Source organism: Hypanus sabinus, chromosome 7, assembly GCF_030144855.1.
Source record: "Hypanus sabinus isolate sHypSab1 chromosome 7, sHypSab1.hap1, whole genome shotgun sequence".
NCBI classification, from domain to species: Eukaryota; Metazoa; Chordata; class Chondrichthyes; order Myliobatiformes; family Dasyatidae; genus Hypanus; species Hypanus sabinus.
The window spans coordinates 166446833-166518921 of NC_082712.1; the positions used below are offsets into that span (position 1 = coordinate 166446833).

The 72089-nt window shown below is 42.4% G+C and overlaps 1 protein-coding gene across 2 annotated transcripts; it reads left to right on the forward strand.

Moving 5' to 3' along the window:
• The first annotated feature begins 14253 nt into the window (after positions 1–14253).
• On the forward strand, positions 14254–41696 carry ccnd1 (cyclin D1). 2 transcript variants are annotated; one of them, XM_059976062.1, is made up of 5 exons: positions 14254–15064; positions 16434–16649; positions 18551–18710; positions 25909–26057; positions 38086–41696. In XM_059976062.1, the coding sequence occupies exons 1-5, from the start codon at positions 14867–14869 to the stop codon at positions 38239–38241; spliced, it is 879 nt and encodes a 292-aa protein (XP_059832045.1). In that variant the 5' UTR covers positions 14254–14866; the 3' UTR covers positions 38242–41696. The 2 variants fall into 2 exon arrangements, with proteins under 2 accessions (XP_059832045.1, XP_059832046.1); XM_059976063.1 differs by lacking the exon at positions 14254–15064 and adding an exon at positions 15408–15824.
• Positions 41697–72089: the final 30393 nt, after the last annotated feature.

Below are 72089 nucleotides of genomic sequence, written 5' to 3' on the forward strand. Positions count from 1 at the left end.
CAAATCATATTCTGAGTACTATTTATTTACAGTATTTGCACGATTTGTCTTTTTTTACACATTAGTTGTTTGTCAATCTTTGTTACATATAAGTTTGTTTTCTTAAATTCTATGATATTTCTTTATTTTCCTGTAAATGCCTATAAGAAAATGCATGTCAAGGTAGTATATGATAACATATACACGTTTCAATAACAAAATTGCTTTGAACCTTGAAGACACAGATTTATTTTAATGGACAAGATTGCTTTCAGGTGCGTTGATCATATGAAGGGGAATTTATGTATCTGTAGCTAACTAATGTTATTATTTTTTAAAATCTAATGTACTGAGAAGCTTTATTGCATTTCTTTTCAATGTACTTTATAACATATCTGCCCAGAGTCCAAGGCTCTGTGTATCATTTCAGTTTATCAAATCATTTGGAATGCTTTCAAAATTAGATTGCCTTCATAAAATGCATACACTCTGGTTGCTTAATGACACTAAGAATGACAAAGTGATCTTAAGGAGCCATTTAGTCATCAACATTGGATCCACGCACAGGAGTTCCCAGTGAGAGTTCCTTCACCACAGCACAACGTTCAAGCAGATGCCTCAACGCCACAACCATATCAGGGCAAGTAGCAGCAGCCCATGAATGTGAAGCTTGCCAGCTGCGTCCATAACTTGCAAATAAATAGAACAAGTCTACTTGGTCCAGCCTGTGCAATTATGAAATTTATCCGGATTGTTCTTCGAACTTCATTGTCAACAAAATTTTATTTTGAGAAATGGTTAAGAGAGCCTTCACTTTCCTTTCTGTCAGAAACAAATCAGATCAAAAATACAGTGACACTCCATTCATCTTTTTATTTTATTTTTCCTTTCTCTCCGAGAGAAAGCAAACCATCAAAGAGGACAACACAGGAACAGGCCCTTTGTTCCAGAATGTTATGTCAAACTACATAGGTTAGTTTCACCTAAATAAGTTCATCCCTCCTGCCTCCACATGGTCCATAACCCTCCCTTGCAATATTCATGTGCCAATCGAAGAGTCTCTTAAACAACTCTGTCATGTCTTCGCCCACCACCACCCATGGCAACTCTTTCCTTGCATCCAATATTCAACTTGTAAAGAACATGCCTCTCTTTTGAAATCTTCCCTTTTCACCCTATATACATGCCCTCCGGTATTAAACATTTTAACCCTGACAGAAAGATACTGGCTGTCTACCTTATAAACTCCTATCAGGAGAATATGTGGGGATGTGATGGCTTATGACAATAAATGTGGTCATTTTTGTACACCCCGTAACATAGGTTTCCAGGTCCATTTGGAAGTTCTCCTGGTGTCAGGGCCAAGAAAGCTGTCCCATGACACTGCCCTTCATTATTTAACACCATCCCAAGCCAAAAGGATGTTCTGAATGGATTCTTCATTTCAGTCAATCCCTAGGAATTGTAATGACTTTTTCCACTCCAGCTATGAGCTTTCTGGGCTGGGTGCTGAAGCCAAAGGATGGACTCCACCACAGGAGGGAAGGAGTTACATGGGCAGATCATATGGGAGGTGGGTTTCTGCACACTCCTGACAAAGAGACTCAAGGTTCCAAGTATCATCCTGGAAGCTCTTTTGTCTGTTTTAGGTAGCTGGTAGACAGCGATCTCCACAAGTCAGTGGGAACATTATGTCGAAGTTGTATAAGACATCAGTGAGGCCTAATTTGGAGTATTGTGTGAAGTTTTTGTCACCTACCTACAGGAAAGATGAAAATAACATTGAAAAACGTGTTATTAGTATTGAACAGATTAGGAATTTATTCCTTAGAATGTAGAAGATTGAGAGGAGATTTGGTAAAGGTATACAAAATTATGAGGGGTATAAGTAGGGAAAATGCAAGCGGACTTTTCCCACTGAGGTTGGGTGGAACTATTACCAGATGTCATGGGTTAAGAGAGAAAAGTGAAAAATTTAAGGTGAACATGAGGGAAAATTTCTTCACTCAGAAGTTTGTGAGAGTGTGAAATGAGTTGCCAGCACAAGTGATGCATGTGAGCTCAATTTCAATGTTAAAGAGAAGTTTGGATAGGCACATGGATAGTGGGGGTATGGAGGGCTGAGGTCCAGCTGCAGGCTGATGGGAATATAGATTCAATATAAACTCAATAGGCCAAAGGTCCGCAGTGTTCTTTGACTCCATGTTTTGAGTACTCTCTTCACGTGATGCAGCTCGGAGCAGAGTGCCTGATTCGTAATTCTTGGTGCACAAATGGGAGTTCATGGAATGTAACCAGGGCCTTATTTCTGGGGATTCTGGCCCGAAGAGGGAACTGATGATGCTTTGCTTACCTCTGACATTGTCTATGTCTCCCAGCTTCAGAGACCCGCATTCAATCCTGACCTCCAGACTTATCTGTGGAGTTTGAATGTTCTCCCTGTGACCCCATGAACTTCCTCCCTGGATGTTCTGCTTCCGTCCAACACCACCCAGATTTGCAGGTGGGGAGATTAATTGGCAGCAGTAAACTGCTACTCGTGCATAGCAATGAGGAAAGGGAAAATCTGCGAGAGGTTGATGAGAATTGGGTGGGGGGGGGAGGAGTAAAAATTGGGAGTGATGCAACATTAGTGGAAATGGGTGGTAGATGGTTGGTGCTAACTCAATGGGCAGAATGGCCTCTTTCCACATTGCAGCTCTCTGTGATTAATGAATTTGGAGAGACTTTGATGGTACCTCCCCAGTGCTTTGAGGTGTCTACTCTAGGTAATCTATGCCTCAGAAACACTGAGGAGATCAAGGATCACTGCTGTCCTGTAGATGACTTTGTTGAGTCTTGATCTTCAGATTTCGAAGTTCAAAGTAAATTTATTATCAAACTAAGTATATATAACCAGCCACTACCTTGAAATTTATTTTCTTGCAGGCAATTAGAGAAGAAAAAAGTACAATAAAATTTATGAAATAAAAAACTATACATAAACAAAGACTAAAAATATTCAAAAAGATGATAAGTTGTGCAAATAAAAATTAATACTAAGATCATGAATTTTAAAGAGTCTGTAAGAGTGAGTCATGGAATAGTTCAGAGTAGAGGTAATTGAAGTTATCCACATTGGTTCAGGAGCCTGCTGGATGCAGGGTAATACTTGTTCTTTAACCTATGGTGTAAGGCCTAAGGTTCCTGTTCCTCCTGCCTGATGATAGTCGTGAGAAGAGGGTTTAGCCTAGATGGTAGATAGGGATTCCCAACCTTTTTTATGTCATAAATCCTTACCATTAACCGAGTGGTCTGTGAGCCCCTGATGGAGGGTCTCTTTGATGATTGATGCTTCTTTCTTTTTTTTTCATGGATGCTATACTCCATGTAAATGTATTCAACTGTGAGGAGAACTTTCCCTGTGATGGACTGGGCTGTGTCTACCACAGTCTGTAGCCTGGTTATTGGTGTCTCTATATCAGGCCAGAATGCAAAGATAGTCTTCATTGTACCTATATAGAAGTTTGTCAGTGATTTTGGTAACTTGCTGAATCTGTGCAGACTTCTAACAAAAGTAGAGGTGCTGTTACGGTGACAATTATGTACCAGTCTGTGGTGAGCTACATATACCTGTTTGGACACGACCCCCCCCCCCCCACCGCTGACTGCTCCTGTGGCTCCTCCCACAGACCGTGGCTCCTTCCACAGACCCTATTATAAAGGCGATTGGAGGCACAGCCCCGGCCTCAGTCTCCAGGATGTTGTGTGGTGGTCACTTGCTGCTTGTTCTTTCTTCCAGCCAATAAAAGCCTATATCTCGCCTATATCTCGCCTCACGTCTCCAAGAGTTATTGATGGTGCATCACAGTCCCAGGACAGATCCCCTGATGTGACAATGCCAAGGAATTCAAAGCCACTGATTTTCATCTCTGATCCCCTAATGAGGACTGGCTCATGGACCTCTAGCTCCTTCCTGCTGTGGTCAATAATCGGCTCTTTCGTTTCCCTCCTCTATCTTCAAACAGGCTTTTCCTCAGGTGTCCAAGGCTGTGTTGCCACACCTAAATTTCATCCCATATGAAGGATCATCCACTCTGAATGATGATCCTGGAATAACAGTGAAGCAGAGACACAAGTGATTCTGCAGGTGTTAGAAATCCTGATCCACACACACACCCCAGAGGATCTCAGCAAGTCAGGCAGCATCTATGGAAGGAAATGAACAGCTGATGTTTCTGGCAATGACCCTTATTCAGGACTGGAAGAGAAGGGGGCAGTAGTCAGAATAAAAACAGTAGGGGAGGAGGAGGAGCACAAGCTGACAGATGATAAGTGAGTATAGATTATCTATTTCCTTCCAACTTGTACTCCTACCCCTCTGCCTACCTTTTTCTGCATTTCTGCAATTCGTATTTTCTTTAAACTTTGAAATGATGCCGATATATTCCAGTCTGGATCTATGCCAAATATCAAGAATTGCAGCGGCTTCAATATTGACCCCTAGGGGACACCACTGAACATTTCCCTCTTGCATGAAAACTCTCCACTGTATTCTCTTTTATGTTCACACAGACCTTGTCCCTTAGCCAATTATGTTCACACAAACCCAGCCCCTTCACCCACAGGCTACAATTTTGCTAATTCCTAGTTTGTAATTCTTTATGAAATGCCTATTGAAAATCTTTATAAATAATCGATAAAGGTCTTCAAAGAAAAGAAAAATAAATCACACTTTACAAACTAGTGCCATAATTTTCCTCTTGGGTTGTTTGCAGGAATGTTGTCGAGATTAATCTTTAATTTTTGGAAGCTCATAAGCTTGGCAAACAAATATTACCCGTAGTATTCGAGTTAAGTCATCTCAACATTTTCTTTAGAGTCTGATAGCCATGGAGGGGAAAGGCGGAGATGGTGGGAGACAGTACCTAGGTGATGGAGTTCTGAACAGACTGCAAAATGTGAAGTTTGATAGACTGAGTGCTTGAGTTCTCCAATAACAAAACTATGGTTTTACAACTTCAGTATTGGAGGGTGCAAGGTGAAGGAAGGAAGATAATGGTAAGATAAGGAAGATAGGAAATATAAAGTATGAGTCTGTGCTACCGCCCCCCCCCCCAACCCCGCCGCACTGGTTCAACATAATACCAAAGTCACTATCAAGTTAAATCTGAATGAGCAGCAGGAGGAATGAATGAAATAAAGTACAAGGTAAGAATTACTTAAGGTCACATGAGATAAGCTTGGCTTTGGAGACACTTATGAAGAAAGAGATATTGATTTGTGCTCCCCTCCACTGAGCCACAATAAAGCAGCATCCATCATCAAGGACCCCCACCATCCAGGCCATGTTCTCTTCTTAGTGCTACCATCGGGTCCCACTCCACTGTATTCAGGAAAGGGTAAATCCCCCTCAATCATCATGCCCTTAAACAAGCATTCACCTCAGCTCTGGCTCCACAACCTATGGATTCATTTTCAAGGACTTTGCTAATGTTCTCAGGATTATTTATTTACTTATGTATTTTCTATTTGCACAGTTTGTCTTCTTTTGCATATTGTTTGCTTGTCAGGCTTTGTAGTTCTTTTATTGATTATACTGTAATTCTTTGTTTTACTGTGAATACCTGCAAGAAAATGAGTTTTAAGGTAACATATACTTACAGTACTTTCAACTTAAATGTACTTAGAATTTTGAACTAGTATATCAAGATCCGCAGTTTTTTCAACTTTGGTATCCGTCATATGGGTAGATGCATTTGACATTTTGCTGAGTCTTTGTTAAGTGATCCAAACCTTGTCTCTTCATGTTCTGACCTGTGCCAAGTTCCATATACCTACCACACCTGTTTGTACAAATGAACACTATCTAGAATCCGATGCAATGATCCTTGTCAAGGTTTGGCCTGAACACAAAATTCTGTGCTCGACTGGCTGTTCCCAGGCACACATAGAGCCAGGGACATTTCTGGGAAAGCATCAACTCAGTGAAAGACAAAACCTGTTGGTCTTCCAATGCAAGATGTCCATGAACGAATGCCACTGGCTGACACTAGTAGAAGCGCTTCCTGCGGGGCAAGCTGAAGTTCGTTGCAACCACTGAAGTGGCTTAGTGGGGAAGGACCACAGCCTTGGGTTCTGCCACCCATGGACACCAAGAGACTGAGCCCTGTGCAAGAGCATCTCAACAATTCATTGCTCAGGAGTAAACACATTTTTGCTGATGCACTGCAAGCAAATATGTTGAATTTTTGGTACAGCAACTAGAGATAAAGATATCTGGGGCATTTGTAGTTTCTGTATGAATTAAGAAAAAAGTAAAATTTTGGGAAATAAAAGAATTACACTATTTAAAAGTTTCCAATGCTGTTAGCTAACATAGCATTTTATAATCAGCTCCACCTCAATAATCTCACCTGAACCAAAAATGCTCAAAGCAACCCATACACAAAATGATGGAGGAATTCAGCAGGTCAGGCAGCATCCATGGAAGAGAATATACTGTCAACTTCTTGGGACAGATTTTTTCTGGTTTCCTCCACTGAACGCCTCGGAGTACTCAGACTGGTGATGCCTCCAACTAACAAGACCCTCAATGCTAGAAACCCTTCCACAAATATAACGTGTACTGTACTCTGCAATACCTAATTTATGCTCTTTACTTCGTTTATCTATGTGTAACTCACTTGAAGATTTAATTCTTACTTTCCTAAGTTATATGTGTGTTATGTGTACCACTGTGCTGTACCCCCCCGGTTCGAAGAAATGTTGTCTCATTTGGCAGTATACATGTATGTAGTTAACTGACTATAAACTTGACTTGACTCATTTCTTGTGCTCTCCTCTTCAGTGAGCGGAGAGAAGAATGCTTTTCAGAAAGCGGACAACAGCTTGCATTTTCTTAAATAGTCCATGTGGTCTACAAATTTCATTTCATTCACTGGATTGCCTGGGTCTCAGCTGCAAGAGTGAAGCTTACCAGTATAACAGTAAGCTGGTGGGTATTTCTGGGTAAATTATTTAGAGCTCATAGTTCATATGGAGTAAAGAGAGCTACCAGCTGAACCAAGCTCTACATTATTCCATTCGGAAGCTGCTGAATCACAGCGAGTTCTTCGCCCATTGACAACCAGACCCTGATAGAAGAACATAAGGTATGGATGCAGGAGGCTGCATTCCCATGTACTTGCTCTCCCATTTAATAAGATCACAAATAATCCAACCTTTCAGCTCAACACATTTTTGCCTGATCCAGAAATGCATCTACTACAGCCTCAGTAGTTAGCTCAGCATTGTAGATCTCAGGGGTGGGAAACCACAAAGATTCATAGCTCCCCACCACTGCAGGCAATCTCTTATTCTGAGATTTTGATCTCTGGCTTACACTGTACCACCAAGGGATAACAAATCTTTTATGGTCCCCTTGGGGTGGTATACCACTAATCAATTGAGCTTTCTTACCCAGCCCCTTCCTCTCCCATAGTGAAAGAACCCTATACTGTGGGCCTTCCCCACTGAGCCCTTGTTGTGGCTGCATCAAGAGACCAGAAAGGAGAAGGTAATGAACTACGCTGAGCAGTTCAGCTATGATCGTATTGAATCAACACATCCGATCAAGTAGTAAGTATCTCATTGTCCAATCAGACAGTAAGGTTTATCACAATCCAATCAGGTAGCAATTACCTCATTGTCCAATCAAAATGCAAGGTTCACCATGATCCAATCAGGCGGCAAGTACCTCATCAGAATCAGACTTTAATCGCCAAGTACCTGTACACATACAAGGAATTTACTTCCAGTGGATGTTGTCTCTCTGCTCATAACAGATGATAAATATAAATGAAAATTTAGATTATACATACAAGTAGTGCAATCCAAGTAATAGTTAGCCGACAGTTAACCGGCAGTTAACTGTTCAGCAAAGTGACCGCATTGATTGTCCAATCAAGGTCAAAAGTTCATCACAATCCAATCGGGTAGTGAGTACAGACAGCAGTTTTACTCTGTCTATCCAGGCAGCCACACCTGACACGTAAAGACGTGGTGCTGACATTTTCCAATATAAAAAAACAAGAAAAAATCTTCCTGATGAACTGTTTGACATGGGGGTGAGGTCCTCCAGCATTTTGTGTGTGTTGCTATTTTCCAATATACCCTAATTGTGAATAAAGTACTGTGGCGTAAACTTGTTCTACAAAATTTTACTAGAACATGATCATATTGAAGCCTCTTAATTGTCCACTGTGACTCATTATGGTTTTCAATGAACAATTCTGGATGAAGATCAGAAAAAAAAATGCTACTTTGCTGGATCCATTGATCAGTTTAACCACGTCAATTAGCTTCTAATTGACTGCTGTATTTTCTGTATAGGAGAAATTCTGTGGATTCTACGGAAACAAAATAGAAATACATTTCTATTACACCTTTCCTGTCCTCACTTATCCCCTGTTTTAGAGCAAGGTGACCAGTTAACTCAGGAATGTTAACTCTAGTGATAATAAAGATGTGAAACCTTGGGTGGTTTTACAACATTAAGAATGCAATATAATGAAAATTGTTATTGTCGAAGATAAAACTTTAAAGAGTTGCGCTGTTTAGCAGAGTTATCTTTAGGGTAAAACATCAGAATGTCTTTGCCTTCCAGATTTATTAGCACTATTTTGAAGAAATATAGGGGAATTTGCAAGTATCCTGATCAATATTGTCCCTGAATCAGCATTATTAACCGCAGATTATCTGTTTGTTATCACACTGTAATTTTTTTACGGTTCTCTGCACAAACTCACTCTTGCTCTGCCTACTTTTCCAAAATGCATTGTTGGCCAAACTGAGGTGTTACTGATCTTTGTTTCCTTAGAACTCGCAAAATCTTTCCAATACAGACCACACAGCGACTACACAGTTAACACATCACAGAGCCGGTGGTCAACGACCAGGATTCATTTCCTGTAAGGAATTTGTACGTTCTCCCCGTGACCACATGGGTTTCATCCGGGTGCTCTGATTTCCTCCCACATTCCCACAACGTACGAGTTAGTGCGAGTAAGTTGTAGGCATGCTGTGTAGACTCTGGAAGCAATGCAACTCCTGCAGACTGCCCCCAACATATCCTTGGACTGTGCTGTTTGCTTTTGCAAGTGACGCATTGCACTGCGTGTTCCGATGTACATATGACGAATAAAGCTAAAACATCTTTCTTTCTAATCTGAGTTACAGTGATGAAAGTGATAAATAGGTTAAAAGAGAGTTGCAAAAACTTTGATTGAAAAATCCAGAATAAAACATGGCTTTAAATTAGGGATGGTTTCTGTTAGAAGTAAATAAGAAAGCCTTGCTTCAGACAAAAAGAAATGGGAATCCAGTGTTCACCTCTCTATAGAACTGTATTCTGGGCTTCAAGAGCAGGTTGACAGATGTGTACAAGATCACTGTTGCTTTAGATATGGTAAATACAGGAACACTGTTCCTAATAGCAGATAGCTCAAGGACCAAAAGGCAACAATTTAATATTGGGGGGGGGGGGATGAGAGAAGTTATGTGGACACTCTTTGCGTGTCATTTTTCATTGATTCTCTTGTACGTCTTTGTTCTACTGTGAATGCCTGCAAGAAAATGAATCAGAGTCGTAAATGGTGATTTATGCAAACTTTGATAATAAATCTATTTTAAACTTTGATCATAATATGATTCATTCCCCAGCCAGTGAAGTGGTGTTAGGGTATGATTTGTTCATAGTGTTTTTAAAACATTTTAAAATCAGTGCATGCAGTTAAAACTCTCTGACTCCTCTAAAGTGTGAAATAAGACAGTGGTGAAATATGAAGTACATAACAGGGAAGTGGTGTGGGAGGTTGGGAGAGTCAATATGTTTGCAGCACTCCCTACACCTCTTTTATTAAATATTTCTGTCTGGTCAGGAAGGGACAACGGAACGCAAGAGTAATTGGCCCTTCATGATTAATATTGCAGATGCCAGATCACTGGAAGAACTGAAGAACAGCAGCCAAGCTGGGTCATACAGACCCTCACAATCAATGCCGCCAATCTATGCTGTGTAAAAATGTGTACACTTGTATCGAAGTGCGGGATAGTGGGAAACTGGTTGTCCACTTGAAAACGTGAAGAAAGTTTAAACTGCAAACACGAGGAAATCTGCAGATGCTGGAAATTCAAGCAACACACACAAAATGCTGGTGGAATGCAGCAGGCCAGGCAGCATCTATAAGGAGAAGCGCTGTCGCCATTTCGGGCCAAGACCCTTCGTCAGGACTAACCTTTCGTCAGGACTAATTGAAGAGAATCTCTTAGTATCTTTCTCTTCAGTTAGTCCTGACGAAGGGTCTCGGCCCGAAACGTCGACAGTGCTTCTCCTTATAGATGATGCCTGGCCTGCTGTGTTCCACCAGCATTTTGTGTGTGCTGTTTGAAAGTTTAAACTATTACTGTGATCACTTGAGTCAAGTATGATGTGCCCCAACATTGAAATATCCACACAACCAATGATCTGTTTATCTCATTATTTCATGTTCTGGTTATTTATTGCTATTTATTTATTTATTGCTATCTATTTATTTAATGCTATGTACCAGCTCCTGTAGTATCCAAGATATCTTCAAGGAGTGGTGCCTTAGGAAGTTGGTGTTCATCATTAAGGACCCCCATCACCCGGGACATGCCCTCTTCTCACTGTTACCATCAGGAAGGACATACAGAAGCCTGAAGGAACACATCCAGCGATTCAGGAACAGCTTCTTCCACGCAGCCATCTGGTTTCTAAAGGGACTTTGAACCCACGAATACTATCTCACTATTATTTTATCTCTGTTAATTTGCACTATATGCTGCATATGTCCTCAGGAAAATGAACCTCAGGGTTGTATACAGTGACATATATGTACTTCGATGTCCTCTTAAAGGTTTGCCTGTTGCTGGGCCCTCAGGTAGCTGCAGGGGGTGAACTGGGATCTGCATATTCTGGTGCAGTGTGGTCTATAGTTATTGCTTGGGTCTTTTGGAGGACTATCCCAAAAGTCAACGCAAGTTCCACATACACAAAAGTTGTAAGCTGAGAGCAGCACATGATGCACTGGAGGAGTGAGGCAGCCCAGATGAATGGTCTTGATCAGAAGGCCAACTACCCATTATCCTTCATAGTTGCTGCCTGACCCGCTGTGTACCCCAGCAGTTTGTAGTCCAGAATTCCAGCAACTCCAATCGCTTGTATCGCCACTGTATAAGCCTAGGATAAGCCTGTGGAATCCACCCACAATCTCTTTGGTTGAATGTTATTAAGGATATATAAAGCAATGAACTGCAAGAAAGGTGGTGGCCTGGTAGTGTTGTGGTTAGCACAACACTTTACAGTACCAGTGACTCTGGTTCAAGTCCCACTGCTGCCTCCCTCTAAGGAGTTTGTGCATTCTCCCGTGACCCCACGGGTTTCCTCCGGGTGCTCTGATTCCCTCGCACAGTCCAAAGACATATCAATTGATAGGTTAATCAGTCATTATAAGTTATTTCGTGATAAAGCTAGGATTAATTTGGGGGAACGCAGCTCAAGGGGCCGGGAGGGCTTGTTCCACAAAGCGTCTCAATAAATAAAGATTGGTCTATCCCTATAGATGCTGCCCGGCCTGCTGCGTTCCACCAGCATTTTGTGTGTGTTGTTTGGTCTATTATGATCAAGTAACAGCTGCCGTGACTTGGTTTGCAGCTTCTCCTACACTGTACAGAGTTGGTACATTCTCCCTCAGACCAAGTGGCTTCCCCTGGGTGCTCAAGTTTCCACCTACGTCCCAAAAGCGTGCTTGTGAAAGATTAAAGATTAGCTTTGTTTGTCCCATACACATGGAAACTTGCAGTGAAGTGTGTCGTTTGCATCAAACCAGGTTATTTGTATTTGTTGGGTTAATTGGTTACTATACCAAGTGGGAATGGGATGATTAGGAGTGATGGGAATGTGAGATAGAACAGGTTACAAGGAAAAAGGTTAGGAATGTGACTGATGAGGTTGCCCAGTAGGCGAGTATTGACTTGACAGGATAAATGACGGCTGCTAGAAATGTAAGAGAAGTCCTTAAATTGCAATTGAATTAACAGTTGTATACTTTCAAGTTGATCTCTATATCGGACTTAAATCAATTATTCATGACCTATTATCATAATTTTTTTTACAAAAATCTATAATTTCTATTGAAGTAGCTGATTAAAAAAAAGAAAGGACTGTTCCAGCAATCGGAAAGGCCGCAGCAGATCAAAGTATGCTTTATTCCCGTAATATCTGCTATCTTGAATTTGTTGGTTAGATTCCTGAGCCTAAATATCCAAATGAATCTTTCATCTTCCAATAAACGTCTCCAAATGACTCTTGGAGCCGCTTCAGTTATTTTCCGTTCACCTGGAGCGGTTTCTGCCTACCTGTCCGTCAAACCCACCCAGTACCGTATTATCCCGAGTATCCGGCCAAGACCCTCCTCTGCCCGCTGCCAGGTTACCGTATTACACGTTGTACACCGCCTGTCCCCGAGAGAGAAAAGAATCTTACTGCCCCATGCAGTCTTCTCCACGTTTAAGCACAAAGGCAGATAATGCATTAAAAAAAAGTAATTAAAACAATACAATCGGTTAATTGCAAGCAGAATCTTGCGGAATTGGAGATGCGTTCCAAGCGCTCGCGCGCCAACATTTTTCTAATTTCGATGTTTATAATGGCGATTCACTTTTTTTTTTGGATTCATTTATTAATTGGGTCACCAAACCAAAAAAAAAGCGTTGAATCCTAAACTGAACTGCTGCTCAGATGTAAACAAAACTGAATAAATCTGCAATAACTAAGCCATCCCAGTTAGTTACTTGTTCAATCGCCCAGCCCGCTGCACTAAAGAATAGCCGGGTGTAATTCACAACATCGCGGCTGTAAAAGGAAACTTAAAGCTGTTTTCCAATTTTTTTCCTCTCTCGCGGGAATATCTGCATCAGACCCCAGGAGGAGGGGGCTGAACCCCAGTGAAATTCACTGACTCCCTCCCATTCCGCCTCCTAATCGACTTTGTGTCCATAAATACGCCAAAGTTCCGTCCCAAAGTCCGAATAATCGGTTTATTTAATTTGAAACGTTTGCTAATAATTATTCACATACAAAGGAATGCTGGGGTCAAAGCAGGACTGGCTGTCGGAATCCGAAGGCACTGGCTTCGTTTGTGTGCGTCTTAAGTGAAATACATAGATTCTTCCTCACATCCGTTTTGACAGATGATCTGGGTGGCTTGGCAAGAGGCGGGTTTCTTAGGCAACAATAGCTTAGCTGTATTACGGTAATTAGATGCAAGCGGACCATGTGGACTCGTTAATGTGGGCGGCGCAGTCTGGAATTTGAGGAATTTTCCGGCTCACATTAATGATCATGCGACAAGATTCACAGGGAAGGGGGAAAAAAATTACTTCAGACCCAAGGAGCAAATGGGGGGGGGGAATATCTTCTTTGCAAAATAACATATAACGGGAGCAGACACACAGTCAAAAGAAAAAACCCTGCCTTTTTTTTCATTTCGTGAAAGTGCAATCACTTACAAAAGCAAACCGGTTTATAAATAAGTCCCAGGCTTAGCGTCGCTATAATAAAAAAAACGGTGCTTCTATAAGGAGACAAAAAAAGGTGATCCCTCTTTCCGATTGCTCGCCCCTCAAAATAAAAGCATTAAAGTGCTTTCACATTCCAAAGAACAAAAGGGATGATTTTAGATGCCTGAGTGATCGATGAGAATCCATAGTGAGGGCTCCCTGATCTGCCTAGTAACAATCTTTCCCGTCATTGGTTATGCTAATACCTTAGCCTCTTATTTCTACCGGCATAAGGAGTTCCTCTGCAGATCGAGGAAATTTTGCCAATTTAACTTTCTTTCCTGCCCCTTCCCCTCCCCGCGAGTGAGAGAGAGTGAGAGGGAGAGAGAGAGAGGAGAGAGAGAGAGAGGGAGGGAGAGAGCGAAACTTTCCACTTAACGTCTTAGTTTTATATATGGATTTGTACCACAGGCGGGCTAAAAGGTTTCAGGAAGCCTCGGATAAACTGAGATGACCTCTTGTCAGAAGCGGCTGCAAACGGGGAACTAAAGCAAAAGCAAACACGAATATAATTTCACTGCGTGGATCGTTTCGATTCGCGTGAAAATTGCAATCTGCAGTAAAGAGTTTTTAACCCTATGGCGGAAAATAATTTTAAGTTTATAAATGTGTGTGTGTTGGGGAGTAGGCGGTAAGCAGAGAACCACAGGTTTGATATATACAGTATGTGGATTAAATTAACTTTGTTCCCGTTGCACCTCAAAGCTTCCACTTTCTTGCACTGAGTGATTACTGAGCTGTCAATCAACGCACTGTTGATTGACAACTGACTACAAGTTCCCACTGTATTAGAATAAGGGCCCTTTTGTAAAATGGAATAATCAGTTCACTTTTTAAACATAAAATTTTAAAAAGTCATTTCGTAGTCCCTCTATCATTGGCTCAAGTACTGAAGGAAGCTGCCGGCATAAACTTTTCTTGCGTCTCCGCGATCAATATAGTCGCATTTACATCGATAAAGCCTGCCTCTTTCCATGCAATTGGGGCTGGTTTATAGACTCGGCCCCTGTACTGGCCTCCCCCGTTTCTCCTTTGATCTCTCAGTCCAGCTGCTCTGCATAACAACAACGAAGAGGTATTGCGTCACTGGTGGGCACGGTATAGTTAATTTTTTTCTTCCCCTGAACTATAGCCTCCAGAGGCAGTAGCATCCTCCGTTTTAGTCAATGCAATAAGGAGAGAGAGAGAGAGAGAGAGAGAGAGTGAGAGAGAGAGAAAGAGAGAGAGAGAGAGAGAGAGAGAGGGAAAGAGAACGAGGGAGAGAGAAAAAGAGAAATCCATAGCAATGGAATATCAGCTATTATGCTGTGAAGAAGACACCATCAGAAGAGCGTATAAGGATCCCAACTTACTCAATGATCGCGTCCTGCATAATATGCTTAAAAGCGAAGAAAACTCTCTTCCCTCTATTAGCTACTTCAAATGCGTCCAAAAAGAAATTGTGCCTTCCATGAGAAAGATTGTTGCGACTTGGATGCTGGAGGTTTGTGTAGAGAATTATATTAATAATCTATATATATATATCTATATATTGTGTACATATATACATTTTGCACTTTGGCGGAGTTTGCATCTACCAAGGGGGCTTTAATCATTTTTGCCAGATTTGGGCAGACACTGTGCAGTCTGACAGCAAACGGGGGCGGGGGAGGGAATGTCACACTTCCCCTTGCTCGTCCCCCCCCCCCCCGGTTTCGCTCATCTTTATCCATTTCTGTTGAATTTTCCCCCGCTTCAATGTGAAATTCTTGCCCGACACTTCCGCTAATGCCCCGAGCGTGCAACTCTTGCAAATACCCTTCTTTATCTTCCTGAGACAGGAGGTGGTGTTGCATCTTGAAGGCCGGGGTTCGGAGGGTTGAGGGAATGCGGACGCTGAATTCCCCCTACCTTTTTTTGTTATTGCTAAAGTCTCCCGCAGTTTCTGGGGCTGAGAAATTAATTTTAAAACCTTAAATAACCTTGTACACGTATGCAGTTCGATGTGTGCCAGTATTATACGCCATCTTTGTTCCGTATTGCTTCACTAACTTTTAAGTTAAAACAAAGTCATTGAAATCCTAGGGACTATAACCTCTCTGATAGACTTGGCAACGCCAGATTATAGGGGGGACGGTTGATCAATTTCAAGGCATTTTTCATTGGAACTGGCAGGAATTGATATAAATCTTTGTTGAAACTGACGAGAGCACCCACGTTCTCGTTTCAGCCGAACTTACCAGGAACGATGGTCTGGGGGAAAAGTAAAGCTGGGGGGAAAACCGCGGGGCCAGTTGCTTGCAAATAGGACAGGGCGCAAGCCTCAGACGTTTTGGCATATTTTCGTGCCCTTTTCACCCAGCTTTGCGGCCGGTTTCTATTTTTAATCATTTTTTGAAGTTGCGCATAGACCAGCTTTGGTCTGATGTCGGTGCAAACCCGCAGTGTAGAATCGCCAGGACCTAAAGCAACCCCTGACACCCCAGGCACCGAAATTGAGTTCTTTTGAGGGGGTTCCTTAGTTTGAAACGCCTCGCGACAGATTGCAATCGAAAAAGGATCGCACGGGGAGGGTTTTCGAATTATTTCGATCGCCCGGGCTAATTTTTAAATATTTTTAAATATTTTTTGAAAATATGACGACGTGAAAATTGAAGTGCAACTCGGCTGGGGAACGCGACTGGGAAGAGAGAGAGGGGGGATATCTTCGGAGTGTGACACTCGCTCATTTAGAATTCGTTGCTTTGGAAATGGTTTAAAATTAATAAACTAACACCAACGCTCCAAAATATTTATCTATAATAGATTGTGTTAAGGGAGTCTTGTTAGCGGTATAACCTCGTACATCCTCCCACCTAACCTTCTTTTACCAGGTATGCGAGGAGCAGAAATGCGAAGAGGAGGTTTTCCCAATCGCCATGAACTATTTGGACCGATATTTGTCGATTGAACTAACGAAAAAGACCCACTTGCAATTGCTGGGAGCGACCTGCATGTTTCTGGCATCGAAAATGAAAGAGACCATTCCATTAACAGCGGAAAAACTCTGCATTTATACCGATAACTCCATCCGACCCGAGGAATTACTGGTAAATGGCAAATTTTTCATTCCCACCCCCCGCCCCCCGGTCAATCAGGTTATCGCTGCCCTCTCCCCACTTTACTTCACATTGTCCGACAGACTGGATACTCTTCGCTTCCCTGATCTGAGCAATCGGTCGTTACCGAATTTTCCCCCTTCTCAGCCTGAGCTCCTGTCACCAACTCCCGCGGCGGAGACCCGATATGTACACATTTTTGGAAAATTTTAGGTCATTTCTGTGGCCACCGCCTCCTTGAAGATCGTGTTATCCACTCTGCAGGCCAATACAGCGACATCTAATATTGCCTAATCAGCGTTTTTTTCGCTGTTATTATTGTGGGAATATGCTAAGATCCGATTCCCACCCGCAAACCCGTCAGGGTGTTTTTAGTTTGAGGTCTACTGTTTTATTCACCTTTGCGCTTGACCTCACCGCCCAACATGCAACCACAAATATCCACAAGTCTCCCCCCCCCCTCAAAAAAGTGCTGATTTAAAAATATCTTGAATATTTAACATATTCAATAATTTTTAGAAAGGTGAACTTTATGTTTTAATAGCCTCTCTATAATATTTGTTCAAAGTGGACACTGAATAGTTCTGGGGCTTTGTATTGGAAACGAAAAATTTGTTAACTTTAAGGCTGCAAATGTACCTTTCTCAATATTTGACATTTTCCCCCAATGCCTTGTTAACGTTTTCAAGGGACTCTTCCATATGTGGGTATTTGGCGCCCTCTGTTGGTGCGCCAGGTTGCGATTTCCTCTCAACCAATCTATACAGCGCGGTGCCTGTCATTTTGTATGATCAATGATGGGCATAATTTCTGCAAAGAACTGTATTCTACAAGTCTCTCGATTCAAAAAACTACAATAAAGTAACTTGTATCTTAATTACAATGCAGGGATTTTTTTTTATTTTGCGCAAGATTTATTGCTAGGAATTAAAATTCATCTTCCAAAAAAAACAGCACAACTTCTTTCAGTCAAATTTCTATTGACAGCCCCATGTCAGCTAATGATTTAGGGGATGGAGTTGGTTCTGTGTCCAAAGCTCATTGCAAAATTGTAGAGCAAACAAATGCCATTTACTCAAGAGAGAGAGAAAAAAGAATATATTTATTTAAAGAGCAGAGGAAATGAAGCTAATGATAGAAACGGCAGTAATGTCTCCCAGTGAGAGGGGCAGCTTTTCCATAAAGAATGCATTGACCAGAGGACAGTTAGGTGCTGCTTGTAATCCTGGTCACAGAGAGAAATGGGCTTCAGTTTTGATAGACAGTGTAATCAACTAATCACCACCATTCAAGTTGTCACAGTTTGCAAACTTTGATCGTCTGTGTGAACGATAATTTATCATCTGCATTACTGGACTTCACACAGTCTGCCATACACAAATAACACGGAACACGACAGCACAGTACAAGCCCTTTTCCCAGACATTGTGCCAACCTTATAATCTACTCTAAGATCAATCTAACCCTTCCCTCCTACATGGCCCTCCATTTTATATCACCCCAGTGCCTATCGAAATTCTCTTAATGACCCTGATGTATCTACGTCTGCCACATTCCATGCAACCATCACTCTCTGTGTAGAAAGATACTCCCCCCTATACTTTCGTCCAATCAGCTAAAATTAACATTGTGTTAACATTTCTGCCCTACTCTATCTACATCTCTTATTGTCTTGTACACCTCCATCAAGTCACCTCTCCTTCAAAGAAAAGACCTAGCTCACTCAATCTTCATAAGACATGCTCTCTAATCCAGGCAGCCTCCTAGTAAATCTCCTCTGCACTCTCTCCAAAGTTTCCACATTCTTCCCGTAGTGAACTGAACACAGTACTCCAAGCGTGAGCTAACCAGCGTTTCACAGAGCTGCAATGTATTTGTGTGTTCTGTTTCAGCAAATGGAGCTGCTTGTTCTCAACAAACTGAAGTGGGATCTAGCCTCTGTGACTCCTCACGACTTCATTGATCACTTCCTCAACAAGCTCCACATCCCCAAGGACAACAAACAGATCATCCGCAAACATGCCCAGACTTTTGTGGCTCTATGCGCTACAGGTACGGCACCTTGGCTTGCGAGACGGGGATGGAGGGGTGGTGGTGTGGGCTTGATGCCTGGATAGTATGCCTCATAACTGGATGCCACACGTTCATTTGGTCTGCCTCCAGCTACAGCGTTGCTTTTGTGTTAATATTTAAAACTAAGTGCAACATTTAAACTACCACTCTGTAGCCACTTTATTAGGTACCCCGGCGGGGTCTTCTGCTGCTGTAGCCCATCCACCCCGAGGTCTGATGTGTTGTGCATTCAGAGATGCTCTTCTGCACACCACTGTTGTATTGCACGGTTATGTGAATTACCATCACCTTCCTGTCAGCTCGACCCAGTCTGGCCTCTATCATTAACAAGGCGTTTTCATCCACAGAATGAGAGAGGGCCGGGGAGTGGGGCTGAGGAAGGGGAAAAGGGTCAGCCATGACTGGCTGGCGGGGCAGACTCGACGGGCCAAACAGCCTGGCTCTGCTCCTATGGGTCTTACGGCCAAACTGCTGCTCACTGGACTTCCTTTGTGTTTTTTGCACCATTCTCCGTAAGCTCTAGAGACGGATGTGTGTGAAAATCCCAGGGGGTCAGCAGATTCTGAGAGACTCAAGCCACCCCGTCTGGTACCAGCAGTCATTCCGCGGTCAAAGTCACTCAGAACACATTTCTTCCCTGTTCTGATGTCTGGTCTGAATTGAATCCCATGACCGCGTTTGCAAGCTTTAATGCATTGAGTTGCTGCCGCACGATTGGCTGGTTAGGTAGTTGCATTGACGACCAGGTGTACCTAATAAAGTGGCCACTGAGTGGATCTGTGGGAACTAACAGGAACGAAGCGTTGAGATCCCCATTACTGATTAAATGGATTACACTGTGCACAGCAAATACAATGCATTAACTTGTAGCCAAAACGGTGGATTGTAAAGGAATTGGCAGCCCGTTGAATGTAGCTTAATGGGTTACTGTTTCAGTGCCTCATTCCTGCAGGTTATTGAGTATATAGCTGACAAACAGATGAAATTTGATAGGGCTCTTATCCTTTGGTTTTGAGAAGATTCTGGTCAACTCTGCCTTGTGCTCTTTGCCAGCGATGGTGACAGGAACTGTTAATGATAGCAACACTCTGAACAGCTAGGTTCCAATTTCCCCAGTGACTGTAGGCCTCCTTGGAGTAGCTGCAGGGCCTGCATACACCACGATATCAACTTTGGTGTGAAACGTAGCAGGGATCATGACATGACGAGTGGTGCCTGTCCTCAGCTGTCAGAGTTGGTTTTGAGGAAACGCAAGTGCTCGAGAGGCCGCACGGTCTCTGTGGTCTTGCTCTGCTGCTCGTTTAAGGCTGATGGTCCTCGCATTCCTTCCGTTCTAATCTCTGCTAGTCTTCAAACTTGGGCAAGGAACGGCAGTATTCGAGTGATTGTTACCAAAAAATACCATTCAAATCCTGCCCAAGGTTTCGCTCCTGCACACTCCCCTGTGGAAACTCATCTTAGTGAAATGTGGTACCAACAATAAGTGAAGTGTGTCCCCTCCCACCTAATTCCTGCTGTTTTTTTCTGATCTAGATATACATTGTCAATTCACAATATTTGGCCTGAAGTCATTTGAAATACAGAGTAGAATTGTATCTGCACTCCATCCCACTTCTCTCTGCAAAGCGAGCCCCAGTGTTGTGTACTAACTGCCCGCTACACCACTGGTGTTTGGGCATAAATGAAGGTCCTCCATCTCTGGTGGCATTCAGGGCTTCCTTTCGGATTTTACTGCCGTTAGTCATGTAAGTCCCGAGTGGAGATCCAGGAATACTGTCACACTCAGATGGTGAAGGATTCTTAATTGCCGTTTCCATGACAAACTTATCAGTCAAGGTTGTTAGCCCAGAGCCGAAACCCCGAACCTGGAGGACCAGTGGACCACTCTTAGTCCAGCCTCTGCCCTTTGACCTGCTTGGCGTAGGTGACCCTTCCAAGAGCCAAAGCATAAAGCCCTGGCTCCAGCCAACGTAGCTCTCTGGGTCTCTGAGGCACACAAGCCTCCAAACCACGACAAGGTTGTGGTCCTCCTGTATACTGTAATTCAGTATACAGCCAGTGTCTTGAAGAAGGCGGGCTCCGTATGGCACAATCTTGTCAATATCTCTTCAGACTGGTTTGCAGGGTCCCAGACGCACCAATAATGAGTCAGCACAGTATTGTGGGCTGCATGGCATTGGGGGGTGGGGGGGGCAACTCATTTACAAGATGCTGGTCCCACTGAGGTGTCCACATTTGGGACGTGCTGAAGAGGATCTTCAGGCAAGGTTTAAGAGAGGTATTTTTTGGTAACAATAACTGTAACACTCACCACGTCGTGCTGGGATTGAATTCCGAACCTCGCTGAGAGAAAAGTGAGGTAAACCCAGGGGTTCTGAGGGAGCAGCAGGCGGAACATAGAGCATAGCGAAGTCCACGCCCTTCGGCCCACAACACAATGTTGTGTCAACGTTTTAACCTACTCCAACATCCCACATAACCCTCCATTTTTCCTTCATCCTTCTGTGTATCTAGAGCCTCTGACTGTCCCTCATGTAACTGCTATGAGCACCCTTGGCAGCGCGCTCCACTCTGACACCCCACCTAATCACCTTAAAATTCCCCTGCCCATCTTCTGTTCCCCACTGTGCCCTCTTCCCTTTCCTCTTCAGCCCTTTCTCTCTCCTACCCAGCTGGTTTCACCTATCACCTTCTAGCTACCCTCCTTCCCCTTCTCCCTCCCCCCCCCACCTTTTTATTCTGGCCTCTTCCCTCTCCCTTTGCAGTCCTGAAGAAAGGTCTCGGCCCATAATGTTGTACCTGTATTCATTTCCACAGATGCTACCCGACCTGCTGAGTTCCCCAGCATTTTGTGTGTGTTGCTTTGGATTTCCAGCACCGGCAGACTTTCCCTGTGTTTACCTTGAAATTTTGCCCTCGTGTATTAGCCATTTCCGCCCTGGGAAAAGGCACTTGCTGTCCACTCTGTCTGTGTCTCTTGTATACCTCTGTCAAAGGGCCTCTCTTCCTCCTTCACTCCGAAGGCAAAAAGCCCCAGCTCGCTCGACGTGCTTTGTAAGCCCAGCCGGCGTCCTGGTAAATCTGCTTTGCTGGGATTTCAGCTGGTCTTTCCACGGAGGCCCACACCACAGGTTAAGCTTGCCTTGTGCTGGCGAAGCTCGCCCCCTAGAGGAGTCTTTGTGTAAATGAAGGCTGGTACCCGGCAGAAAGTTTTTAAATCTTGGCCTGTGCGTGCGTACCTTTCAGACGTTCTGCTCCCTAGCCCCGCCTTACCACACTCAAACCCAAGGGAAGCACTCTTGGGGAGTGCAACCCCTGTGGTATCAGAGAGAGAGGCATCAAAACTGGGGATGAGGTGCTCAGTTGGCACTTTGCATGTTGGCTCATCTCTGCCACAACTTTTGGCATAGTCCTCTATGTTCTACTGGCACAGAGGCTGCAACCTGGGTACGTACCATGTCTTCGCCTTGGCAGACTGTTGGGTTGAGGGGTTGACCAGGGAACGATGCAGGCAAAACACAGTCCAGATACTGGGATATTAAAAACGTGTTCTGACCGTGTGCACGAGGTTCTGCAGATGCTGGAAATCTGAAGTAATACACAAAATGCTGGCGGAGGTCAGCAGATCAGACAACCAGACAACTTCTACGGGGAGGAATCAGCAGTTGATGTTTCAGGCCGAGACCTTTCCTCCGTGCCTGCTAAATTCTTCCAGCATTTTGTATGACTGCAAGTACTTTCAGCCTGTTGAAGTTGGCTGTGGGGAGCTGCTGCCTTTTCATATAATTGAGGGGAAAGCATTTCCTTTGGGTTAGTGCATCACTGTGTAGCAATGTCCCTGAAGCTGTAATAAAAATAACTCGAGTGTTACTCACTGTGTGTTAAGTTGAGGCTCTTTGCATCTTTTCAAACCTGGATTTCATTTGCCTGTGTGCTTGTGCAGACTAGTGTGTCAGAGGACGAGTCGCAGTTTAGGAATCATACCCAGGAGCTACAGAATGCAAAGATTATAGAGTCAAAGAACACTACAGCAGCCCTTTTGGCCCATCTGGTGCATGCTGATCTGTTATTGTGCCTCGTTCTGTTGACCTACACCTGGACCATAGCCCTCCATAACCCTCCCACCCACGTACCTATCCAAACATCTAAGTATTGAAAGCAATCCCTCCTTCATCTGGCAGCTCATTCCACACTCATGCCACCCTCTGAGTAAAGAAGTTTCACATTTCACCTTTCACCCTTAACCCATGACCTCTAATTCTAGTCTCACCCATCCTCAGTGGAAAAGAGTGGAAAATTAACCTTATTCAAACTTTCCCTATAAGCTCAGGTCCTCATGTCCCAGAAACATGCTTATAAATTGTCTCTGTGCTCGTTCAATTTTATTTATATCTTTTCTGTAGGTAGGTGACATGAACTGTACAAATTACCCCCAAGTTAGGCTTCACCAACACATCTTACAAAACTTCAGCATAACATCTCCACTCCTATATTTAATACTTTGATCTATGAAGGCAAATATGCCAAAAGATTTCTTTACAACCCACTCCGCAGTACCCTACCACTCACAGAGCGAGTCCTGTTCTAGTTTCTCCTTCCAAAGGAAAACGCCTCTGTGTTAAATTCCATCTGCCATTTTTCCAGTTGGTCCTAATCCCACTGCCAGCCATGATAGTCCCTCGCTGTCCACTACACCTCCAGTTTTGGTGTCGTCCTCAAACTTGCTGATGCAGTTAACCGCATTGCCGTCCCGATCGTTCAGAAAGTTGACGACTGACGACGGACCCAGCACCGATCCCCGTGGCACACCTCTCGTCACAGAAAGGAAGTGTACGATGGCTGGGGGTCTGCCACTGTAATAGCTCTGGCTGCTGCTGACGGGCCTCGTCCTGAAATGTCGACTACGCATTCATTTCCATAGATGCTACCTGACCTGCTGAGTTGCTCCAGCATTTTGTGTGTGCTAATGCGACTGTGCCCTGTTGTTTTACTTGCTTGAACCCTGTTTTGCAGTGCTAGCACTCCCAGTGCCAGACGGAACAGGACAGATCAAAGGTTGGGGATTGCTGACATTCCAGTGTCTTGATCAATGGCCCCCGTTACGTTTTTGTGTGGGGGGTGGGTAGGGAAAGAATAGGCAAGGCTAATTCCTGAAACACAACATTTTGCTTCCCAGCCCTGGACAGAATGCATAAATACAGCATTGAAGTAATTACCCTTTACAAAAGATTCAAGGAGAAGTGTGAAGCAGGGTGGGTTGGGGGGGGGGGGGGGAAGGAGATGATGGGTGTGTGGTGTTGGGGGGGAGGAGGGATGATTTAAAAGACTTTTAATGGAAGGGATTACATTCAAGGTGATGTTAAGCAGAAATCCTTTTATGCAACCTCCGAATTGTCTACTTAATAGGGCTGGATTTTGCTAAAGATCTTTTGTACTGTGGTAGAGCAAAAAATCCTTATTAGCGTTGTTTGAAGTTAGCACATAATTGCCAGCTATGAATAGCTCCTGGCATGGACAGCTCACTGAGGGGTTCTTAAAAGAAATCTTCCATTTACCAGAAGATAGAATGGTGTTTGGGATAACAGGAAAAATCTGTAATCAGGCCAATGCAGGCTTATAATGAATTATCTCTAATAATTATATAGTTGGAAAATTTTTGACTTATTAATGATGCAAACTTGAAATCAGTTCTGTGTCGTTTCAAGAATACAGCTTGTCGAGGCCTGTCGTACCTGCACGATTTTGTTCCTTTTCTGCAGGAAAGAGTGACTTACAGTGCTAGATTAAATCCACCCCCTAAACCCTGAAGTGTTCAGGGAAGATTCCACCCTGGGGTGGCAAGGCTTACTCCTGTAGTTTAGGAGCATGGAGTATCAGGATAGGTGAGAAGTGACACTTGAAAGTAGTGCGGAAGGAGGAGGGTTGGGCGGCATTCCCCACACCGACGTTTTCTGCCCACCCCTCTCCCTCCCAGAAAGCTTTCCCTTTCTTGTCAGCACGTCAGATGCACTAGCCCCTGCTGTGTGAAACTGCACACGCCACAGGGCAACACCAGGTTGTCAGCAATGCTGTATTCTTCACTCCGGGACACCCAGTTATAGGACGAAGGCAACCCCCCCCACCCCACCATCCCTCCTATTGCTCCTCGTTAAAATGCTGAAACCAGTGACCTCCTGTACAAATAATTCCTTGTTTGCGACACAAAAGGGCAGAACCATGCTGCATGCGTGGAACACCCGCAAGCTTAGAAGTGGGCAGGGAAATGTGTCTTTTTAAGTTTCCGTGGTACAGTTCCGGCGCCAGTGTTGTTGGCCAAGGGGACGTACTGCCAAGGCTCACCCGCCTCGCTCTGCAGGCCCACCAGCAACCACCACCACCTGCCTTCCCCTGCTGACTGCAGAGATTGTTCAGGATATGAGTGGAAAGGAGAACAAAATGATTGTTAATCCGGACCCGATGTGAGCATTAAAAAAAACTAAAAGTTCAGAAAAAGAACAGCGAAAATCACACTAAATATAAAAGCAATCCTACAGAAGACAATGTATGAGTAACTGTTATATAGATGGACTGATTGTGTGTACACAAGAGTGATGCTAGGTGATCTGCATGTCGTGGTGGTGGGGTGTGTTAATGGGCGGAGGTGTTGATCAGTAAACGTTTTTGAGTCTGGTGGTCCGGGCATGGTTGCTACGTAGCCTCTTCCCTGATGGGAGTGGGACAAAGCAGGGTGGGTGGGACCCTTCATGATATCACTGGCCTTTCTTTTTACTGCAGCCATGAGGCCCGCAGGGGAGATGGAGGGAGTGGTCTCGAGCTCAGACCTACAGCAGTGGTGTCGTTTGCCTGTCAGGAGATTGCCCTCACTTGGGTAGAGGGCTGCCGTCCAGACAGTGTGACCTTAGTCTCTTGAAGCCTCTGCCCTCTGGCGTTCAGACACTGTGACTGGATGCTGGGGGGAGGGGGGGTGGAGGCCTGCAGGGGGTGCAGTTTGTCATGAGGCCTCATTCACTCGAGCAGAGAGCTGGCCTCCCTCATTTGAGAGCTCTCCCTGCTGGTGTCTGGATACTGCGAAGTTGGGGGTGGGGAGGGAGGACGGTAAGGTGTGCTTGTTACACTCTGTTCCTCTTGTCCATTGTTCACTGGGAAAAAAAACCCTCGACGCTTTCTCTGTCTGCAGACGTCAAGTTTATCTCGAACCCGCCCTCCATGATAGCAGCCGGGAGTGTGGCCGCTGCGGTTCATGGCCTCCACCTGGGGAATAGCAGCAACTTCCTCTCCTACCAGTCCCTCACAGAACGCCTATCACAGATCATCAAGTGTGACCCGGTAAGTGCCTCTCTACGCTTCCACCAAAATGGGAATCAATTTATTTATTTTAGAAGTGAAAGCGAGCTTGATGAACTTTTGCACGGGGGGGGTGAGTGCGTCCTGGGCTTCTTTTATACTACTTTGGGAGCTCATTAAAAGAGCTAGCACAGGGGCGATAGGCAGAATGTCCACCTCCCTTGCTGCGTAGCGCTGTGAGTCTGTGTCATCCTCGGTAAATTCCGCTGGTTCTGTTTCCCCTCACCGTGCCTTCGACCACATCCCACACCACCTGTGTTGCTGCTACATGTCATTTTGGTGGTTTTCTGGAATTCTGATGGGTTGTTTAATTAATTCACGGCACACTAGAACATAGAGCAGTACCACACAGTACAGGGCCTTTGGCCCGCGATGTTGCACCAAACTTATAACCTACTCCAGATCAATCTAACCCTACATAGAGCAGAGAAACAGGAGAAACCCTGTTTTTCTCTCCTCCATATGCCCATCCAAGAGACTCCTAAATAATCTCTCATGTATCTGCCTCTACTACCAGTCCTGATGGTGCGTTCCACACACTTATCACTCTGTGTGTAAAGAAAGTACTGCCTCTGATCCTTTCCTCCAATCACCTTAAAACGATACATTATATTAGCCATTGTCCTGGGAATAAGTCACTGGCTGCCCACTCTGTCTACTCCCCTTATCGTCTTATGCACGTTAATGCTGTTGTTTGGAATTATCAGCCAAGTACTTCATGGTACCACAAGGCCATTGTTCGTTGTTTGATTGTTCTGATTGGTTGGGCTAAAATGGAACTGTAGCGATGGTGTCCGATGTAGCTTTGAAAGATTTGTTTCCCTCCTGATATCCCATAACTATTGTTTAGAATCAGAATCAGGTTCCTTATCACTAACATGTCGGGAAATTTGTTGCTTTATGGTAGTGTTGCGGAGCAAGACAAAAATTGGCCTAAGTTACAAAGAAAATAAGTATACTTAATTTACGTATGGCGAGATAATGTTCATGGGCCGTTCAGAAAGCCGATGGCAGAGTTGAGTGTGGGTCTTTCCTGTACCTCCTGTCTGATGGCAGTAAGAAGAGGATGGATGCCTCATGAGGATGATGGGAGGGCTGTGCCCACGATGGAGTCTGTGGCCCTCTGCAGCCTCTTGCCCTCTTGCACGTTGCAGGGGCTCCGTACCGGGCAGTGATGCAGCCATTCAGAATGCTCTCCACTTGCAGGCGTCCTTGCAAAGCTCCTAATGAAGAAGAGCATTGGAGTGTCTTCTTCCTGGCTGCATCAACATTGTCGGACCCTGGACCGATCCCTTGAGATGTTGACACCCAGGAACTTGGAGCGGCTCACGGCCAGCATCTGAAAACAGGAGAGCCCAACAGGATGCTGGTGTTCAACTGTGTCGGGGGGTGCAGTTCTCACAGGAGGGGTGTACTTCCTGTCTGTCACAGCTACTCTGCTGCAAACCAAAAAATTACACATCCAAGTCAGTGATCCAAGTCTGATTCTGCCGAAGGTTCAGGCGTTTGGGAACCAGGGGAAGAATATTGTCTTCTATCTCTTTAAGAGATCAGCTGAGGGGATTTGCTGCTCCTTCCCGTGGCACTGTAGCTTAGCAGTTGGTGTAAAAAGTCTTACAGATCAGGATTTAGTTTCTGCTGCTGTTTGTAAGAAGTTTGCACGCTCTCCCTGGCGTGGGTTTGCTCCAGGTGCTCCGGTTTCCTCCTGCATTCCAAAGGTTTGTAACTTGTGCAGATGCTAGGTTGCTGCTGCAGGCACGGGGACACTTTCGGGCTGGCCCCAGCAATCTCAGATGGTGCTGGTCGTTGACACAGCCAGAACATTTCACTGCGTGCTTGGACGTACCTGTGACAAATTACGTCCATGTTTATAAAGGTGGGAAAGTCTTAAGAACAGAGGACACAGATGCAGAATAGAGGGTTGTGTCTTTTTAGAATGGAGATGAGGAGGAATTTCTTTAGCAAGAGAGTGGTGAATCTGTGGAACCGTTGCCACAGGTGGCTATGGAAGCCAAGTCATCGGGTATATTTAAGGCAGAGGTTGGTATACTCTTGATTGGTCAGGGCATGAAGGAATATGAGAAGACAGGAGATTGGGGTTGAGAGGGAAAATGAATCAGCCTTGATGAAAGTTGAAGAGGAAACTCAATGGGCCCAATGGCCTGATTCCGCTCCTATATCATATGGTCTTATGGACAAGTAAAGCTAATCGTTTTCTTTTGTGACCTGCTTGGGAGGGCTCACCCTCTTATCCATCAGTCTCTTCCGAGCACCATGGACATGGGTCTGATAAAACAACAGGTTTGATGTACAAATTGTGTTTGGTCACAGCTCCAGTTAAATACAACAAAATCATAAACTGCTTTTATATATACTACAGTGGCAGTGTCACTGCTTCAAGACTTGCATCAAAAATTAGGATTCGTTATGAAATGCTGTGGTGGAGAGGCCCGAAATGAAAGGGATTTCAGTAATTCAGTAATAAGAGCCATGTTATGTACTTCAACATTCAATGGAACAATAGATGTCTGATCCTTTAGTGGCTGGCTGTCCAGCAATTAATAGTGTATCAGTAGAGACGAGCAGAGGGTTTAGCTTAAAAGGAGAGGAGGAAATAGCTCATAAGAAATGTGATAAATGGACCTCATGGTGTCTGTGACCTTTATATTCGGCCTGTAACCCAAGGCCTCTTAATGTCAAGTGGTGCCACTGTCTTTTATTCAAGGCCTCCCAATGATCTCAGCCCAATTTTTATTGCACCTTGCAACTGTGCTGTGAATGTCGTTGGCTGAGCAGCATTATCTCATTGTTAAAGCGGAGGTTTTGCCTGAATTACGCCACTTCGTTCTTCAGCCTCGCTGGATGGCAGAAGATGTGCCTCAGTAGGAACGGAGCAATAAAGTAGTCAGGGATCAATTGGAGGATGAAAGAGGGGGAGGAGGCTTCCTTTAACAAGTGGAAGCTAAATGTAAATGCGCAGCAAAGCTATACATGATCTCTGATGCAGAGATGGGCTTTTGTTTCTGCCACAATGGTGGGACAAACATTGTGTTAGGTCAAGAGTTCTACGCCCAAATTAACTTCAGCACCACTTGAAAGACCACCAGTACAGAAGGAAGGGCAAAGATTGCCTTTCTAGTGTAAATGGAGAACTGTAAACAAAGATGCCATTGTTTCAAGTTTACAGATGAGGTGATAATTAAGACTGATTTTAAGATTTACTCAGAGCTGAATTTTCCTGCTTCCCTTTCTGTGATTTAGCCCTACCTGATCCAAAGCAGCAAAGAATGGTATTTATAGTTATTGATTCTTGTGTTTGTTTTCTGACGGCATTAGTTGGAGATGCAATGCCACTTGGTGCTTGGTAGACGAGATAGCTTGGTCGCTGTCATTCATTTTTCGTGAGTTAAGAGTACCGCTTTCGTCAGTCCTGGTTCTTGGAGAATGTGGGATTGGAAGAGTGACAATAGTCCAGAGAGACGTTGAATTTTTGTTTCCCCTCTCGTGGATGTGTTCACGTGCTGGAGCAGCAGATTGCCCTTCCAATCATCCAAAGCACAAGTTAAATTTGTTACCGAAGAATGTCAATGTCACCGTGTAGATTTGTTTTCTCGTGGGCTTATTTAATAAATCCAAAACAGAAAACAACCACAATAGAATCACTGAAAGACTGCACCAACTCGGGGGCTCAGCCGGTGTGCAGTACACCACAAACTGTGCAAGTAGAAAAAGAAGGAAGTTATAAAAGTAAACGGATAAGCCATAAATATCGAGCACATGAGATGAACAATCGCTGAAAGTGAGTCCGTAGGTTGTGGGAACATCTCAGTGACAGGGCAAGTGAAATGAAGATGGGACGCTGATGGTTGTTCCTGAACCTGGTGGTGTGAGTCTTGGGTGCATCTAATTTGCTGTTATAATGGCTGGAAGTTAACACAAGATTCAAGATTATTTAATGTCAATTCCAGTACGCAAGTGTAAAGGAGACAACAGTTGTTACCTCAGGTCCGATGCAGCTCAAAATAAATACACATAAGATAAAGAACCCAATAATGAAAAAATAAGTACATACAATAGCTTATATGCATTGGTTTTAAGTCCATAAAGTGACACTGAGCACAAGTGTGACTGCCAGGAAATGATAAAGTAGTGGTGGTGGGATGGATTAGCGGGTTTTGACCAGCCTTACTACACGGGGAAAGTAACTGTTCTTGTGTTAATGGATGCCAGGTACCTATGGGCCAATCTCATTTCCTTACCAAGGTGGTAAAGCTGAAATTTGCCTCCGCCCTTGCCCTCCTCTGCACTTTGTGGGGGTGTGTGAGAAGAGCCGGAGGTGGGGAATAAAGATGCAAAAGATCTTAAATTGCGACTAGTAAAAGATTTAAAGGAAATTGATACTTCAAGGTGGTGGGGGGGGGGGGGGAGTGAGAAGAAACAATTTGGTCTCCACATTAATACTCTTGTTCTCAAAATCCTGAACTACAGATTGAATTCAGGCAACTTAACAAAGGTGAAATAAACCTCCTGATTATACTAAGATTTTTGTTTGACCACTTTCATTGAAATTTTAAAGTCTCGAGTGTGTATTGAACCTTTAGTTCCAGATCAGTCAGTTCTGGCATTGAGTTTAACTTCCTGTTTTCACTTTGATCACTGGTAATTAGAACTCAAATTAAGCATAATTGAGACCCTTGGGAAGCCTCCTGCTTTTCAAAAGCTCCCCTCTCATTGTGTGAATTTGTTAGGTGTGATCATGTTTCTAATTGTCTTTCCCTTAATCTTTTGCCTGCCCACACACCTTACGTTGGGTGTCAGTTTTTCTCAGGGGGACTGCGGATGTGAGCACACTAAAGAGTAAACGTGACCCTTCCGATGGTGGCCGCCTCACACCCCTCCGCAAAACTCTTGTGCTGTTGTATGAAGAAAGTTGAAGGGAAGAGAGCTGGATTGATTAGAAAGATTGGTACTTTTATAGGCCCTTTTACATAATTTTTTCCCCATAAATAAATTTGCAACCACAGAGGTATCAGAATCGCGTTTATCATCAGTGGTATATGTCGTGGCATTTATTTTGTAGCAGCAGTAAATTGCATTACATAATAAAAGCAAAGAATCCTATGTTAAAATAATAATTATATATGTTAAAATAATAACATATATCATTATATTTAATTATAAATACATAAATTAAAGAGAACTGAAATAGTGAGGTTGTGTTCATGAATTCATTGTCCATTCAATTGATAGTAGCAATGAGTAGAGGACATGTCCTGGCTGGTGAGGGTCCTTAATGACAGATGCTGCCATTTTGAGCCATCGCTTTCTGAAGGTGTCCTTGATGCTGAGGAGGCTAGTGCCCGTGATGGGGCTGGCTGAGGTTCTTCTGGAGCTTGGCCATCTGTAGGAATGATGACAGCAAACTCTCTCAAATCAGAATTGGATTCATTACCTGATGTATGCCATGAAATGTGCAGTTTTCCAGCAGCGGTACAGTGTAAGAGATAAAGCTACAGGAATTACTATAACCTACAAAATTAAATAGTGCAAAAGACAAATAATAAGATTGTGTTCATGAACAGTTTAGAAATCTAATGGCAAAGGGGAAAAGGCTGTTCTTAAGACATTGAGTGTGGGTCTTCAGGCTCCTTCCTGATGGTAGTATTGTGAAGAGAAGAGAACTTGTCCTGGGTGGTGAGGGTCTTTAATGATGAGATAACTAATGTTGGAATATTGAGATAGGAGAGAAACCTTCCCTAGGATACTGGTGACAACACCCCTGCTCTTCATGAAGTGAGAGAGGGCTGAGGGCTCCGGTTTGAAATCTCATCTGGACAAAGTACATCCTCAAACAGTGCAACGTTACTGCATTGGAGATTCTGCCTGTGGCCTGCTAAGTCTTTTAATGGCTTTTAAGTAAAAGATTACTGAAAAGCTTCTTGAGAAACTTGAAAGATTATTTGAAAATCTTCCAGGCAAAATTTTAAGTAAAGATTACTTGAGATTAATCTCTATGAACACCGAACCTTCCTGCCATTGCAGATGCTCCTCAATTCATATGGACCAGGGGGTTCCCAACCCGGGATCCACAGACTCCTTGCTTAATGGTATTGATCCATAATGTAAAAAAGGGTTGTGAACCCCTGAACACGGAGCACTCCAGCACAGAAACAGGCCCTTTGGCCTATCTAGTCCATGCTGCCTGTTGGATTTGGGGAGAAAGTTAAGTTTTAAGGGGGCCTACAAATAAAATAAAATATTCCAAGAAGGAGCTAGAAGTCCGAGATCCAGGAATGGCAGCAAGTTCTGGTTCTCTGGCGATCCTCTAGCGTTGCAGGCCAGACCAGGACTCTGCAATGATAGTGAAACTTGAGACCAGGCATTCCTCTTTCACCAGGCCCTGTTCTTGTGCCCCCCCCCCCACCCACACATTTTTTTTTAAAGTTGTTCTGTGGTGTGATAGAACTGTATAGCACAGTACGGGTCCTTTGGCCCAACATGTGTGAAACTTTTAACCTGTTCCAAGATCAGTTTAACCCTTCCTTCCCACATAATCCATTATTCTTTCATCTATACTCCTTTCTAAGAGTCCCATCCCTGGCAGTGCACCCCACACACCCAACACTCCCCATGCAAGAAAACAAGTTTAATTTGTTGTAACATGCAGAAAGTGCTGGAGGAACTCAGTAAGTCAGGCAGCATCTAAAGAGAAAAGTAAAGAGCTGCGTCTTCAGGCTGAGACCTAATTAAATTAATTTGACCGTTGAGGAAGGATTAAGAATAAGTAGACAAAATGCCAAAGATTCCTTGTTTAATGATGCATATTTGTTTTTGGAGAGGGATCCAGTGGCCTGACAATCTGATGTGATTTGACCACTTACTGATATTTGCAAAATTTCTTTCCATGAAATCTAGGTCCAATCTTTCAATTCCATTTGATATTAGAATAGAATAGATCTGTATTGTCATTGCTCAAGACAACAAGATTGTGGTGCTACCCCAGTCTGTGCAAAACATATTTACAATACATGCTGTATGGCTTAATTTTTTTTAAATTCCCATATTTGTATGCAAAAAGTAACTTTACTGGACTGTGACATTCAAAGGCCATTGGCGAGCCTGGTGTAGCTGCAAAACAACCCTTGGGAAGAAGCTGGTTTTCCGTCTTACTATCTTGGCTAAGATAATTCTGTATCTGCTACCAGATGGCAGGAGATTGAACAGTGTCCGGGATGGGATGGGTCTCTAATGATGTCAGGAGCACGTTGTAGAGTTGTAGATTGTCTCCAGGTCTGGTAGTTGATGTGCTGAGCCATCTAGCCATCCACTGGATTGCTATGAGATCTGTCTTGTACCACACTGTCATTCCGTATGTCAATATGCTCTCTGTCACACATCGATAAAGGTTGGCCAGCAGTTTTGGGGGCAGATAAGCTCTTCTTTTGGGTGAGTTTTAAGATTACAACGTTCTACCCTTAACCAGTGTTAGGAGAAATACTTTGCAACCTCTCCATTTTGTAGGATTAGGCTGGCTGTTGTATTTCCAAATGTTTCAGAAGCAGTTCACTGAGAAATGTGAATGGAAAAACAATTAAATGGTCAAGGTTAACATTTTCCTTTTTCTGGCTTTTGCTTGTCCTTTGCAGTAAATACTATTTTTCTGTAAGTAGCTGTTGTTTTTAATTGCCATTATTCTTTCCCAATCATGCATTATTGTTTAAATAGAATTGGAAGTTGCTTAGAGTGAATTTGTTGCAAATCTCGTAGATCTTAGGTGGATTACCTTCTGCTTTGCTGCTGTTTGGTGTAGGACACAAGGTCACTTTGTGTGTAAATCGTTAAGTGATATCATCAATGATGTTTGGGGAAATGGTGAGGAAGGTAATTGACAGGCATTCTTTTGTCACGCTGACTAACTAAGCCCTGGGAAAGGTTTAGAGGAATAACTGTGAGGTGACCTCTGTCCTTTTGCAGTCCTGTAGACCTTGACAAATTGTGATTGATGGCCGTGATTCTGGTTCTACACTGACTCTCCAAAGTCAGAACTTCACTGAAAATGGATCAGATTAATATTGCTGCATAGGCCAAAGTTGTTAGAGAGTGTCTTTATTTAAAGGAAGCTTTAGGCCTGGAATCTGAATCAGGTTTAATTTCACTGACATATGTCGTGAAATTTGTTGTTTTGCAGCAGCAGTACAGTGTAACACACACACAAAAAACCTAAATTACAATAAGAAATACAAATATATTTAAATAAGTCATGCAAAACGCAAGCCTAAAACTGTGAGGTATTATTCATGAGTTGGTTTGTTGCCCACTCAGAAATCCAATAGCGCAAGGGAAGAAGCTGGTGCTAAAATGTTGAGTGTGTGTCTTCAGGCTCGTGTTCCTCCTCTCTGATGGTAGCAGTATGAAGAGGGCATGTCCAGGGTAATGGGGATCCTCAATGATGGATATTGCCTTTTGAAGATGCTCGCCATGCTTGGGGAAGCTAGTGCCCATGATGGAACTGGCTTGAGTTTGCAACTGTCTGCTGCTTTTTCCAATCCTGTGCCGTGCCATCCTCCCCCATACCAAACTTGATTCAGCAAGTTACAACGTTCTCCACTGAATTATTAGTACATGTGTTAGGATAAGTCATTGACTTTGTTTACTGTGTGCCTGAGTTGGCATTTGATGTCACAGTTCCAAAGTTGGCCATTTCCTGTTCCCAGAATTAACTGCAACACTGCATAAAATAAGGAGACAATTGTTGTGACTAGTTGTTGAGTAAACTGAGAACGATACTGAGGGGGCAGAATAATGCTTTCTTCCTAAAAGATATCATTTGTTCCCAGTCACTTAGATGATAACAGAGGGGGCAAATTCAGCATTTGATCCTAACTGCAAGGATTGATGTTCCCTGGGGCGGGGAGCAGAGGGAAAGGTCACATGTGCCTTTTAAAATTAAAAAAACATTAAATAAATTGATCTGAGTTCCTAAAATTAGAGTTCTGAAAGCTTCATTTCCTGGAGTGTAGGAGAATGATGAAAAATTTGATAGAGGTGTACAAAATTATGCAGCGTATAGATAGGGTAAACACAAGCAGGCTTTTTCCACTGAGGTTGGGTAAGATTAGAACTAGAGGTCATGGGTTAAGGGTGAAAGATGAAATGTTTAAGGAAAACAGTTATGATTTGTAATTTCAAAACATTAAGCTAATTCAAAGGAAGACATGGGAGTCTAAAATGTGAGTCTAACTTTGTTTTAATTTAAGTGAGGCATGGACATATCATGATGTGTGCAATTCACATTTTTATAATCATACTGAGCTATATAAACAACAAAAATGCTTAATTAAACAATATAGTTACAAGATTACTGAAATACACAGCAGGAACATGAGAAGAAACTTCTTCAGTCTGAGGTTGGTGTAAGGGTGGCAAAAGCTTCCAGCAGAAGTGGTGGATGCAGGTTCCATTTGAACATTTCAGAGAAATTTGGATGGGAAGGGTAAGGAAGTCTATGATCTAGGTACAGGTCAATGGGGGTAGGCCGCATAATTATTTGGCTGAAGATCCTGTTTCTCTGCTGTTGTGCTCCATGCCTCCAGTTGCAGAATTTTTTTGTTGAATCTAGTCGTCACTTCTCAAAGTGATGTTTGTTGGCACCAGCTGCATACCAGGCACAGTCCTGGAATGTTGCATACCACAGGACAATATAATGATTATTCAGCTTCCAGCAGAGTGGGTGGGAGGGGAGTATCTGGAGGCTTCCTGTCTTGGATGTTGGGCCTATCCTGTTTGTTTCACTGCTGGAGGGTTACCAATTCCTGTTAATGCTTCATTTGACTTTAAGGACGTGACAGTGCCTCCAGCATTTGGAGGGCTGAAAGGATTTTGTCAAATTCCACCATGTAGCAGGTGGAAAATAGTTTAACACACTCCTAATGATGGAAGAATTCAGCAACTATTGAGAGGAATAAACAGTCGACGTTTCGGGCCTGGACCCCTCAGTTAGAAAATTGGTTTTCCTGGTCAGTAGAAACTTAGAATTGAGCTCCTCAGTGATAATTACTTCTGAAACTTTGCACACGTAACCAGACTTCTTTGTCTTTTATGAGTGTGGCCGCTTTTTAACTGCTAGGCGGTTGACCAATGTGATCTGTAGAGAGCTCAAGTAGGCTTTCAGTGTGACTCCTGATTGTTGGCGAGTAATTTGTTGAAGTGAACAGTTGTTTCGAATGGGATTAATCTTGGCTATGCTGGGTCTCACGTTGTGAATATCCTGCTCCCCACTAGCCCTTATTGTATTTGCCTCTGCATGTTCTCGGCTGTTTTAACTTGCACAGGTTTACTTAGCACTGACAACTAGAGGAAAATTACTTGAGCTCTTTATCGCAAACCTCTCTGGCGTTCAATATACCAGAACCGCAGATGATAATTGAAATTAGTATTTGTAATCTTGACTCCAGACCTACAACTGAGATCTCTTGGCTTTCTCCTATCCTGCCTCCTTGCACTTCCATCATTGTGGTGACCAAATCTTTGTCTGCCAACACACTAAAGCTTATTTTTCCCAAACCACACCCACTATGGCTATGACAGCAGTAGTAGTTTCTTGACTATCAGCCAGAGACCTGGATTAAGATGTACGGAATTTGATTTTTGCCATGGGAACTAGGGAATTTAAATCTGAGGAACTAAAATCTTGGATTGAATTTTTTTAATTGTAGCACAGTGAAATAAAATTTTAAACGTGAATGGCATGGTAGCATCAGGGTTGGTGTAACAGTATTACAGCGCAGGTTACCCGAGTTCCATACTATCACTGTCTATAAGGGGTTTGTGTGTTCTCCTGTGATCATGTGAGTTTCCTCTGGGGGCTCCGCTTTCTTCCCACATATCGAAGAAGCATGGATGAGGGTTAGTAAGCCATCGGCGTGATGTGTTGGTGCCCAAAGCAAGGCAAAACCTGCTGCCTGCCCCCAGCTTATCCTCGGATTGTGTTTGTCATTGACGCAAATGGCGCATTTCACTATGTTTTGATATACATGTGATAAGGCTGATCTTTCATCTTTAATTTTTTACAAAAAATCTCCCAGTTAACTGAAATCCTAAACACAAGAGGTTCTGCAGATGCTGGAAATCCAGAGTAACACACACAAAATGCTGGGGGATCTCAGCAGGTCAGGCAGCATCCGTGGAGAGAAATGGACAATCCCAAATAAGGGTCGTGGTCTGAGATGATAGCTATTTATTCTGCTCCATAGATGCTGCCTGACCTGTTGAGTTTCTTCAGTAATTTTTGTGTGTTAACTGATATCCTTAAGGGAATAAAAGTGGCTGCCTTTTGTCTGGCTTAGCCTGTGTGTGTGTGAACTCCTCAGCCAAACCTTCAAAGTGATTGTCTCTCAACTATCTCATCTTGGAGAGGACTTAGTAATGATTGTCCTAACTGCTGTCACAGGATGTGCTGAAATTGGGCAGTATTCATTGGGATTCAGATGAACAAGGGGGTGTCCTCATTGAAATCTATCAAATTTTGAAAGGCGCCAATAGAGTGGATATGGAGAGGATGTTTCTTCTGCGGGGTGAGTCTAAGACCAGAGGACACAGCCTCAGGATAGAGCGGTGTCCTTTTAGAAGAGATGAGGAGGAATTTCTTTAGCCAGAGAGTGGTGAATCAGTGAAATTCATTGCCACAGCTGGCTGTGGAGGCCAAGTCATTGGGTATATTGAAGGCAGATGTTGATAGGTTCTTGATTGGTCAAGACATGAAGGGAAGAAGGTAGGAGAGATTGGAGCTGAGAGAGTAAATGGGTCAGCCATGATGAAATGGTGGAGCAGACTCGATGGGTCAAATGGCCTAATTCTATTTGTATATCTTATGGTCTTACAGCCAGTGATATCCACGTCCTTGAAGTTAACATGGGAAAAGAAAAATCACAAGCTGCATTTTCTGATCCTTGGGCCACTATTTTGAATTTTAACAGTTGCCTTTCTTTCCCTTTTGGTTGCCTTTACACAGGACTGTTTACGGGCCTGTCAAGAACAGATAGAGTCTCTTCTGGAGTCGAGCCTGCGCCAGGTACAGAACACCAGCATATCTCCAGAAACAAAAACTCTTGAGGATGAACTGGACCTCTCCTGCACACCAACCGATGTGCGGGATGTGAACCTATGATGATTGACAGCGGATCACATGCAACTTGCAAGGAAATGCTCGCTATATATATTATATAAAAAAAACATCATGACCTCCCCTCCAAAACCTCCAGCACATTGTAAAAAGAAGGGAACTGCTTCCTTTTTTTGCTTTCAGTGCTCATGTCCCTTCACCATGCATTTATGTATGACATAGTCTGAAACTGATAAAAGGCAAAGAAGGCATTTGCGATGCTGAACACGTGATATGCCACAAAACACATGCAGATTATATAAGACATTAATGAAATAGTGTTTTTTATATACAAAAAAAATAAAATCAAGTGTTTATGCTTTTGCATTTTATAATAATAGGTAATAGGAAATGTCATTAGGGGAGCTATTAGATTTGATTTTTTTTTGAGTGTGAATGAACCATTTTTAATGTAGAAGAGGGTTTTAGGTAGTAACAATTTAATCATTTTTTTCTTTAAAAAAGAAAAATAAAGTGTCAGGAAACGATGTATAGCTTTTACAGCAGTCTAGGCTTTTCTATACCTGCTTGCATATGTGTCTAGTCACTTTATAATCAGTTTGTCCCAATGTTAATTTGATTTCTTTGTGCTTATCCTCTTCACCTTATAAATGGTTGATGTAATCCATTAGTGTATTTTAGTTATCAGCATTATTATATGTAATTGGAGTCTGTGGATTGCCTGTACACGTGGCTTGCAGGAGACCAGCTTATTATTATTATTCATACAGGTCCATTTTACTACCCGTGGCTAAGTACCTAATTATACACACACTTACTAATGCTATAATACCTTTTAAAAGTCTTTGTCTTTTAATTTTATTTTTTTTTGACAGAAGAAACGTATGTAAATAGAGTGCTAGCTGGAGTCGGCCCTTCCTGGCCAACTAACGACAGGTTTAATCCATGGTCTTTCTTTCTCAAACCATTCCATTTCAAAGCACTTTCAGTTGGTAGATTTTTTTTTTAAAGTCCTTTTTTTGTGTGGAAATTTAAAAATAAAAAAATGGAATGGTTTAGAAATATTACATGCTTGTGTTTTTGCAAAGCAAGTTAAGTTGACTATGGTGTTTGAGAGGGAAATTAAACTTGGATTGTGACATTCCAATGAACGATGATTACATTCCAAAAACTGCTGGCATCGCTGACCTTTAATGTTAAAAATAATAGAAAGAACAGTGTTTAGAAATCTTTCATGTGCCAACTAATTTAGAAATGGGGGCTGTGTAGATGAGTACTTCAGGGTTTATCAGCACGCATAGAATGTAACCATAATTGTTCTGGAAGCTATTTTACTTAATTATCCACAATGAAAGGAACTTCATGTAATTTATTTATAAGGTAACATAGATCTATTTATTGTAAGACTGAAGTAGAGGAAGCTTCCAGTGGAGAGACATCAAAGTTTAAGGCTTGTGGCGCAGTTGTAGGATCTTAGTCCTTAAGCAAAAGTGACTTCATCCACACAATGAATTAAGTTTTCAACGAAGAAATTCAAGTGCCACAAGGCATTCTGCTTTTCTTTTAAAAAAAACGAAGATTCTCAGAACAGGGATTTCTAAGTGGTTGAGGAGCATTTATCATTGTGACTGACCCCCACCCCCCCCCCAATGCAGATATAGGTTTCTGCACCTGTATGCAATGGAAAACTCTGTTCCTCGCCAGATACACAACCTCGCAAAAGGAGGGTGAGGGGACAGACTTGAGCGTGAACTCGCAAAATGAGCTATGGTTAACCGGCAAGTTGGGGGAAAATTTAACCTGTTTTTATTTTAAATGGCATTGCAAGTGTTTTTTGAGATTTGAAGATTATATAGGTAGTGATGACTGCTCTGACCCCATCACCCTCTCCACCACCTGACAATAGCTTGGTGGTGTTTTTTTTCAGCCAAAGTGAAATTGTCAGTTGTTCAGAAGCTACAGCTTGGCCAGATCATTGGCATTTTCACTTAACGGGACTAATTTTCCAAAGCAAGTTTTGGCTTATTCTTCTGTGCTGCACCCGATGCTCTTGATAGTTCCTCAATTTGAAACCGGCTGGGAAGGAAACTTTGAGCTGCCCTTTCTGGAGATGCAAGCCACAGTCTCTCAAGGCCAGGTTCTCTATTCTCTCTTGTTCAGTTCAGTGTCCTGATGGATGCATGAGGCAATATTGGTGCTTCTAGAGGGCTAGGGCCCAGACAAGTGTGAAGAGGCAGGAAACCTGGATAAAGCTGCTGCTATTATAAGCCCCATGTTAAGAGTGCTGGTGGATTGGATTAATTGTCATATGTTCTTTTTGTTTAAATCTTCAGGCCCCATTTAAGCATTGAACTTTTCCCGTTGCGACCGCAAACGAGAAACACCGTAGTTTTTGTTTTTTGTAGAATCGGTCTTGCAGAAGAAAGAAATATTGTTGTTCCAGTGTCTTGCACCCCAGCTTCTAGATATTGATAGAAAATTTGCACATCTTGGTATGTACTGATGCTAGAAAGTAGTAGAGGGGAGGAGGAGAAACTAAACTCAGTTTGATGATGCGGTGTGAGGAGTATGTGATGGAGATATGTTTGTGTGATACTGCCATTTATGGTGTTGATTGTAAGCAATGGAGTGGACACTCCTTTTGAGCTGCTACAGAAAAGTTCCCAGCTTGGTTTGAAATTAACATTTTTTTTTTGCTTTTTCCTCTTTAAAAATTAAAAAATCCTTTTTGTCATTGTGTTTTGCTGCTATTTTTGGATCAGTTTTTATTAATGCCATATACTGCCATGTTATAGGTTTTAATTTTCACATAGAAAATTATGTTATTAACATCAGTTTTTGTAGATTTTTTTTGTTAATGTGATCAGTTCTACTTAATGTGATTACTGCTCTATTCCAAAAAGAAAGGTTCCTGTTCACATTACCTCAAACTACAGTTAACCAGACCTTTATACACCGGGGTTTTTGTTTCACATTTTGCCTCATAGTCCTGTTTTACTGAAAACTGAAATACGTTGTACATTTATCTGAAAGGGTTCTGACTGAAAAAAAATGCATTCGGGATCCAAGATAGTTCTGATGTATGATGTCTGAATATCAGGAACATTTGCTTACCTCAAATCATTTCTGTATTTGGCATCTCTGTTCTGAACCTTCCAGTTTATAACCATAATGCTGCACAGACAACGGATGTTGGTTCTTCAAGGTTGTGTACCGAAAAGGCAGTGTACTGTATTTTTATATTAAAGAAGATAATCTGTACTGAAAGGCCAAAGGCTGAATAGGGGTTTCACGTACCGACAATTATGTCTGTTTTTAAAAAACAATGTTTCACATATTTTCAGATGGTCACAATCTATATAAAGCATTCAATTACAAATTTGTACTTTTATATTTTACAAAATGTCACTGTTCATGGTCTGAAATGCACATTTTCACAAACAGACCTGTACTAGACAAGTTTCCAACAGAATAGAAATAAAAAAAAATGTTTTGAAAAATTCTTTGTGCTTTTGTTTTTCATTTTTATTTTGTTTGGTTGGAGTGTGGCATGCAAGAACCAGAGTGGCATGGTATATAGAATGCAAATATTGTGTGTATAGTGGATATAGTCTATAATTATTCCTGAGTCTGGTTCTGGACGACCACATCAATGTTGTAATGTGAGCTAACTCATAGGACAGACACAGCTGGTAGAAATAAAGTAGTCTTTTATTGAACAAATGAGACACTTTGTGGAGGAAGAGGCCTGTTCAACCCAATATTATATGACATTTTATATGCTAAAGTTGAAAGGGAAAGTCTATATTTACAACATATCTACAATGTTTCCATTGAATTACATGTGATTGTCACACCTTCACACCCACACTTCCAGACACCCAAAATGAATGTTGCCTGGTTTTCAATTAATTGGCATCCACAGTTTGAGGAATCTTTTGTCCAGGGCTGCATTTTAAATTTAATCTACAATCCATATTCAGGTCTGAAGATTGTTTGTTGAAGTTAATATTTTGCTATACTTTGTAACTCCAGTATACACTCTAATAAATCAGTTCCAAGATGCCGCCCCACTTTTGTCGGCCAGAAATTCAGATTCACAAAGTTTGTAATTAAGTCTTTATCACCAGCTGTAAAGAATCTCTTCATTCATAATTCAGGATGTACAAACCCCATTTCCAGAAAAGTTGGAATATTTTCCAAAATGCAATAAAGACAAAAATCTGTGATATGTTAATTTACGTGAACCTTTATTTGACAAAAGTACAAAGAAGATTTTCAATAGTTTTACGGACCAACTTAATTGTATTTTGTAAATATACACAAATTTAGAATTTGATGGCTGCAACACACTCAACAAAAGTTGGGACAGAGTTAAAACAAGATTGAAAAGTGCACAGAATATTCAAGTAACACCGGTTTGGAAGACTCCACATTAAGCAAGTTAATTGGTAGCAGGTGAGGTATCATGACTGGGTATAAAAGTAGCATCCATCAAAGGCTCAGTCTTTGCAAGCAAGGATGAGTCGTGGTTCACCCCTTTGTGCCAAAATTCATGAGAGGATTGATAGTTCAAAAGGAACATTTCCCAACACAAGATTGCAGAGAATTTAGGTCTTTCAACATCTACAGTACATAATATTGTGAAAAAATTCAGAGACATCTCAGTGCGTAAAGGGCAAGGTTGGAAACCACTGTTGAATGAATGTGATCTTCGAGCCCTCAGGTGGCACTGCCTAAGAAACCGTCATGCTACTGTGACGATTATAGCCACCTGGGCTCGGGAGTACTTCAGAAAACCGTTGTCACTTAACACAGTCCGTCACTGCATCCAGAAATGCAACTTGAAACTGTATTACACAAGGAGGAAGCCATACATCAACTCTATGCAGAAACGCCAGCAAGTTCTCTAGGCCCGAGCTTATCTCAGATGGACAGAAAGACTGTGGAACTGTGTGCTGTGGTCAGATGAGTCCACATTTCAGCTAGTTTTTGGAAAAAGCGGGCGTTGAGTTCTCTGTGCCAAAGATGAAAACGACAATCCTGATTGTTATCTGTGAAAGGTGCAAAAGCCAGCATCTGTGATGGTATGGGGGTGCATCATTGCCCACGGCTTGGGTGAGTTGCATGTATGTGAAGGTACCATTGACTCTGAGGCTTATATTAAGATTTTAGAGAGACATATGTTGCCATCAAGGCAAGATCTCTTCCCGGGACATCCATGCTTATTTCAGCAGGACTATACCAGACCACATTCTGCACGGGCTACAACAGCATGGCTTTGTAGACACAGAGTGTGTGTGCTTGACTGGCCTGCTGCCAGTCCAGATCTATCTCCTATTGAAAATGTATGGCGCATCATGAAGAGGAGAATCAGACAACGGAGACCACGGACTGTTGAGCAGCTGAAGTCTTATATCAAGCAAGAATGGACAAAATTTCCAATTGCAAATCTACTACAATTAGTATCCTCAATTCCAAAACGATTAAAAAGTGTTATTAAAAGGAAAGGTGATGTAACACAATGGTAAACATGCCTCTGTCCCAACTTTTGTTGAGTGTGTTGCAGCCTCAAATTCTAAATTTGTGTATATTTACAAAATACAATTAAGTTGGTCAGTAAAATTATTGAAAATCTTTTCTTTGTGCTTTTGTCAGTTAAATAAGGGTTCACGTGAATTAACATATCACAGATTTTTGTTTTTATTGCATTTTGGAAAATATCCTAACTTTTCTGGAAATGGGGTTTGTAGGTGTTAATGGCAAAGTTACACTTAGTGATCCCTTTATTCCATATCTCCTGCACCAAGTGAAGTGGCCACTGAGTGTGTGGTCATGGTTTTCAGCTGCTGTAGTCCATCCACTTCGAACTTTGACATTTTGTGCATTTAAGGATACTCCTCTGCACTCCACTGTTGTAATGCATGTTTATCTGGGTTATTGTTGCCTGCCTGTCAACATGCCATTCTCTGGCCATTCTCTTCTGACCTTTCCCATTATCAAGCTGTTTTTGCTAATGGAACTGCCGCTCACCGCGTGTTTTCTTTTCGTTTTGTCTTTTGCACCATTCGCTGCCAACTCTAGATACTATTGTGTGTGAAAGTTCCAGGAGATCAGCAGTTTCTGACATATTCAAACCACCCCATCTGGCACCAACGATCATTCCACGGTCAAAGTTACTTAGATCACCCTTCTTCCCTTTCAGTTGGTCTGAATAACAATCAAACCTCTTGACCATGTCTGCATACTTTTATGTACTGAGTTGCTGGCACATCATTGGCTGATTAGATATTTGCATAAACAAGCAGGTGTACATAATAAAGTATCCATGAGTATATGTGTACATTTAGGTGATCAGCTGCCTGTTTAATCAACTGTAATCTGGGTACTGAAGGTATTTACAGTCCTCTTTAAATTGGGTATGTCAGGGTTTCAAACCAAATGATAAATTAGGAATAATGTTTTTCCATGAATGGCTGTGCTGTGGAGAGCTTTCCCTCTGCCTCCAGGAGGGTTTGTTGGGAAGTTACTTTCAAAGCCTAAATGAAATACTGCAGATTGTTTCTGTTGTTGATGGTGCACTTGTGAATCCAGTGACTTGAGTTACATTGTTCTTTATTAACTGAAGATTCTTGAGTGTTCACAGAATGCTTATTGCAGAGGTGGTGGCTATTTAACCCACTGAGGCTGTAGAAAACTATGCCAGATCCACCCAGACTTATTCTACTTCCCTGCAGTCCTGCAAGTTCTTTCATAGCCAGAATTGTTTTTAGAGCCCTTAATTATGTCCAGTCTATTTCTCCCATTTTTCACTCTCAACTAGATACCCATTCTCAGCATAAGGATAGGATTACAGATGCAAGCTGCTGGTGGAACTCAGCAGGTTGGGCAGCATCTATGGAAATTAATAAACAATTGACGAGTCTCGGCCCAAAATGGTGACTGTTAATTCCTTTCCATTGATGCTGCCTGATCTGCCAAGTTCCTCCCACATTTTACACAAGAACGTAAGAAATAGGAGCAGGAGTAGGCCATCTGGCCCATCAAGCCTGCCCTGCCATTCAATAAGATCATGGCTGATCTGTCCATAAACTCAGCTCCACCTACCTGCCTTTTCCCCATAACCCTTAATTCCCCTACTATGTAAAAACCTATCTAACTGTTTCTTAAATATATTTAGTGAGGAAGCCTCAACTGCTTCCCTGGGCAGAGAATTCCACATATTCACCACTCTCTGGGATAAACAGTTTCTCCTCATCTCCATCCTTAATCTTCTTCCCTGAATCTTGAGGCAACGTCCCCTAGTTCTAGCCCCACCTACCAATGGAAACAACTTTCCTATTTCTATCTTATCTATCCCTTTTAAAACTTTGTATGTTTCTGTAAGATTCCCTTTCATTCTTCTGAACTCCAGAGAGTATAGTCCTAAGCAACTCAATCTCTCCTCATAGGTTAACCCCTTCATCCCTGGAATCAACCTGGTGAACCTCCTCTGCACTGCCTCCAAAGCCAGTACATCCTTCCTCAAGTATGGAGACCAGAACTGCAGACAGTACTCCAGGTGCGGCCTCACCAGTACCCTGTATAGTTTCAGCATGACCTCCCTGCTCTTGAATTCAATCCCTCTAGCAATGAAGGCCAACATTCTGTTTGCCTTCTTAATAACTCGTTGTACCTTCAAGCCAACCTTTTGCAATTCCTGAACAAGCACTCCCAAGTCCCTCTGCACAACAGCGTGCATGTGTTTTTCTGGATTTCCCGCATCTGCAGAACGTTTTATGAACAGGATAAGGTTACTGGTGTCCTTTGACATCCTACCCACATTCATGTTGCCAATACCACCAATGCCTCTTACCCTCACCCATCTGAAAAGGATCTCTTCTTTCCTCATACATATCCACCAGTACCCATTTCCTTTCTCATGAAAACTTTTCTTGCAGCTGCAGGAGATTAACTATCTGCCCTTTTATCTTCATTCTTCCTACTATATAGAGGACAAGACTTTTTTTTTGGTTATTGATAAGTTTTTGTTATTGACTTTTTTTGTTATTGAGCTACATCATGAAATGGACCCTTCAAGTCACACAACCCAGCCATCTCCAATTTACTCCTAACCTAATCATGGGACAATTTACAAAGACCAATTAGCCTACCAGCCAGTACATTTTTAGGATTATGGGAGGAAACCAAGGATAATGTCCTTACAGGCAGCGGTGGGAATTGAATCTGGGTCACCTGTACTTTTAAGTGTTGTGCAAATCACTACGCTACCACGTCAGGTGAAGCACCGCTTCACTTCTTTAAATTTAGCTCATGATATTTAATCTACATTGGGAACCAAATGGAAGATGGCTGACAACTTGTAGAGCACCATTGTTCACTCCACAAGGGTCACCTCAGCTTCTAGTTGTCTGTCGCTTTAATTCCCTGTCCCACTGGGCATTCTAATCTTCCTCGCCTTGGTCTCCCATATTGTTTGAACCCTAGGAACAGCACCTCATCTTCCAACCAGATTAAATGCAGCCCCTTCAGAATCAGTATCACTGACATATGCCATGAAATTTGCTGTTCTGTGGCAGCAGTACAGTGCAATACATGAAAAATACTACAAATTATAATAATCAGCATCAGGTTTATTATCACTGTCAAATGTCGTGAAATTTGTTAGCTTTATGGCAGCAGTACAATGAAATACATGATAAATAATATAGAGTAAAAAAACGAGTAACATTAAGTATATGTATTATCTAGTAAGTAGTTACGTTAACGTTACAGAAATAAAAAAGTAGTGAGACAGTGTTTATGGGTTCAATATCCATTTAGGAATTGGATGGCAGAGGGGAAAAAGCTGTTCCTGAATCGCTCAGTGTTTGCCCTCAGGCTTCTGTATCTCCTTTCTGATGGCAACAGAATGAAGAGCTCATGTCTGGGTGGTGGGGGTCCTTAATGACGGATGCTGCCTTCTTAAGGCACCGCTCCTTGGAGATGTCTTGGATACTGCGGAGACTGGTACCCATGATAGAGCTGGCTAATTTTACAAGTTTCTGCAACGTATTTTGATCTTGTGCAGTAGCCCTTCTACCCTGCCCCCCCTACCAGACGGTGATGCAGCCAGTCAGAATGCTCTCTATGGCACATTTGTAGAAGTTTTCGAGTGTCTTAGTTGACAAACCAGATCTCCTCAAACTTTGGATGAAACATAGCCGCAGTCTTGCCTTCTCTATAAATGCATCAATATTTTGTGTCCAGGTTAGAGAAACTGAGATATTGACACCGACCCAGGAACTTGAAATTGCTCACTCTCTCTACCTCTGACCCCTCTATGAGGAGTGGTTTGTGTTCCCTCTTCTTACCCTTCATGAAGTACATAATCAGCTCTTTGGTCTTGCTATTGTAAGGTTGTTGCTGCGACACCACTCAACTAACTGGTATATCTCTCTTGACACCATCTGAGATCCTGTTAACAATGGTTGTATCATCAGCAAATTTATAGATGCTGCTTGAGCTATGCCCAGCCACATAGTCATGGGTATAGAGAGAGTAGAGCAGTCTTTGTTGTTTTGAAGTAGCAGAGAAAATAAATAGCACAAAAGAGGAATAGCAAGAAAGAGCAAATAGCATGATGGAAGAAGGGAAGAAGCTGATCCTAAAACATTGAGTGTGTGTCTAGAGGTTCCTGCACTTCTTCCCTGATGATAGCAAGTCAACAACAAGAGATAATCAGGATTTCCTAGTATTCACTTGACATCCCTCTGGAAATTTGGAGAATTATTTTGCATATGCATTTCCTACAGGCTGCCCTCAAGTTGCCTATTTCTACCTTCCTCACCTTGTACAACCATGTTATTTATTGCCTCCACAAGTCGTAGCACCTCCCTTTTTTCCCTCCTCTGCTCTCTCCAACCCCAGCCTCTTAAAACTTACTTATTCTTGGTCCTGCCCGAAGGTTGTCAACATTTCCTCTGTATCCTATTGAGGTATCTGCATTTTTCTAATTCTAGCCTTTTGCATAGTTCTGATTCAACCACACTTACAATGTCAGCTGCCAAGGCCCACAGCTCTGGAATACCTTCCCTAAATATCTATGCGTCACTATCTCCCTTTCCTCCTTTCTCAATACCAGCATATTTGACAGAAAAGTGGGCACTTACCCTTTGTAGAGCTCAGCATTTTTTTTAATGCCTGGTAACACGTGCTGCTCATGGCTTTGGGATTTTTCTTTATAAGCGCAAGAGATTCTGCTGGAAATCTTGAGCAGCATGAGATTTCAGGCCAAGACCCTTCATCAGGACTGGAAAGGAAGGGGAATGAAGCCCAAAATGTCTTCTGTTTATTCTTTTCCACAGATGCTGCCTGACCTGTTGGGTTCCATCAGCACTGTGTGTGCTTTACTTTGGTTGGGATGTTTTTTGCTCTGTTGAGCTACAGCAAAAATTGTTTTTTTTCAGAATCGTATGAAAATCCCCAGTATTCCAGAGTTTTAATTTTCTTTCATAATGTGTCATCAAGAACAAAACACGTGGAACAGCCTACTGGCAACACTTTCTCTACAACTGCAACACTATATTATATATTATGCCTTAGAACCATAGCATCATTAAAAAGTACAGCTCAGAAATGAACCCTTCAGCCTATCTAGTCCATGGCAAACCATTTAAACTACCTGGTCCAATTGACCTAAATTCGAACCATAGTCCTCCATTCCCCTCCCATCCGCATACCTATCCCAACTTCTCTTAAACGTTGAAATCAAGCTCGTGTGCATAACTTGCACTGACAGCTCATTCCACACTCTCACCACTCCCTGAGTGAAGAAGATTTCTTTTAAGTACCTTGCTGCATGCTTGTTTCTGCAGAAACGTGGCTCCAGGTCAACATCCACGCGTCATCAATCTTCTGACCATGCCAATCAAGGACATGTCCCTTGTGACTCCTTGTGCTATTGAGCTATACAAGCTCTGTGTGACTGTATGTACTGTGTTTGCACCTTAGCCTTGGAGGAATAATGTTTCATTTAGCTGTATGAATGTGTATGGTTGAAGGACAATTAAATTTGGGCTTGAATTACGCTTATATATGTCTGGATGGCCCACAAACAAAAGCCTTTGATTGTATCTCAGTACTCATAACGACAATATTCCAACATCAAACAGAAAAATATAAGCAACCACATCAGACCATATATAGGAGGGAAGGCATGAAGCTTGGTGAGTGGCGGAGGGATTTAGTGAGGAGATTATAGATCAAGGAGTTTAGGGTAATGAAGTTGCAGCTGCTAAAGGAAGGTCAAAGGGAAGAGGATTCAAGGATTCAAGATTATTTAATGTAATTTCCAGTACACAAGTGTAATGGAGAATGAAGCTGATAACCATCTCCTTTGACTCGATGACATTGAGAAAGAGGTTATTTGACTGGCACCAGGCCTCAAGCACTTCCACCTCCTCTCTGTGAGCCATCTCATCGTTGTGGGTTAAGAAGGTGGAGGTCACAGTGCTGTATGTAATCAGTAAAATGAATGGGTTCCACAAAATACATTGTAAAGTTGTTCCCCTGATTTGTCAGTTAACACTTCCACTAAAGATGATTCTTCGAAGGCTCAGTCCAGAAGCTGAAACATTAAACACATGCTTTTTTTCTTTTACAACTTGTTTTCATATATAATCAAGCAGTCTGAGAGCATGTGGGTTGTTGAATTCCCCAAACTGCATTCTAACCACAGTCAAAGAACATATGTGTGGAGTCTGACAACCTCTCTTTGCTTTCATATTCATCAAAAGACCTTGAAAGAAACAGGAAAGTGAATTTTGAAAGCCATTACTTCAGGCAAGCAATAATGTATTATGTGCCTTTCTGTCATGAGCTGTCCATGAAAGGCAGCACATGTATACAAATACTATGGGCCTTTTGTTAACCGTTCAGAAAGAAAAGAGAGAGATTAGGACAGATCCTCAAGTTCCTGCACCTAAGGCAATGTATGCACGAGAAGTTTATTATCAATCACAAGGCTGCGTAGAACAGCAAGGAATCCTTTTGAAACATCTTTCCCTCGATTGTCGTTGGTTAGAATGCATGTTAAAATAAAGAGCTGTATTTTTCTTTGAATATTGAATGGATTTCTATCTTCATCCCTCTTGCATAAGACTGTGCAAATTTTATGTTAGAACATAGAAATCTACAGCACATTACAGGCCATTCGGCCCACAATGTTGTGCTGACCATGTAAACTATTCTAGAAATTGTGTAGAATTTTCCTAGCACATAGCCCTCTATTTTTCTAAGCTCCATGGACCTATCTAAGGGGCTCTTAAAAGACCTCATTGTATCCACTTCCACCACCGCTACTGGCAGTACATTCCACACACCCACCACACTCTGTGTGAAAAACGAGAATCTTTTTTTCTTTTTAAAATCTTTTTATTAGTTTTCAAACAAACATAAGAAGAGAAACATCACATACAGAGAGCTTGAGAGTACCTAATTAATAAGGCTAAAATACAAATATAAACAGTTGATAACCCAAATATAATAACCTCCCAAACTCATAGTGTGTTAAAAAAATGGAAAAATGGAAAAAAAACAAATAACTAACCTAACCAACATGGGCTATTGTATCATATAAAATATACACAGTAGTGTCAATAACTCCGCACCTCTATTCAAATAATTAAGATGATAAGAAAAGGTTTGGGAAAAGTCAGTTTAACTCATATGAAAATGTCTCCAGGTTTCTTCAAATTTGACCGAAGGGTCAAAAATGACACTTCTAATTTTTTCTAAACTCAAACAGGAAATAGTTTGGGAAAACCATTGAAATGTAGTTAGAGGGTTAATTTCTTTCCAATTCAGTAGAATAGATCTTCTAGCCATTGGTGTGGCAAATGCAATCATCCACCAGGCTGAAGGGGATAAACAACTGTTATCCACCATTGGTAAGCCAAAAATTGCAGTAATAGGATGAAGTTGCAAGTAAATATTCAAAACTATTGAAATAATACCAAAACTATCTTTCCAGTATTTTTGCAAGCAAGGGCAAGACCAAAACATGTGAGTCAATGAGCTACTTCAAAGTGACATCTGTCACAGATTGGATTAACATGAGAATAAAATCGAGCAAGTTTGTCCTTGGACATATGAGCCCTATGTACCACCTTGAATTGTATTAAGGCATGTTGGGCACAAATAGAAGTGGAGTTAACTAACTGTAAGATTTTCTCCCATTGCTCTGTAGGTAAAGGAAATTAAAGTTCTTTTTCCCATTCATTCTTAATTTTATCTGACATCCCTGGTTGTATTTTCATGATCATATTATAAATGATGGCTACTAAACCCTTCTGAAAGGGATTTAAACCTAGAATTTTTTCCGTAATATCAATTGGGCATGAATTCGGAAAGGACTGTAGCATATTATTCAAAAAATTTCTAGTTTGTAAATATCTAAAAAAATGTGCTCCAGACAAATTATATTTATTGGACAGCTGTTCAAAGGACATAAAACAATTATCTGAAAATAAATCATGAAAACATGTTATATACCCCTCGTTTTCCTTAGCACAAAGGCTTGGTCCATAAGAGAGGGCTGAAAAAGAAAGTTAGATATAATAGGGCTTGATAAGATGAACTTATTCAAACCAAAAAATTTATGAAATTAAAACCATATTCATAACGTATATTTAACTATAGGGTTAGTTATTTGTTTATTCAGTTTAGATAGGACAAAGAGAAACGAAGATCATAAGATAGAGAACAATGAAAAGCCATGTACAGATTTGCACTCCAAATTTACCCATTGTGGGCTTTGTAATGCCACCAATTCCTGTGTCCAAAATATTAAATATCGGATGTTAACTGCCCAATAGTAAAATTGTAGGTTCGGTAAAGCCAACCCTCCTTCCTTCTTAGGCTTCTATAAGTATTTTTTACTTAATCTAGGATTTTTATTCAGCCATACATATGACGATATTTTGGAATCAATAATATATAAAAAAAGATTTAGGAATAAAAATTGGTAGTGCTTGAAATAAATATAAAAATTTAGGTAAAACTATCATCTTAATAGCATTGATTCGACCAACCAATTACAAAGACAATGGGGACCATCTAGTAACAAGTTGCTTAATTTGGTCAATTAAAGGTAAAAAGTTAACTTTAAGTAAATCCTTATGTTTCTTGGTACCGGGTAATTTTAATACCCAAATAAGTGAAGTTATCTGTAACTACTTTAAATGGTAGATGTTTATAGATTGGAACTTGCGTATTTAATGGGAATAATTCACTCTTATTGAAATTCAGTTTATAGCCAGAAAAACTGCTAAACTGAGCAAGCAAAGATAAAATAACAGGAATGGATCTCTCAGGATCAGAGATATATAGTAACAAATCATCAGCATATAGTGATAGCTTATATGTCCCTTCCCCACAGGTAATACCAAAAATGTTAGAAAAAAAACTAGAATCTTATCATTAATATTATATTCTGTCTTCAACTTTGACCTACCAAAATGAACCACTGGGTTGAAGTCCATCTGCCACTTCTCAGCCCAGTTCTGAATCCAAGCGATGTCCAACTGTAGCCTTTTTCAAACCTCCAGACTATTCAAAACACCCCCAATCGTTATGTCAGCAGCAAATTTACTAACCCACCTTTCTACTTCTTCATCCAGGTCATTTATAAAAGTCATAAAGAAGAGGGGTCCCAGAATGCCACTGATCAGCAACCTCCATGTAGTAGATGAATCAGCTACAACCATACTTTGCCTTCTGTGGACAAGCCAATTTTGGATCCACGAAGCAAAGACGCCTTGGATCCCACATCTCCTTACTTTCTGAATGAACCTTGCATGGGAACCTTATCAAATGCCTTACTGAATTTCATATACACTACATCTACTGCTTTACCATCATCAATATGTTTTGTTTCAATGTGATTCTATTTATTTATTTAGCGATACAGTGCAGAACAGGCCCCTCCATCCTAATGAGCTGCATCCCCCAGAAATACAACCTATTTAACCCTGGCCTAATCACAGGACAATTTACAAAGTTCAAAGTAAATTTATTATCAAAGTACAGACTATATATGTCACCATATACAACCCTGAGATTCAGTTTCTTGTGGGCATACTCAATAAAGGCAAAAACAATATTGAAATCAATTAAAGACACCACCAACGGGGTGGACAACAAATGTGCAAAGGCAACAAACTGTGCAAATACAAAAAGAAAGAAGAAAAGTAATAATAATATTAACAATTATTATTATTATTGAAATACATAATAAGAGACCAACAAATTCAGGACAATAAGTGCAGAAAATGCCAAGAGAAACCAGCAACTGTTGATCACATTACACGATTCTGTAGCAGTTTAACTCAATCTGATTACTTACACTGGCACAATCAAGTAGCAAACATCATTTGTCAAAAGCTTGCTTTAAAATACAAGCTCATAAAAGAAAACTTACATTACTATAAATACAAGCCTGATCCGGTTTTAGAGTCAGAGTCCAACAAATTATATTATGACAAATCCATTATCTCAGATAGGACAATACATAATAATCATCTGGATACATTAATATGGATAAACAAGCAGGAACAACTTACTTAACAGATATAACCATTTCAAGCATGCATAACATGAAAATCAATTAGTGAAAAGCACCATAATTATGCAGAATTAAAAGAGGAAACTGAAAGACTATGGAATATGAACAGGGAATACATTGTCCAAGTAGTAATATCCACAATTGATATCATCCCAAAGTCTCTATACAATAGTTTTAAACAATTAAACTGACACAGCAAATTTTATGTAAATATCCAGAAAGCCAAAGTACTGAACATCACTAGAATAATCCAAAAGTTCCTAGCAATTGACAAATCAGTGTGCTTGGCTCTGCCTGTAGCTCGGGTTTTACCAGTTCGAACTGAGAAAAAAAAAGTAAAAATAAATAAATAAATAGATAGATAGATAGATAGATAGATAGATAGATAGATAGATAAATAAATAAGGAGCATCAGATGAAGAGCCCTTGAATGTGAGTCTGTAGGTTGTGGAAACAGTTCAGTGAATGGGGCAAGTGAAGATAAGTGAAATATTTTCCTCTGACTCAAGAGCCTGATGGTTGAGAGGTAATCACAAACAAAAAAAATACTGCAGACGCTGGAAATCCGAGCAACACAACCAAAATGCTGGAGGAACTCAGCAGGCCAGGCAGCATCTATAGAAAAGAGTACAGTCAGTGGTTCAGGTTGAGACCCTTCATCAGGACTGAAGGACAAAAGGTGAGGAGTCAGAGTTAGACCATAAACATAGGAGCAGAATTAGGCCATTCAGCCCATAGAGTCTGCTCCGCCATTACATTATGGCTGATCCCGGATCCTACTCAGCCTCATACACCTGCCTTCTTGCCATATCCTTTGATGCCCTAACCAATCAGGAAACTATCAGCTTCTGCCTTAAATATGCCCAAGGATTTGGCCTCCACCGTGGTCTATGGCAGAGCATTCCACAGATTCATTACTCTCTGGTTAATAAAACTCCTCCTTAACTGTATTCTAAAAGGCCACCCCTCAATTTTGAGGCTGTGCCCTCTAGTTCTGGATATCCCCACCATATCATTAGAAGGTGGAGAGAGGGGAGGAAGAAACACAAAGTGATAGGTGAAACTGGAAAGGGGGAAGCTGGGAATTTGATTGATGAAGGAGGTACAGGGCTGGAGAAGGGGGAATTTGATAGGAGAGGACAGAAGGCCATGAAAGAATGAAAGGGTCAGGAGCACCAGAGGGAGATGATGGGTAGGTAAGGAGATAAGGCGAGAGAGGGAAAAGAGAATGGGGAATGGTGGGGGGGGGGGCATTTCTGCAAGGGTGGCGACAGCTTATATACTGATGTGTCTGGAGACAGCCTATTTACTGATATCAGTTCCAAGCCTACAGTGGTGTCAGTCCCCAACTTTTCCTATGCTACATCAATGACTGCATTGGTGCTGCTTCTTGCAACCACGCAGAGCTCGTTGACTTCATCAACTTTGCCTTTAACTTCCACCCTGCACTGAGATTTACCTGGTCCATTTCCAACACCTCCCTCCCCTTTCTTGATCTCTCTGTCTCTATCTCTGGAGCCAGCTTATCGACTGTTTATCTACAGTTTATCTATTATAAACTCACTAACTCTCACAGCTACCTGGGCTATACATCTTCCCACCCTGTTACTTGTAAAAATGCCACCCCCCCTTCTCTCATTTCCTCTGTCTCCACCGCATCTGCTCTCAGAATGAGGCTATAAATTCAAGAAGGAAGAAGGTGTACGCTTTCTTCAAAGAAAGGGTTTTCTCTTCCTCCACCAACCACATCTCTTCCATTTCACTCTCCTCTGTCTTCACCCATCCTCCCGCCACCCCACCCAGCACCAAGCACATCTTTCCCTCCCCACCTGCCCACTTTCAGCTTTCTGCAAAGATCGTTCTATACATGACTCCCTTGTCCATTTGTCCCTCCCCACTGATCTCCCTTCTGACACATCCCTGCAAGTGGAACAAGTGCTCCACCTGTCCCTACACCTCCTCCCTCACTACCATCCAGGGTCTCAAACAGTCCGTCCAGCTGAGGCAACACTTCATCTGTGAGTCTGTTGGGGTCAAATACTGTATCTGGTGCTCCCAGTGTGGCTTCCTGTCTATCGGTGAGACCTGACAGAGATTGGGAGACCACTTCGCTGAGCACCTACGCTCCATCCACCAGAGAAAGTGGAATCTCCCAATGGCCACCAATTTTAATTCCACTTCCCATTCCCATTCCAACATGTCAGTCCAAGGTCTGCTCTACTGTTGCGATGAGGCCACACTCAGACTGGAGGAACAACACCTTATACAGTATTGCATCTGGGTAGCCTCCAACCTGATGCACGGGTATTGATTTCTGAAACTTCTGGCAATGCCACCCCGCCCCCCCATCATTCCCCATTCCCTTTTCCCTATCTCACCTTATCTCCTTACCTGCCCATCACCTCCTTCTGGTGCTCCTCCCACTTTTCTTACTTCCTTCTGTCCTCTCCCATCTGATTCCCCTTTCTCCAGCCCTGTATCTCTTTCACCAATCAACTTCCCAGCTCTTTACCTCACCCCTCCCCCTCCCTGTTTCACCTATCACCTTGCATTTCTCCCCCCACCTCCTATCTTCTAACTCTAACTTCTCATCTTTTTTTCTCAAGTCCTGATGAAGGGTCTTGGCCTGAAATATCAACTGTTTACTCTTTTCCACAGAAGCTGTCTGGCCTGCTGAGTTCCTCCAGCATTTTGTGTGTGTTGATTGAGGGGTTATAGCTGGTCATGGATGTGGTAGTATGAGTTCTGGGGCTCCTGTACCTTCTTCCTAATGGCATCAGGGAGAGGAGAGCATGACCTGGGTTGTGTGGATCCCTGATGATGGATGCTGCTTTGCTGCAACAACAATTCTCTGTGCTCAATCATGGGACGGCTTTGGCCTTGATAGACTGGCCCCCATCCACTACTTTGTAGGATTTTCTGTTTAAGGGCATTGGTATTTCCATACCGGCTGTGATACCAGCAGTCAATATACTCTCCACCACACATCTATAGAAGTTTGTCAAATTTTAGATGTCATGCTGAAACTTTGCAAAATTCTAAGGAAGTAGAGGCACTGCCGTGTTTCCTTACATGCTGGGCCCAGGACAGGTCCTCTGAAGTGATAATCCTAAGGACATTAAATTTGCTGGCTCTCTCCAGCTCTGATTCCCTGATGAGTACTGGGCCATTGACCTCTGGTTTCCTTCTCCTGAAGCTAATAACCAGCTCCTTAGTCTTGCTGACTGAGTGACATATTGTTTTTGTGGCACCATTCATCCAGATTTTCAATCTCCCTCCTGTATACCTATTTGTCACCACCCTTCATTCGGACTACAACAGTGGTATCATCAGCAAACTTAAATACAATGTCCAATTAACCAACTAACTTTTATTCCCCACTTTAATATATTATTTCTTCTCATCTGCCTATTACTTCCCACTGTGTCCCCTCCTCCTTCCCTTTCTTCCTTGGTCCACTCAACTCTCCTTATCAGATTCCTTCTTCTCCAGCCCTTGACATTTCCCACCCACTTGGCTTCACCTATTGCCTTCCAGCTAGCCTCTTTCCCTTCTCCCCACCTTTTTATTCCGGCATATTTCCCCTTCATTCTCAGACCTGAAGAAGCACCTTGGCCAGAAATGTCAACTATCTACTCATTTTCATAGATGCTGCCTGACTTGATGAGCTCCTCCAGTATTTTGTGTGTGTTGCTTTGGGTCTCCAACATCTACAGACTTTCTCCTGTTTATGAACCTATTAACCAGTCTTTCTTTGGACTGCGGAAGGAAACGAGCATACGGATGAAACCCATGTGCTCATGGGAAGGGTGTAACTTTATAAATTCAATTGGAGGAAGTAAGTTTATCTTAAAAGCATCTCTATCGAATTTGTATCAATGCAGGAGGTGATGGACCGATACAACCTGATACATTTACAGCACGAATAGGCAAAGGGAGCATTAATTCACTGCTTCGATATCAAGTGCCACGTTGCCCATGTCTTGTTCAGCTATGCTTTAGGATTGCCCATGTCATTCAAAGCTGGTTAGATCCAGGGAGACTTTCCACCAGGTCCTGAGTGGGTTCCTTATTTTGGACAGTGTTTTCTGTCCAGTCCTCATTCCATTTATAGACATAGTCGAAATGGCCGAACTTATACACATACAAATAAGGAGCATGAATAGGCCACTCAGTCTCTCAAGCCTACTCTACTATTTAATAAGATCACAGCTGGTCTCAGCTTTTCATTCCCTCCTACACCCATAACATTTCAAGTATCTACATCTGCCATAAAAATATTCAAATACCCTTCTTCCATTGCCCTTTAAGGAAAAGAATTCCAAATACTCACAGTCCTATGAGAGAAAATAATGTGACACCTCCCCGCGTTAATTGGACAATGCTTAATTATAAAGCAGCAAAGCCTAGCTCCACATTCTTGCACAAGAGAAAACCACTTCACCCGCGTTATAATAGAGCAATCATCACCATCATGATGTGCCATGCTGTATGGCATGGGTAGGCATGGTCTATCCATCAACATGATTGTTCTTGGCAAATTTTTCTCCAGAAGTTGTTTGCCATTGCCTTCTTCTGGGTAGTGTTGGCACAGTAGCGTAGTGATAGCACAATGTTTTACAGCACAGGAGACCAGGGTTCAATCCCACTGTAAGGAGTTTGTATGTTCTCCCCGTGACCACGTGGGTTTCCTCTGGATGTTCTGCTTTGCTCCAATAGTTCAAAGATGTACCGGTTGGTAGGCTAATTTATCATTGTATATTGTCCCATGTTTAGTCTAAGATTAAATTGGGGGATTGTGGGTGGCAGGTTTTGAAGGGACAGAAGGGCCTATTCCATGCTGTATCTCAATCAATAAATAAATAAATAATTAAAGGCAGGCGAGTGACCCCAGCCATTATCACTGCTTTTCAGAGATTGTCTGCCTGATGTCAGTGATCACATAACCAGGATTTGTGATCTGTACCAGCTGCTCATATGACCATCTACCACCTGCTCCCGCCGCTTCATGTGACACCCTATCAGGGGGGTTTAGCAGGTGTTACACTGTGCCCTAACCTACAGGCTAGCAGAGGGAAGAAAGGCCTTACACTTCCTTTGGTAGAGATGTATCTCCACCCGACACCCAATATAGAGCAACACAGGATGGAAAACAGTCCCAACAACCCAACTTGTCTTACACATGACAAGAACAAATTACAGTAAGTTACAATCAGAGGTAAAATTAATAAATAGCATGAACTGGAAAAGTAAGGACATGTTCTTGGTTTTATAAACTGTTCAAAAGCTGATGGCAAAGAAGAGGAAGAAGCTGCTTATAAAATGTTGAGTGTGGGTCATCCAGCTCCTGGACATCATGATGACCAGAGGGCACATTGACTGTGGGTCATCCGGCTCCTGTATATAGTAATGACCAGAGGGCACATTGAGTGTGGGTTATCCGACTCCTGTATGTAGTAATGACCAGAGGGCACATTGAGTGTGGTTCATCCGACTCCAGTATGTAGTAATGAACAGAGGGTGTGTCCCAGATGGTGAAGGTCTTTAATTTATTCATTTATTTAGTGGTTCAGTGCAGAGTAGGCCCTTCTGGCCCTTTGAGCCAGGCATATCTGCAATCCTCAACAAACCTGATTAACCCTAACCTAATCACAGGCCAGTTTACCAAGACTGATTAACCTAACCAGTATGTCTTTGGGTTGTGTGAGGAAATCAGAGCTCACAGTCCATGGGGAGGACGTACAGAGACTCCTTACTGATCAGCATCGGAATTCAACACCGAACTCCAGAACACCCTGCGTTCTAATAGCGTTGCACTAACCACAACACTACCGTGCACCCTTCTTGATGGATGCTGCCTTCCCGAGGTATTGCCTTTTGACGCTATACTCAATTAACAGCTGAAGTAGTGGTATCGGGGGGTGTTCCTTTCGACCAGACTTGGCGGGGAGGAGGAAGGGTGGTCAGACTGGTCTCTATTAGTTGTTGGGTTCCGACAAATGATGCCTCCAACAATCTGTCTATGGCACTCCAGTCATTACATCTTACCAGATTGCATGACATGTGGTGAACAAAGGCAGATGTTCAGGGAGCATCATGTTGGGAAAAAGCTCTTGATCATTCGCCCAACAGAGCAACCTGAGATGACTTCAGTAAGTAAGAGCAGAAACAAAAAATGGTGGCATTAACTCAGTAGGTCAGGGGGCAACTCTGAAGCAAGAATGAGAATTAAAGTCAGAGAACTTACAGATAATAGCATTGTTCTCCTGACAAAACTAATCACCAATCAACTGGCTCTCTGGTGCCTGTCATGTTGTGTTCAATGTTGTGACTATGGTTACATATCACAAGCAGTCTGTAGAAATTTTAGGGCCATCCAAGGACAGGACAACCCTGATTGATAAAATAAAATTGTTATGGAAATGAAGAATCCTTTTATATCTGTGCGTGACAATATTCCTGGGTCTCCACCCGGGATTTGCATGACTCACGGTTGTGAAAACTGAGAGGAAACTACTGGCACAGTGAAGGAAGCCCTGAACCCCACCAAGACCAAGACCAAGACCAAAATTGGCTTTGACATACGGAGATTTAGGACCTTCATTGCTGCCCTAAACACCAGCTGCTTTTCCCCACTGTGATGTGCAGTCAGCTCTTCCCTCTCATCGCTTCACAGTCACTAGTGACTGTTGCCAGCTGGACCACTGGCATTGTCCACCCAGGTGGGTATGGCTGGTCTGTGTTGGGAGGACTCCGGGACACATGATAGTGATGGTTGACCCTGCATCTGCCAATGCCCGGCATCTGATGCTCGCCACCATGCAGTCCATATATAAGCCTTGTCCTTTGTCCAAACAGCCCACCAGAGAGGCGACAGAGGAGGGGAGGTCTCAGGTGGCGCTGCCCACTTGGCGTTTCCCAATGGCTGCACTGTACTGTGGTGGGGTGCAGGTGCGGAGCAGTCCCAACCCACATGGCCTACCTCACCACACCGGTGGCAGAGATTGCTCCGCGGCATACTGTGAGGCTAGCACAGCACTGGTCAGAACTGTTTCACAGGCTCTTCCTTGTCAGTTTCCTCTTCTGCCTCGTTCACACAAGCCAAGGCTCACGGCGTGCGGGTGACACTGGAATGCCTAGGGATAATACAATTGTCTCTGCCTCTTTGCCTCTGCCAGTGCTTCGTCCAGCGATGACGGTGTGTCAGGTAAACATGCTGCCGAAGGCATACAGGCATGAACACCTTTACAATGATGTGGAGGGTAAGCTCTTCCTGGGCTGTGGGAGGGAACTGGGGGGGTAGACATGTCAAACAAAGTTGTGGAGATCTGCTGCAAAAGTATATGGTGCTGTCTGCTGCCCGGTTCTATCTTCATTGCTTCCTCCAATGGCCTCTGCTCGAATGCCACTCCAGCACTGTTATGAAGGCCCTGTAGCCACACTACTCTGCCAGCGAAAGGTCAAGGAGGGCCTGCAGGGCACCCCCTGCAGCGCCAGGGCAAGGTTCAACGCTGTCTTGGTGGGGCTCCGCCCATTGTACCTTGTGGCAAGTTTGACTTGTGCCAGGTAAGGCTCCAAGTGGCTGGTACCGTTGTATATGGGGAGCTTCAAAGTGGACCTTATAGTGTTAATTGCAGAGGCCTGTAGATCTTCCTTTTGCTCCAGCAGCATTGTAGGTGCCTGCCATGTTGCCCGTCCACCCATGAATGCGCCATCTTGTGTTCCCCGACGTGGGCCATGAGGGAGGCAGGTGATATGATCCGCCATGTCCCCCGTGTTTGCTCGCCCCATCGGAGTTTCCTATGAAGGCACAATGCTTGGTTCTCAGGTCCTCCCTCCGGGTCCCATCTTCAGGAGCCCAGCCCAGGGTGTGGGGGAGGCCTACTGCTCAACCCCTTGACTTATTCCCAGGGTCTGAAGATACTCTGTCCAACGCTGTAGTTCTGTAATCTCGCTGTCAATTTCTCAGCCCACTCCTGACACCAGTGTAGCTAGCATTTAGTCCATGATAACAGATGAGAAAGCTCGTTTAACTCAACCGAGTTTATTGTGACGAGGACTAAAACAGATTGAGTGCTATGAACCAGGGAGAGAACCCACTCAGTCACACACTGATGGCAGAGGTGATTATCACAAACCCTGGTTACAGTCAGAGTGACTCACAAACACACAAGTAAATAACTATACAACCCAAGCTAAAATGAAACAATAAATGAACTGGATCAACCCACCGTAACCCCACAAAAGCATTTTAACACAAGAACAATAAATAGTTCTCATCATTAGAAATGCTGGGGCAATATGTCGACCATACCCCCCACTGAAGCGCCACAATATATATAGCTAGGGTGCCTAAGACTTTTGCGCAGTCCTGTATTTGTCAACGTGGAGCAGAGAGTGAGTTTGTAAATCTGGCGGGAGCAAAGCATTTTGGCAATGGCGAGGGTGGATCGCCATGGGAGGTGTGTGGGACAGGTGGTAGAGAAGGAGTGTCAGGGGTGGGGTGGGTGGGGGGCGGCATGGGTGCAGGCAAACACATCCCTGCGACAGCAGGGAAGTTCATTTGATTCCAAACAGTTGATTTATTGATCACTGCAGAACGTCTCTTGTGCTTTCCACTCCCTCCCCTCCCTCTTCCCCTTTAGCCAACCATGATTCCCCTCTCACTGTCCCTTTCCCTCCCTCAGTCCACAATAGAGATCCATATCAGAATCAGGTTTATCATCACTCACATGTCATAAAATTGTTTTCTTTATGGCAGCAATACAGAGCAATACATACAATTATGACAGTACTCTGCAGAATTCTTAGGCACCCTAGCTATATGGACCAGACTAAGACTTTTGCACAGTACTGTAGCTTTTTATTTCATGGCACTAAACATTTTTTTCTGATTTTGTGCTATTTTGCTAACAGTGTAATCAAGATTCAAGATTGTTTATTGACATACTACAGCACACAAGTGCAATGGAGAATAAAGTGATTGTAACTCTGGATCCAGTGCATCAGAGAAAAAGCAGAGCAAGCATGAAGAACGGATATATCACAGTAAATACAACTATGAAAATCAAAACTTTTTCAGAAGATTAAAAGCATTGGAAATGGACATGATGAGAAGAGAGGCAAACTCCATCACCAATCAGTATTTCATTGGACTCTTGAAGAGCAGAAGGATCACAGGAGACCAAAGTCAACCAGGTGCGTATCATAGAAGTAGAGATGATGACCCTCTACCATACCTGGAGCACAATAAAGAAGATGGCCAAACACAGACATAGATGGAGGACCTTCATTGCTGGCCTTAGCACTGGTGGCATACCAGGCAGCAAGTAAGAAAAGCAGCCATAATCTTTCACAGATGCTGGCTTAAACAAAAATAGGTGAGTAACAAATAGCCTGTGAAGAGGTGGTGATTTCTGATGGATTGGGCAACAAGAGTGATGTGTCAGCCTTACACTTTCATGCAAGTGGTTACAAAAAGTCTTCCTACAAAAGTCAACACAAACTACGTAAGCACACATAAACATATTTTATGAGGGAAATTTCAAATTTTTGAAGGCCTACATAAAGTGGACGTTGGGAGGATGTTTCCAATAGTCGGGGAATCTTGGACCAATGGGCACAGCCTCAGGGTACAAGGATGTCCATTTAGAACAGAGATGAAGAGGAATTTCTTTAGCCAGAGAGTGGTGAATCTGTGGAATTCATTGCCATAGACGGCTGTGGAGGCCAAGCTATTGAGTATATTTAAAGTGGAGGTTGATAGATTCTTGATCAGAAAGGATGTCGAAGGTTGGGGAGGAGGCAGGAGAAAGGGATTAAGAGGATAAAAAAATCAACATGATTAAATGGTGGAGCAGACCTGCTGGCTGAATAACCTAATTTTGCTCCTAAGTCTTATGGTTTTATGGTCATATGCATGTAAACAAGGAACCCACACATTCAGTGCTGATGAAGGAACACTACTTGCAGGAAATCTGTGGCAATTTATTTGAGATTTATAGATTTTTCCTATTGCTTTCTCTTGTTACTCTCTTTTCAAAACAGAAAGTGTACTGGAAGGTTTGATTTTATTTTCAGTTTTGTCAGCTTTTTAAGAGGGGGGAAGTGGGTAGGGGTGGTTGAGAATGGGAATGGGGTCATTTAGGAAATACTAAAAGAGAACTGAGTGCATGTTTTTAAAAGATGCCCTGAAATTCCCTCTATTTGATCCGAGTGGATATTAATAACCCTAAATACAGGAAGAGAGAAAATTATTTTTTTGTATTTATTTTTCAGGATCATCTTCAATGCACAACTGAGAAGTTCTTCGAAGTCATTAAGAGTCTCCGTGATTTACTGACATTAGCTTTTGCCTAAAGGTCAATAGGTCACACTTTCAATGGACCTTTCACTCTGAGGTTTGTTGAATTAGCTCTCAGTCACATTGCATGGGTTACAAATTGGCCGACTTATACTCGAGCCAGGCGGCTGTCGGCTGGCGGCTGTCATTCAAGTTGATTCAGCATGTTAATACTTTGGATATGTGTCCTCAACTTCTTCATTCTTTCTATATTGGTTAAAGGCATTTATGATTTGGCCCTGGTTCAAGAAAACAGTTGTCACAGTAGTGAATGAAGGCAGATCTCCAAATACAGTGCATCTTTCCAACAATGAGCAAGTGGAAGCGGCTTCAAATGGTCTTGAAGTATCCCATCTTCTGTGATGTATGTGTGATGTCACTCTGACATCACTGAAGTGTGATGAGACTTGGTTTAAGGAATATAAGAGTAGAATGTAGACCATATTTCCTTTTCCTGAATGGTGTGTATTGCAATTAAATCCACACTTAACAAGAAAACATTGAGAAACATCATTTAGCACTTCAAATCTACTCAAACATTCAGTAAATCATAAAACATGTCACAGGAACAGAATTAGGCCACTCAGCCGATGAAGTGTGCTCTACCACTCCATATTGGCTGGTTTATTATCCCTCTCAACCCCATTCAGCAGTCTTCTCCCCAGTAAGGCTACAGCTGAACCGTGATCTCTTTTCCACATCCATCAATACTTATCGATTAATAATCTATCAGTCTGAAAATTTAATAATTGACCTTTATCAGTTGAGGAAGAGAGTTCTCAATTTCTATTGCTGTTGGTGTTTAGAGTCATAGCTTACAGTATATTTCGGAATCAGAATCAGGTTTATTAACACCGGCATGTGACGTGAAATTTGTTAACTTAGCAGCAGCAGTTCAATGCAATACATAATCTAGCAGAGAGAGAGAGAGAAAATACTAAGTAAAATAAAACATAATAGATAAACAAGTAATCAATTACAAATATGGAATAGATTTTTAAAAAATGTACAAAAACAGAAATAGGCGTATATTAAAAAAGTGAGTTGGTGTCCAAAGCTTCAACGTCCATTAAGGAATTGAATGGCAGCGGGGAAGAAGCTGTTCATGAATCGCTAGGTGTGTGTCTTCAGGCTTCTGTGTCTCCTACCTGATGGTAACATTGAGAAAAGGGCATGCCCTGAATGTTGGAGGTCCTTAATAATGGACGCTGCCTTTCTGAGACATCACTCCCTAAAGATGTCCTGGGTACTTTGTAGGCTAGTGCCCAAGATGGAGCCGACTAGATTTACAGCTTCTTTCAGTCCTGTGCAGTAGCCCCTACATACCAGACAGTGATGCAGCCTGTCAGAATGTTCTCCACGGTACATCTATAGAAGTTTTTGAGTGTATTTGTTGACATTTCAGATCTCCTCAAACTTCTAATAAAGTATAGCTGCTGTCTTGCCTTCTTTATAACTACATTGATATGTTGGGACCAGATTAGATCCTGAGATCTAGATGCCCAGGAACTTGAAGCTGTTGACTCTCTGCACTTCTGATCCTTCTATGAGGATTGGTATGTGTTCCTTTGTCTTACTCTTCCTGAAGTCCACAATCAGCTCTTTCGTCTTACAGACATTGACTGCCAAGTTGTTGCTGCAATACCATTCCACTAGTTGGCATATCTCACTCCTGTACACCCTCTCGACACCACCTAAGATTCTACCAACAATGGTTATATCGTCAGCAAATTTGTAGATGGTATTTGAGCTATGCCTAATCACACAGTCATGTGTATATAGAGCTGTGAGCTAAGCACACACTCCTGAGATGCACCAGTGTTGATCATCAGCGAGGAGGATATGTTATCATCAATTCGCACAAACTGTGGTCTTCTGGTTAGGAAGTCGAGGATCCAATTGTAGGAGGAGGTACAGAGGCCCAGGTTCTGCAACTTCTCAATCAGGATTGTGGGAATTATCGTATTAAATGCTGAGCTATAGTCGATGAACAGCATCGCAATGTAGGTGTTTGGGCTGTCTAGGTGGTCTAAAGCCACGTGGAGAGCCACTGAGATTGCATCTGCCATTGACCTATGGTGGCAATAGGCAAATTGCAGTGGGTCCAGGTCCTTGCTGAGGCAGGAGTTCAGTCTAGTTATCACCAACCTCTCAAAGCATTTCGTCACTGTAGATGTGATGTAAAAATCCTTCTGATTTTTAGAGGCAGCATTTATTTAGAAGAAATTATTTTCTACTAAGTACTGATGAATAAAAGCAATAATATTTTGTTTTCTGTTAATCTCTGACTTTTAACTAGTCACCAGGATTAGAATTATGTTTCATGAAGTCCACAGCTCAGAAACAGGTCATTATCAGAATCATAGGAAGAAGAATGGGCTGCTTAATAAACTTTAACCCTGTTCTAATAATTAATGAAATTGTGGCAGATCTGTAATCATTTGCTCCATATCTTTTAAATTCTTTGATCAAAAGTCCATCAATTTCAGGTTTAAAAGTTAACAATTGACCTGTCTGCAGTTGGAGTCATACAATATGGAAGCAAGCTCTTTACCCAACTGGTCCATGTAGACTAAGTTTCCCAGTCCTATTTACTGCACTTGATCTACAAAATCTTTCTTATCCATCTGCCTATCAGAGTGCCTTTTAAATGTTGTTAGTCTACCTGCCTCAAACAGTTCCACTAGCAGTTCATTCCATATATGAACTACCCTCAAACTGAAAATAAGTTGCCCACTGGTTCGTGTTATATGTTTCCTCTGTCACACAAAATTACTTTGTGTGAATATTGTCTCTGAACTCCATTCCTAAAAGATCCTGTTCTGTCTTTTAGGCTGTACCTTCTTGTCCTAAACTTCTTAAACAATGAATGAACATAGCTGGGTTGAGTTCTCTGATCTTGGCAATTTACTTGCAAACGTTTCATCACCTTGCGAGGAGACATCGTTAGTGAGCTGTTAATTGCGGTGTGTGCTCCGAATGCTTCACTTTTATATACTTCTCAATTAGCTGATTGGTCGTCATTTAGGAATTGTGATGTGGGGAGTAAATCTTGTTTCTGATGGGCTACGTGGCAAACTTACTGCACTGAGGTCAGGAATCTTGCCAGGTTTGGCTTATAAATGGGATCGGCATCCATGTGAACATAGTTTCTTTCCAATTACTCTAATGGTTCTAAAGATCTTAAAAATGCCAATCAAATCTTCCAGTAACCTTTAAAGTTGCATGGAATATGTCCTAGATTCTGTAATCCTCACAATTTTTTCCTTGGATATTAGGTTAACCCAACTCACACCCTCTCCAAGACCATTTTGATCTTCCTGAAGTGTGGTGCCCAGAACTGCTCACTATACTTTCTGAGTAGTCTAACCAGGACCTTATACAGCTGTGGTATAATCATGCTCTTGTATTCCAGATCTCTAGATAAACATGGCTTTCCGATTACTTTTTGCACATAGCTATTACATTTCTTTGACCTTTATGCAATGGCACTTTTTCTTAGACCCGCTGAGCATATAGCTTTTCCCAGTTAAAACAAATCATATATTCTACCCTTTTTCTCGTCCAATTTATCAACAATGGAATTTGTTTCACCATTTCACCCAATCACTCTGTTAGTATATTCTTTGGCCGTTCTCTTGTTGGTTCTGGAGCTTACTCTTGGAGAAAACCTTCCTGAAGAAAAATTTATGACAACTCATGTGAGTTTATCAGCTTATCCCAACCCATATGAAAATTAAACCTATCATTAAAAATTATTATATAGTACAAGTTTAATTTCTATATATATTTTTAACAGTCTTCCTCTTCACAACTGTTAGCAGGGGACCTGTGAACAATTCCCATAGGAGTCTTAAATGCTTTTCAATTCTTCCATAAAGTTTTCACTGCCTCCTTGCTTCTTGTTGTATCCTTTCCCACTATTCATATGACTTCACCATTATTCACCAAAACTAATTTTCCCAGCTGCATCTTCCCCTATTTTTCCTATAAACGTCATAACTAGGTATATTGTTCCTGATCTTGCTACATTACAGGCATGTGTCACTAACTGTAACAAACCACCCAAGGAGAATTAATGCCTGCAATTCATCCAGATGGCTCCCTTTGTGTATTATATTCAATTGACTTTATTTCTTACATCCTTCTCACATACGAGGAGTAAAAATCTTTACGTAATGTCTCTGTCTACATGTACCATGTGCAATCATAGTAATTTATAATAAATAGAACAGTCGATGTAACATAGAAATACACTAAAATCAGTGTGAGTTAATCAGTCTGATGGCCTGGTGGCAGAAGCTGTCCCGGAGACTTGGTCCTGGCTTTTATGCTGTGGTACCATTTCCCAGATGGTAGCAGCTGGATTAGATTGGGGTCGGGGTGACTCAGGTCCCCAGTGATCCTTCGGGCCCTTTTTCACACTGTCATTGTAAATGTCCTGAATCATAGGAAATTCACAACTCCAGATGCGCTGGACTGTCCGCACCTCTCTCTGAAGAATCCTGTGAGGCACAGTTCTAATACCAGGCAGTGATGTAGCCAGTCAGGATGCTCTCAATTGTGCTCCTATAGAAAGTTCTTAGGACTTGGGGGCCCATACCAAACTTCCTCAACCGTCCGAGGTGAAAGAAGTGCTGTTGTGCCTTTTTCACCGCACAGCTGGTGTGTACAGACCACATGAGGTCCTCGGTGATGTGGATGCCGAGGAATTTGCAACCATTCACCCTCTCAATCCCAGATGCATTGATGTCAATAGGGGTTAGCCTGTCTCCATTCCTCCTGTAGTCCACAACCAGCTCCTTTATTTTTGCGACATTGAGGGAGAGGCTGTTTTATTCACACCACTGTGTCAGAGAGATGACTTCTTCCCTGTAGGCTGCCTTGTTATTGTTTGAGATTAGGCCAATTAATGTAGTGTTGTTGGCAAATTTAATTAGCAGATTAGAGCTGTGGGTGGTGACACACAGGTAAAAAGAGAGTATAGGAGGGGCCTAGTACACAGCCGTAAGGGGCTCCTGTGTTGAGAGTTAGAGGGTTGGAGGTGAGGGAGCCCACTGTTACATCCTGCTGGCTATCTGACAGGAAGTCCAGGATCCAGCTGCACAAGGCAGGAACACGGCCGAGGTCTCTGAGCTTCCTGTCGAGCCTGGATGGAATTATAGTGTTGAATGCTGAATTCTCACGTAAGCATCCTTCATCTCCAGATATGTTAAGAGTACGTAGAGCAGCGGCTATTGTGTTGTCTGCCAATCGGTATTTGTATAAAATACATTTTCTTGAAGAACTACAAGTTATCCTGCTACTGGAAAGAAATCATTAAGCTGGAAAGAGTGCAAAGAAGAGTAAAGAGAATGTTGCTAGGGCTGAAGGATCTGAGTTGTAGGAAGAAGTTGGGCAGGCTAGGTCTTTATTCACTATAATGTAGGAGACAAAGAGGTGACCTATAAAATCACATGGCCATATATCATAGAGCTCTATAGCACAGAAACAGGCTCTCTGGCCCTTTAGACCAACTGAACTGTTAGCCTGCCTAGTTGTGTTAATCCACAGCTGGACATAGCTCTCAAAACCCACTTATCCATGTATCTATCCAAACTTCTCCTAAATATTGCTATCAAACCCATAGCAAACAATTCCTGTCCAAAATTCTCTTAAATGTTGCAATCAAACCCACCTCGAACACTTCCATTGACAGCTTGTTCCACCCCTTGAGTGAAGAAACTCCCCCCTCAGATTCCCCTCAAATATTTCACCTTTCATCCCTAACCCCTATGACTACTGTGTAAAAGTCTTAGGCACCCTTGATTTTCTAATATAAATTTTGTTTTAGATGTTTAATTTTTGTCTTCTGCATTAGTGTTTCAGAAGAAAAGAGCAAATTTTGGATTTCAATACTCTTGTTTTCCAATAAATTATATGTGACAACAGAATTTTTTTGTATTTTGTTGAAGAAAGTAACACATTAAATAACACAAACACAAACAAGAGAAAATCTGTAGATGCTGGAAATCTGAGCAACACACACAAAACGCTGGAGGAACTCAGCAGGGCAGGCAGTGTCTATGGAAAAGAGTACAGTCGACCCTTCGGTAGGACTGGAGAAAAAAGCCAGGGAGTAGATTTAAAAGGTAGGGGAAGGGGAGGGAAAACCACCAGTAATAGGTGAAGCCTGGAGGGGGAGAGATGAAGTAAAGAGCTGGGAATTGTTTGGTGAAAGAGATAGAAGGCCATGGAAGGAAGAAAAGGGGGAGGAGCACCAAAGGGAGGTGATGGGCAGGCAAGGAGATAAGGAGAGAGAGGGAAAAGGGGATGGGAAATGGTGAATGGCGGGGATCATTTCCAGAAATTTGAGAAATCGATGCTTATGCCATCAGGTTGGAGGTTACCCAAACGGAATATAAGGTGTTGTTCCTCGAACCTAAGTGTGGCCTTGTCATGATGGTGGAAGAGGCCATGGGTGGACATATTGGAATCGGAATGGAAAGTAGAATTAAAATAGGTGGCTGCTGGGAGGTCTCACTTTTTCTGGCGGACGGAGTGTAGGTGTTCGGTGAAGCGGTCTCCCAACCTGTGTTGGATCTCTCTGACATACAGCAGGCCACACCGGGAGCACTGAACACACTATATACCCCAATAGACTCATAGGTGAAGTGTCACCTCACCTGGAAGGACTGTTTATGGCTCTGAATGGTAGTGAGGGAGGAGGCGATAGACTACTTTTCAAATACAAACTTGATTACTTTGTAGGTGTGTAACCCAGTGAAGATAATGAACCGGCCAGGTTATGGCAGATGTTACAGCTTAAACTTCAGATCATCATTCTTACACCATGGCAAAAAGTGAGCATATCAATAAGGCACAAAGCGGTCATCCTGCATCAGCAAGGTCTCTCCCAAGCAGAAATTTCATGGCAGACAGGAGTTTCGAGATGCACTGTCAAAGCCCTTCTGAAGAATCACAAAGCAATGGGTAAGATTGGGGATAAGAATCACTGTGGTTGGCTATGGAGACAGAGTGCTACAGGTAAGATATACTATGCATAAAATTGATGTCCCTTCTAAATCAGAAGTCCAGCACTGTTTATCAGCTCTGAACTCACAGAAATCATTGAAACCAAAGTACACCCCTCAGTGGTTCAGAGAAGATTTGTCAGAAGTGGTCTTCATAGAAAAACAGTTCCTCTGAAGTGGAAACAAAGCCTAGGAAATCACCTATGCACAAAAACACAAGGACTGGGTCGATGAACAATGGCAGCAGGTGCTCTGGACTGATGAGTCAAAATTTGAGCTTTTTGGCTCAAGCAGGAGGCAGTTTGCCTGTAGAAGAGCTGGAAAGCACAACGCGGATGAGCGTCTGCAGCCAACAGTGAAGCACAGCGGAAGTTCCCTGCAAGGTTGGGGCTGCACTTCTGCAAATGGAGTTGGTGATTTGATCAAAATTAATGGAATTTTCGATGCTGAGAAGTACAAGCTGATTCTCTTCCACCAGCTTCATCCTGCAGCAGGACAATGACCCCAACACATGGCCAAGGTCATAAAGAACTATCTTGAGTGAAAAGAAGAACAAGGAGTTCAGCAACAGATGGTTTGGCCTGCACAGAGCCCTGATCTCAACATCATCGAGTTTGCCTGGGATTACTTGCAGAGACAGAAGCATGCGAGACAGCCAAAGTCCGCAGAAGAACAATGGCAAGTTCTCTAAGATGCCTGGAATAACCTACCAGCCGATTTTCTTTTAAAACTCTACTACAATGTACCTAAGAGAATTAATGTAGTTTTAAATGTAGTGGTCACACTAAGTATAGATTCGATTTGTTTTTTTTTAACTGCTAACTGCTCTCTATAGTTTTTTTTGGAACTTAGAAACAGTTCATTGCATTATTTTTTAAAGCACCTTTGCTTTGCAGAATTTTTTTATATTTGCCTAAGACATTTGCACTGTACC

Coding starts and splice junctions, on each gene's coding strand:
- ccnd1 (XM_059976062.1), top strand. CDS start 14,867: ATGGAATATCAGCTATTATGCTGTGAAGAAGACACCATCAGAAGAGCG. Junction 15,065..16,433: donor TTGCGACTTGGATGCTGGAG/GTTTGTGTAGAG, acceptor TTCTTTTACCAG/GTATGCGAGGAGCAGAAATG. Junction 26,058..38,085: donor AGATCATCAAGTGTGACCCG/GTAAGTGCCTCT, acceptor GCCTTTACACAG/GACTGTTTACGGGCCTGTCA.